General features: G+C 43.6%; 5 protein-coding genes across 7 annotated transcripts in view; 2 read left to right on the top strand and 3 right to left on the bottom strand.

The window, feature by feature from the left end:
- Nucleotides 1-25,542: 25,542 nt before the first annotated feature.
- On the bottom strand, nt 25,543-38,895 carry LOC115403339 (actin-related protein 3-like). Its single transcript, XM_030112200.1, has 12 exons — nt 38,681-38,895; nt 34,330-34,385; nt 34,068-34,192; nt 32,255-32,365; nt 32,068-32,163; nt 31,866-31,973; nt 29,923-30,066; nt 28,774-28,947; nt 27,366-27,458; nt 27,067-27,192; nt 26,821-26,904; nt 25,543-26,128 (listed from the first exon to the last, which is right to left on the bottom strand). The coding sequence occupies exons 1-12, from the start codon at nt 38,722-38,724 to the stop codon at nt 26,033-26,035; spliced, it is 1,257 nt and encodes a 418-aa protein (XP_029968060.1). The 5' UTR covers nt 38,725-38,895; the 3' UTR covers nt 25,543-26,032.
- A 4,048-nt stretch (nt 38,896-42,943) lies between these two features.
- LOC115403231 (protein ANTAGONIST OF LIKE HETEROCHROMATIN PROTEIN 1-like) lies at nt 42,944-45,551 on the bottom strand. The gene is made up of 2 exons (XM_030112079.1): nt 45,343-45,551; nt 42,944-44,418 (listed from the first exon to the last, which is right to left on the bottom strand). Exons 1-2 carry the CDS (start codon nt 45,544-45,546, stop codon nt 43,264-43,266), a joined length of 1,359 nt encoding a protein of 452 aa, XP_029967939.1. The 5' UTR covers nt 45,547-45,551; the 3' UTR covers nt 42,944-43,263.
- A 261-nt stretch (nt 45,552-45,812) lies between these two features.
- ddx18 (DEAD (Asp-Glu-Ala-Asp) box polypeptide 18) lies at nt 45,813-52,017 on the top strand. Of its 2 annotated transcripts, none has more exons than XM_030112418.1 (12): nt 45,813-45,954; nt 46,292-46,468; nt 47,384-47,536; nt 47,831-47,966; nt 48,075-48,175; nt 48,339-48,538; nt 50,149-50,263; nt 50,356-50,495; nt 50,579-50,740; nt 50,815-51,138; nt 51,227-51,404; nt 51,639-52,017. In XM_030112418.1, exons 1-12 carry the CDS (start codon nt 45,840-45,842, stop codon nt 51,782-51,784), a joined length of 1,947 nt encoding a protein of 648 aa, XP_029968278.1. In that variant the 5' UTR covers nt 45,813-45,839; the 3' UTR covers nt 51,785-52,017. The 2 variants fall into 2 exon arrangements, with proteins under 2 accessions (XP_029968278.1, XP_029968276.1); XM_030112416.1 differs by having other exon boundaries at nt 46,250-46,468.
- LOC115403510 (glycerol kinase-like) lies at nt 51,968-66,597 on the bottom strand. Of its 2 annotated transcripts, XM_030112419.1 has the most exons (19): nt 66,460-66,597; nt 62,942-63,015; nt 62,134-62,240; nt 61,911-61,988; nt 60,360-60,439; nt 60,090-60,227; nt 59,881-59,990; nt 58,893-58,959; nt 56,171-56,206; nt 55,855-55,922; nt 54,797-54,839; nt 54,631-54,711; nt 54,460-54,538; nt 54,286-54,382; nt 53,762-53,846; nt 53,369-53,489; nt 53,060-53,203; nt 52,558-52,638; nt 51,968-52,464 (listed from the first exon to the last, which is right to left on the bottom strand). In XM_030112419.1, exons 1-19 carry the CDS (start codon nt 66,511-66,513, stop codon nt 52,445-52,447), a joined length of 1,563 nt encoding a protein of 520 aa, XP_029968279.1. In that variant the 5' UTR covers nt 66,514-66,597; the 3' UTR covers nt 51,968-52,444. The 2 variants fall into 2 exon arrangements, 1 of the variants encoding a protein (XP_029968279.1); XR_003933216.1 differs by lacking the exon at nt 51,968-52,464 and having other exon boundaries at nt 53,373-53,489.
- A 3,977-nt stretch (nt 66,598-70,574) lies between these two features.
- Nucleotides 70,575-70,613, top strand: part of sctr (secretin receptor) — an 11,744-nt gene continuing 11,705 nt past the window's right edge. Inside the window, exon 1 of the mRNA XM_030111367.1 lies at nt 70,575-70,613. This exon is cut by the window's right edge and continues 173 nt beyond it. The gene's annotated coding sequence lies outside the window, so the exon portion shown is untranslated.

The following is a 70,613-nucleotide window of genomic DNA, read 5'->3' as shown; positions in this document are numbered from 1 at the left end:
TCTATTCTATTCTATTCTATTCTACTCTGTGTTCAAGGCAACTTTGGATCAGTTTAGTAAACCTCAGTGAGTCGTCTAGAAACGCTTTCCAAACATTTCTCAGCTGTAGTAACAGGCAGCGTGCAGGTGACGCAGCGTTTATTGGACAAACTACTGGAGTGTGTTAACTGTGTGTCACATCTGTCACCTCCAGCTGGAAGAGAATAGTTCTTGTCAAATGATATTTTAAAACTAACATAAAATTAAAACAAGCTAAAAATCTTTATTTACCTTTTTATTACATTGGACCCTCATGGAGGAGATTAAAAGAGTCATGGGCCGCTCATGAGAGCGCCATCATCAGGGAAAACATCAAACAACAAAACGACTTCAGGTGGCAGGAATGTGGCTCAGTCTGTCAGCCACTGCCAATCTTTACCTTATGAATTCAAAATCAGCCCGACTAATGAGTGTCTGAGCTCTGTAGGGTAAATGAACGTTACCTATAGAGCCTGATTTATTCACACACACATCAACGGTGGCAGCTGCCATGTGAACCGCTCACACACCACGCAGCAACTTTACGCTTCAGTAACGCAGCCGAGGATGTTTATCTGGATAGAAGAACAGAGAATTTGAGTTTTGCCTCCAGATGATTGTTGTTAGTTAAATATGCAAGAACGAGCTGAAACACTTTCAGACATACAACATCGAGGGAGTCGTGTAATCAGATACATTATTTGGAATATTTCTCACTTCTGGTAAGTCATTAGAATTAAATGAAACAATAAACACAAAACTGAGTATCAAAGAAAAAAAGACACATTTAAAAATGTGTTAAATACCAACCAGATTCAAGATGGACCTGTTACCACCAGCGGAACCTATGCACAAGGTACAAGGTTCAAACTGAGTCCAAGACCACCGATCCTCTGTCCAGGAGCTGGCGAGCCTCCATGGGCAGAGTAGGAGGAAGGTTTTATGCAACTAGAATGTCTGACTCAGTTATTTTGATTAAAAGCCAACAGATCAGAATATGTTCCACATCTGGATTTATTCCTTTAAATGACGGGTTTTTTTCATTAAAACTGAGGATTTCTGCAAAGACAGATGTAATTTAATGTGTTTTCACTAGAAGGATTAAAGTTAAATGTATGAAATAAGATTTAGAACAATGTTCTTAACATGTTCAAAATAAATGACCCGAGGAAAAGAAAAAGAAGTGAAATATCAAACTTCTTTTAAATAAAATCACATTAAAATGTATTTTTGAATTAAGATGAGGGATAAAATATTTTACTTTAAGTAAAGTTGTAAGTAAAATAAGATGGAACTAAATAAATGTGATTGGAACAGCTGAAAAAAATGACACCAGCTCAAGGTCTCTGGGGGCAGATTTGGATTCAGTATCTTACAAACGGAACATGTGGACTGGGCGAGATGAGGGATCGAACCGTCAACCTCGTTATTGTGACGGTGAAAGCGGGTGGAGAATAATGATATTATAAATGAAATACAGACAATTTAGACCTGACTGGTTGTCTTGTGTGTGATACTTTCACACAATGAAATGTTTTGTCATAATTATCAGAAGCATTAGGAGTCTTGGTGGCTTGGTGTGTGTGTGTGTGTGTGTGTGTGTGTGTATGTGTGTGTGTGTGTGTGGGTGGAACTCCCTCCCCATTTGCTCACTAATTGTGTAGGTTTTTCTTTGCATTTCTGTTTCATTTTCAGCTCTGCCTTTTGCAAAAGTCTCCTCTGAGTCACTCAAACTCTGAGCCACTTAACTTTGCTGCTATGAGGTTGTTTCGGTTCTTTTTTTCTGCTGCAGTTTCTATTTATATTTGTTCAGATTTGAGGAAAATAAATAACTGAGCATCGCAGCATCGCTTACAGAATGAAGTCAATTTGACAGTTTTCATATTAAAAAAAAAAAACATTTTAAGTAATTTGCTCATTATTTTGAATTAAATTTGTGTTTCATGTTTGAACCTGCAAGAAACCAAATAAAAGCACCTGAGGAGTTTATAATAGAGTGAGAATAACCTGCCCTCACTCAAAGAGATAAGAGGTGGAAGTATTGGCTCACAAACCAGAGACACATCCAGCGGCGAGTCAACAATCCTCCAGTGTTTTGGGGAATTAATCCACTGTTTCCACACTCAGAGTCATTATACTGAGATGTGTGTATGTTTCACTCGCACCTTCAATGAATCCTGGCTGCTGTTTGATGTGTTGTGGCGGAAGTGGCTCTTCTCTTCCCTCTGTCTCTCCACAGCTTGGCTTTCACACACACACACACACACACACACACACACACACCATCAGTGTGAAAGATAACTCACATTTAGCAGCTGGTGGACATTTCTGGCAGACAACCTCAGACACTGATTAGAGAGAAAAAAAAAAGAAAGAAAGAATGCACTGAAGTTTCTTTTAAATACAGTCTGTGGAGGATCTTTAGTTGCAAACACACAACACACTTTTTGAAGACAGACGGGAGCGTCTCGCTTCAAAACGTTCCCGGACTGCGAGGAAAGTTTGCAGGACGTGTCGCTGTAGCAGCCGGCGTCTTTCTCTGATCCGTCTGCGTTCAGACACCCTGCAGGTCGCGCTTTGTAGACAACAGGAAATTTGGCACGTAAGTACAACTTTTAGACCATGTTTAAAGCGGCGAGCGTCACCACTGCGACCCCTGTGACCTCTGTGATCCTCAGTTAAACGGCGTTGGAATCACACACGCTCTGTTTCCATACAGCTTCAACACACTTCACAATCAATACACACACTGTCACTTACACACAATACTCTCTTTAAATTAACACACATTATGCTTTTGTTGCTATTGAAATTAATTTTCTATTAACTTCAGATACTTTTTTAACATCTTTTTCTTCAATTTAAGAGCGACATTTGAGAATAATATAATCTTATATCAGCAGGAATAAAGTATCCAAGATGATAACTGGGATGAAGTGACGTGAGATTCAAAACTCTGTGGTGGTTTGAGGAGATGAAGAGTTTTAATTCTTAACTGTTTTAAATTCTGAAAATCTCCCAAAAGCAGCATCTTCATCAACGTCCAGCGCTAATTTTCATCTTTATATTCTATGACTTTCATCAGTTTATCATCTAGAGAGGCTGAGAAATGCTTGAGCAAGCAGAGGGTGAAGCGTGAATGAAGAATTTATTGGATTTTTAAGATTTCATTGCGGTTTTCTAGAAGATTTCTGTGTTTTCGTGTTGAATTATTGGTGTTTTCGCTGCTAAAGTGGAGTCAGTCTGTCTCAGTTTGCTCATTTTGTGCCATATGCTGGTGAACATCTTCTGATTTGCATGTTGTTGTTTTGTTTTTGTTTCGTTTTTTGCAGCAGCAGCATGTGTTGTTCTCTCTGCAGATTTAATTGTGACAATGAAAGACGAACTGAGTGAGACTCTAACAGCTTGATCACTTATCTGCCCTCCATCAGACGACACAGCCGACTGTGAACGCTCTCTCAGTTGGATTTAATGAGATTAACACACCACACACACACACGCACACACACACACACACACACACACACACACACACACACTGCTTTTCATGCAATAGCAGGATCTTTTCAGGGACTCTCGCATGTTTTAGTACGGAGAACTTCACAGGTTCCAAAAAAATTATCAACTTGTTGCTGAGATGCTGATTCCCTACATCATCTCTCATCCTTTCTACTTCATTTGTGTCAAATATAAGGCCCCTGGCTCACCAGAGGGTCCAAATCTGGATCTAGAAAGGACAAAGAGATCGTTGAGTTACATAACACTGAACTGAACCGCAGTGCTGCATGTTTCAAACTTTTTACTCAGCGTTTCAAAACTTTATGAAACTTTAAAGATAATATGAAAAACAGTCATCATGTCTTCTTTATGTCTTTAACTATATATTTGCTTAACATGCAACCACCTAGCTTGACTGATTATATAAGTTATTTAGTTTCTACTAATTTATGGCAGACATTAATTCACTATCACTGTTATCTAATGCAAAAAAACAATAAATTGAATAACTTCAATCTGACACACTGCACCTTTAAGTTTTGCAAAATGAGAATTTATCTGAAACTATTGAACTGATTTGAATTATGTCAATATTTTATTAGGCTGAGTTACTGAGGGACTGCAGCTTCTGACACCAGAACATGTTTCAATAATGTTTAAGAGGAGCTGGATGGTTATTCACCGAGTAAAGAGGAGAAATGACAGTGAAGAAATGATGTGTTAAATAAATGAAAGCGGAGTTCATGTCAAGTGTTTGATTCCAGTTTAAAGGTTGACAGAATGACAACTGCATTATTTGTTGGGCTTCCACTGTGTTGCAATATTTACAACACAAGCAACTTTTTTAAGATGCTGCCTAAATAACATGACTTATTTCACTTATGTCTGGGACAGTTTATTCATTTATTCACGTCACGTCATGTTACGTCAGGTGAGCAGGTCATGAACACGGAGAACATGCAAACTCCATGCGCAACCTCTCACATTTCAGTTCAGCTGCCCGGATCAAATAGTTGTGGCCAAAGCACGATCTCTGCCACAAAAAGAAATTGTGGAAAGTGTGTTTGAGAGTCAGACGGCAGCAATTTGTCTTGTGGAGAAACGGCGACAAAAATAAACTTAACTGTAAGAAAAGGTCAGGAGGATCTGAGGAAAACAACACAGAGAGGAAGAAGCAGTTCTCAACACTTCTTGACAATAAGATTCATCAGATGCATAGAAACTTGTGCTGGCGTCACTGCACCGTTGACAGAGCGGTTGATCTCTCAATCAGAATATTGCTGGTTCAATCCTCACATGTCAAAGTGTCCTTGAGCAAGACGCTGAACCCCAAACTGCTGCCAGTGGATGAACTGATCCCCCTGATGCTCCTGTGAATACGGCTCAGCTGGGGTTCCATCCTGTCTGTCCTCTGAGTGTTCATTTAATGCAGCTTTACGGTAATTATTTTTTTTTTAATGTAACTTTAAATCTAGAGTGGAATTCTTGTTTTATCAGGTCTCATTCATTGACAACTAGATTATCTAAATATGTAGGCCTGTTTTATAAAATTCGACATGATCTCCCTCTCGAAGCTCTTAAAACCTTGTATCAAACACTATTCGAACCACACTTAAATTACTGCAATATTATATGGTGTAACACGTATCCGAGCTATCTTACTAAACTGCTTATCTTACAAAAAAAAGGTGATACGTGCTATATCTTGGTCAGACTTTAATGCCCCCTCTGATCCTCTTTTCTACAGGGTCAACCTTCTGAAGCTCACTGAGTGCAATATCTTTCAAAATGCGTGTGTGATGTATAATGTAGTACATGGTTTAAATGAAAGACTCTGTCAACTACTTCCAGTAACATATCCATCTCATGACTACAATACAAGAAGGAAAAATCTGGTGAAGGGCAAAAAAGCGGAAACTCAAAAGTACTAGCTTTAGCATTTCGTGCAAAGGCCCGGAGATCTGGAATGAGATTGACACTACAACACAAAACTCTGTGTCTTTACATATATTTAAGAAAAAGTTAAAAGAGGAACTTTTGCTACATTATACTGAAACAAAACCCTAATGGCCGAGAACTAAAAAACTAAAATATCAAACTGAATACAACTAGGTAGTATGCTATTGATGAAATTGTCTTTGTCTCATTAATTATTCTGATGTGTCTAGCAAAAAACCATTATAAATTGACTGTAAGAGTATGAGTATGTATGCAACCTATAAATATGGAAATATCCACACATTATAATAAGAGATACAATGAAAAGTAATGAGTGTGTGTGTTTTGGTAGACTGGAATGGTAATGGGTTGGGAGGAATAACTAAACCTGTATTATTGTAAATGTAATTATTGTACTTTGTGTACTTTGTGCCTGGGGCCCCGCTATAAGCTTGGGTAGCTTCTTGGGAGTTCCCTTTTACAAACTCAAATGAATTACACTTTTGTAAATTATCTGGTTGCAATTACATTTGTGAATAAACAGAATTGATTGATTGATTGATTGATTCTCGCATCAGGAAATACTGTAACTTGTATTAGTGAGTGGATCAGCAGCAAGAAGCTGGTTTACTGTCAAAGAATTGAATTTCAGTAATGTAAGTATTTGTAGTTTGTGGTTAAAGAAAAACCTCCTCCTCCTCCTCCTGCTTCCTTGTTCCTCTGTAATCCTGAAAACAATTATCGGGCTGCTTGCTGCTGTTGTGTACTTGGATTCAGATTAATGTGGGAAGCCGGTGTGCATCAAAGCGCGCCTGGACGAAGGCTGCACGGTCCTGTTCCATATTCTGAGTGGCAATGAGCCGCCGAGGAGCTTTCACGGCCTCAGAAATAGCCGGAGTCAGGGGAAGGTGATGTGTGAGGAGCAGCGGGAGAGGAGCGAGTGGGCAGCATCATATGGAGAAGAAAAACAGCAGCAGCAGGAGTCTCACTTTAATGCACTCACAGATTTTCTTTAGATTTGTGCTTGTTTTTATGCGTTGGAATAATCACAAATGCAGATCAGAACGAAGCCGGCCTAATTACACTGGTGCTGATGTCTCCTGCTGTATCGTTGCTTTCCGGATTATGATGCCTTAAAATAACAAGCGAGAGGGAGGAGGGGGCGGCTCTCGTCTTTGTGTTCTCACAAGAGTGCCGCCTTGCTTGAATCTAATGGACGCCCACCAGAAATAACATCTGAGCCGAAGTGGAAGTAGTCCTGCTCGCAGGCTTCATCACCGCTCTCCTCCGCTCCTCCGCGGAGAGGCTTATCCTCATAATGAGACACAGGACGACATGACAGCCGAGGCCACAGCGCCGGATCGTCCCTGAAGAGCAGAAACGATGGAAACGATGCTTTAAGTCTCACTGTTTGTGGTGAGCGCTAAAGCAGACTGAAGGTTCAGAGTTTAATGAGATATTCATAAGGCAGAGGTATCCAAAAAAGGATAATCCAGAACCATAAAAAAGGAAGGGACAAACATCTTCCTCCTCAGTAAATTTAATGTAAAAAATTAGACCTCTCTGACGTTTCTTGTCCAACCTCACATGCCGTATTCACAGATTCTACGCGCTGCTGTCATCTCCCTCCACACGGTTCGCCCCTCCATGATGAATTAAGGTTTTATTGTTCCCACGATGTTTCTCCTGCTCCCCTTTTACTTTTCCAGCAAATCCACCAAATGCCAAGAGAAGACAGAGAAATGAGGAAATGCTTCATTTCCACAGCAATAACCATTCCACACAGGCGATAATAGTCTAACTGCAAGCTTGGCATATTTGCATATGTACTTTTATTGACTCCCGCTGCCTTTCTTCGCATCATTTTTCAGCTCGGCAACAACAATCGGAATATTAAGCCATTTAGTCGCTATTAGGGAAATTTGCATGCACTACTTCTGTGATGGGAAATGTGATATAAAGCTGTTGAAATCTTAAAGCTCAGTGTAATTTAATTAAGTCTAAATGCTGCATTAATAATTGAATGTATTGTTCCCTTCATGAGTAATTGCTACAATTTGTGGAGCCCAAAAGAGAGGCACATGAAAGCTTAAACACCACAGTGCAGCTTTAAAGAAATGCTGTTTTACATCTTTTTAAGAGGTTTACTCACGTTTCCATCCCGCAAAGCCGCAACGTGGAGCACAGAAATGTTCATGACACCAAATTCACAGTAAATTCATGAGTCCAAGCAAACAGTGGCGTCTGGTACTTTTTTTTTTTTTTTGTTTATATGCAGAAAAAGGGGCTCATTAAATTCTCGTATAAAGCTCCTGATGTTATAAATGACCACATTCATGAGCTCTTTCCAGCTCATAGCTTCAGGAACTGATAAGTCGGGGCAGCAGATGAGAGATCACGATGATTCAACAGCATTTAGTCCTACTATAGTTTAGATCGGGGTGTCGAACACATTCTGATTCCACTAATCTCATCTGAAGTGGGCCGGAACCGGTAAAATAATGCCATAATAAACTTTTAATGGAAGTTTTAAACTTTTACTCTGTTGTAGTACAGAGTATATGTGAACAAAATGTCTATATTTTTAGAAGAGCAGACAACTGAAACAAAATATGACTACAATCTCTACATAAAGTAAATTTTAATGAAACTGTTTGGAGCAAATTACAGTGAAATGTTCAAAAAACCTTCTGTCATGGCCCATGTTATTCACATTTCATCTTCTATTTTGTTTCATTCAAGTGAGACTGATCTTTGTTCTGCCTTTGAGTTCTGCCTTTATTGCAGTGAGACACATTCCCTCAACTGGCTCCCAAAAAGTTTTATTTAGACTTTTTTCATAGGATATGTCTGAATATCTGCAGTGGCTTTTGAATTCTGCACAACTTCATCACCAATCACCTCTCACGGTTCATATTTGTATTTAAAAGAGCAAAATTCAAATTTATTTAAAAGTATGTTTCGATCATTTCGTCCACAACCCCAACACAGTGAGTCACACTTGAGCTCGAAAACAGAAACAGGACCATTTCCAGCAGATCGTCCTCGTGTCCGTCACAAAACCCGATTTGAATACTGCTGTTTGACAGTGACACGAATCTTTCTTTGATCGCCAGCACATTGCACGCTAAATCCATCTGCTTCAACACACCGTTTAGGATCTGAGTCTCAAAGTATGTTAGTTTGATGACTGACCGCTCAGCTCTTCCTGCTTCTCCGACACTTAGCATTCAACACAGTTTGCCACACTCACTGCTGTTGGCGTGTAGCTTTTGGTGCAACTGCTAGATATTTAGCAAATTAGGTTTGTTATAATCACGATATTCAGAAAAAATGTATATTTTTTAAAATGTTTCAGCTACATGCAACATTTTGGAAGTGAACTTTGTTTGCCAAGAGACATACTATGTCCTTGATTAGCTGTTTTAGCTTTTAGAACATGTGTTTTGACAGTTTGCCCGCATCATTATGAACCATTTGTTTTCATTTTAAGAATGTTGCTGTGTAAATGGGGCCGAAGTTTTGAATTCCTCCTGGAATGCATCGTGTTCAAACTCTGCAACTTATGGTTGGAAGTTTGGACCATGAGGAATTTTCATTTGAAATGAGCACTTTTATCTTGAAAGCACAAATCCTGGCGCTTCAGTGGTTTTTTTTAGTTGGCCTCACTCAAAAAGCCCTCACCATTGTGAAACTAAAAATACGGGCCACCTTGGTTATTTCCCCCTCTCTGCAGCTCTCCAACATGTTCCCATGACCCAAAGCAAAGAAGGGACATTTCAAACAGGAACAACAATCACAAGATTTCTTCTCTTTTGATTAGAACAACCAGAACGGCGGTGGAAACGCTGAGTCCTCATTATCTTGAGAGATTTATGATGAATTTCTTAACATTTTTTATAGATCTTGACTTTTACATCAAGGAGAGCCCATCCATTAGAATTACATTATAATAAAGCTCTTATCAATTAACTGTATTGCCACAAAACGATGTTAAAGCCTTCTGATTCAATCATCGGGTCAATACAATGACACCGCAAAGTCAAGTCGAAGCCGCAAGCCTCAGAAAAACGGCCCCTCGTATGGTAATGTGGTCAGAATCTGATTATCTCAAAGCATTTTTATGTCTGGAGACCATATCTGAAGACCGATCTTATTTCCCCGCCGTCTGAATAAACAGCCCATATCTCTGGCAAGATGCCACAATTGATTGGTCCTTCATTCCGGAGCGGCCGCGCCTCGCCGCGCTGGCCGCCGTGACGGGACTCAGTCCCTCCGCTCAGCCCGCAGCGCTTCATTCACTTTTAGCTGACAGGCTGCGCTATCCGGAGAAAATTGGAAGAGAGATGAAGACTCTTGTTTCCTTTTTTTTTTTTTTTATAATATAGAGTCGGTGTTAAAACTCCAAAATGACAAGCAGCTCTAACAAGATTAGTGGGAATCAGTGACGATGAGACGGCGTCTGCAGGGAAATCAGCGCCACACTTATCGTTACTGCAAGAGAGGAACCAGATTCTGCATTTTGCACGTGATTATGAAATCGGAAGTAGATCTGAATAGAAAATGCTGCTTAAACACGCATTGAGCTAAAGGATCTAATAAAATGAGTTTAGTCTCTCTTGTTTCTTAAAGCTACAAGAAGTGTTAACCTTTTTAAACAAGCATGACACTATAATGCTGCATAAAATAGCAACGTAATACATTTTCACCTCATTATGTGACAATGGCGCATTTTTTTAATAATCTGCCGTCATTTCTGATAACATTCTTGAATGCAATTTGTAATAAACTCTTCTGCATTTTGCAATAACTTGCAACATATTGAAATAGAAGATGCAATAATTTGGTGGATTATGTAACAAACCATCAAAATTGATGCCTTAATTGGAAAAAGCATCATATCATCAGAACAACATCAAGCATTCCAACTTTATATGATTCATATTTAAAAAAAAAAACTAAATCAATGGTAACTGTATTCACTGTAATGGAGAATGTGTTCACAAGCATCCATTTGCACGTGTACTGCAGTTTGCTGCAAAAAAGAACATGTTTTATTTCTAGACACATCGTGAATGCAAAACTGTACTAATGCACTGAGCACTTAGAACATTAAATTAATCCCCAAAAAAATGAATTGGAGGGCCGTCAGAACCAAACACGAGCTGACAGACACAAAGGAGTCCTGCAGAGAAAGCAGCAGAGACGTGTGACAATAAACTAATAATTACAGAGTCGGTTCAAAAACTTGAGGAGAGCAGCTTTAATGCTTCAATCTCTCCGTGTTTTCAGTGTGCCGGCGTCACTGTGGAGCCTGTTAAACAGAGTTAAAAATGGAAATAAAGGAAGTTGAATCCCAGGTGTGCCTCCATCTGTCTGCCATTACCTTGAAATTATGGCAGTGAAACAACACCCCCCCCCCCACCCCCCCTCCAGCCAACAGTAATCCTGCAAAACATCAGCAATCTCCGCTGCAGCCCGGCTCTGCAACGCTCCTCTGCAGCGGGACGGTCCAGATTAAACCTGAACCGGGCGGCGCGGCCTGACCTGCCTGGGCGGAACAAGGCGGGGGAACCATGTTCAATTTCCCATGACTTCTCTTTATTTTACAGCAGGTAGCAGGTCCAACGCTCCCATCCATCACAGAGCTCACGTCCTATTAATGTTTACCACGAGGCGCACACACACACACACACACACACACACACACACACACACACACACACACACACACACACACACACGTCTACATGGTATCTGATTGAAATGAGTAGAAAACACATTTGACCTTTTTTCCAAATATCAAACAATCTTCAGGAGAGAGAAAAACAACAGTTGTGTAGTTTACATTTGCAGATCTTGTTAATCGCCACATTCTGGGCTCCCAACAAAGTTTCTCTGGACGTTCACAACGTGAATCAGCCATCAGATAAAGAGCCTCCAGCCCGGAATGTTAAAAGTTATCAGATGGTGACAAAGGCATGGGGCTAATGCCGTTTCTCAATCGCTCTTCGTTCAGCCTTAAACGACTTTTTAGAGTGATAAGCAAAAAGCTGGACTCCACCACAGAAATCCATATATTGATATTCTAGAGCCCATTTGAAGGAATCAAACTGTTTGCAACAGAAAAGTTTTGTATGAAAAGACGAGTGCACCGCAAGTAGGAGCTTCTCTTTACTTTACTGGTTCTTGCAAACTGACGAAACTGTTGCTTTAAGGCCACGTTTAAGGCCCGGTCACACCGCCCGAACTTTGCTGGAGGATTCCTGGAGCGGTGAAAAAATTCATCACCGCTCGTAAACATTCACCACCATTTAACAGAAGTTGGCCTCCGTTAAAGCAACGGCGTGTACGCTCGGCCACCGATGATGTTACCGGAGGGGCCCTCCTACCACTCCGAAAGTTTTGAGCTGCACAAAATATTGCGAGTGGTGAGGAGCGGGGAATTTTCTGACCCGGCCAACGTTCACCCCCGCTCCACCAACGCCCAGTCAAAGTTCGGCACCGCTAGACGCAAGTTCGTTGAAGCTTGGGTCCACTAGGCCAACGCAGAAATCTTGAACGCTGGACCACCGCTGCGTCGCCGGCATTGCCCGGGCGGTGATTAAACGTTGCACAAACTTCAGTGGAGTGGTTGTAAGCGTTTTACGAGCGGGCACGGGGTTGCTGGAACGGTGTCCGGCGTTGAAGCAGCAATTCATGGCGGCGATGAACTTTGGTTTGGCGTTGGTATAAAGGTACCGGAGCGGGACCAGAATTTGGCTATAAATACGGGGGGAAATGGACGAGGAGCTCATTTGGAATCGAGCTGCCGTTGAGTTCAGATCTCATCTATATCGAATTTGCTCAAAGTTACAGTAAAACTGTATCACAATGGATGCTGAGAGACTTGCTATGATTGGTGGCCTGACTGGTCTCTGCAAAATATAACAATGGAAAAATAAATGAAAAAGGTTGAATATACATAACAGTATTTTTTCACAGTTGTTAAATATTTCTTGACACAACCAGTGGGCCAAATCTATTTACCTGACTGCATTACTTCAGCTGCCTGCTCAGTCATGATCTCCTTGGAGGCTGCTGCCTTTCCTTCTCCAGCCTTCCTCTTCTTTTGTCCACGTCGCATGATGAACTTCAGCTATCGACTTCTATCAAAAGTCTATCAGAACTTGTATCAAAACGATCCGTTCAGCTCCGTAGTCACAAGCGGGATGCCGCTAAACCAACTTTATACCCCCGCTGAGCCAACGCCCGCACGCCCAGAACGCCACTATACAACACCTGCGTCACCGCTAAACAAACGCTCGCTACCGCTAAATCAATGCTAAAGCAACGCCGGCTTCAGCGGTGCTCCTCTAAACCAACGCCCGTGTTTTCGATTTTTTTCCCATTTTGTGCGCGGTGACGAGCGTTCGGCCCCCCTTCCCTACCGTTCAAGGAACGCTCCAGCAAAGTTCGGGCGGTGTGACCGAGCCTTTACACAGCAGCGTTTTCAAGCAGAAACACGAAATCTTCATCGTGCTTCGGGTGCCCGTTTACACGACGGCGGCGCTCAGGGTCGCCCATGAAATAGCTTTTTGAGAACAGCAAGGTGGAACTTTTTGTCCCCCACAGCCCCTCCGGCCGGCTCGTCAGGCCCGCAGTGCTCCACTCGTCTCACCAGAGACAATGCGGGCCTCTGAGCCGCTGACACTTCCACAAAGAGATTTCGAGATCGAGCGCTCAGATTTCCCCCCTGAACGGCGTCCTGACGGCGCTCCTCCTCCTCCTGACCTGACAGCCCCCGAACGGCTCGCCTCACACCTTATTATCCGTGAGCAGCTCCTCTCGGAGACGCCCGGGGCACCGACAGCCTCGCTCACCACACCTGTCACCGCCTCGCCGCGTCGGGCTTCGTTTTCCTCGCTGCAGCTTTTATTCCTTCACAGGCGACATGATCGCCAAGTAGGAAAACCACTCTGTGACATTTTAACACTGCAAACACATGTAGCCAGAAATAACTTCACACGTGAAACTAATTTAATTATTTTAACCATTTAGAATGGAATACATGGAAAATAATGTCATAGAGAATCCACTGTTACATCCATTTACTTTAGTACGATTACATAAAATCCTGATTCTTTGTTGGATAAGATCAACAAATGAATAGAAACGTGAATATCTGAATTAGGGAAATCACAATAAAAAATTTAATTTTAGTAATATCTGTAGTTGATGGCATATTTATTCCAATTTATTGATTGACTGAGGGATTTTTCAGGACTTTATCACCTTTAAAATGGTACGAATGATCGTGATATAAACTGGTTCATACATCTAAGATGAAGGGAAAGTCAGTTCAGTAAGGATAATATGTAAATTTCAATCAATTTAAAAGAAAAATATTATTAAATTCTGAATATAGATGAAATATATAGACATAATCCTGAATATACTCACCAAATAGGCTTATTGCAGCCAATACTCAGAAACACCAAATTCTAGTGTTTGTAGAGTTTGATGGGTTAGTGAGGAGGTGGTGAACACGGTGCGGCATGTTCTGCATGCTGCACTGCAGGTTTGTGCAGATCCACCAAAACCAGCGCAGCGGGGTGCGGACGGCAGAGAGTAAGAAGAAGTGTTGGCTCGTCCGATCCGCAGCGTGATGAAGCAGCTCCAGCCGAGCGTAACCTCGGGAAAAGTGAGCCGGCAGACAGTTTCTGCAGCTCGGTGTGCCATTGAGGCGTCTTTTCAGAGCGCGAGGAACCAGCTGGAGGGAAGAAACGCTGATAAAAGTCTGTTTTCTGGATGCAGCAGGCATACAAATGGAAAGCAAATACACAGATTATGAGACTTACAAGACTGCCTCTAACTCAATTAACCAAGCATGGGTTTTTTAAGCGAAAAGAACATTAATTTCATCATTTATTCATTTAATTGTATCAGTTAATAATATAAACAGAGAGAAATGAAAGAACCTGAACTCGTCATCCAGGATCAGTAAGTGTAGGATCTCCAGCTGGCCTCAGGTGTCTGTTTCTGGAGTGTGGAAGGAAACCCAGGAGGCTGAAACTCAACGTTTTTCTATTTCACACAGAAATTCACAAGTCTTTTTTGAATAAACTGATTACAAAAAGAAAGCAGGATTGTAGAAAACCTGTTGAAGGGTCTTTTCAGGACCTTCAGAAGACCTTCAGAGGTCTTACACAGTTCCCTCCTGAGCACATCCAAGCAGAACAGCTCAAAAAGCACATTAGACGTGAGCACCATGGAGCAACTTGTTCCCGAGACTTTCTTTTAAAATGCGAACTTCGTTTTTTCCCTTCTTCCGTCTATCTTTCTTACCCACTGAACAGCCACTTTGGACAGATAATTTCGTCTAATTGGAGCTGCATTAGCTGCCTGATGTTGTTACCTTAAAAGCGTGAATATCAAAGCACTGATTGCAAGACCTCTTCACTGCTGAAAAATGCTGTTAATTAACATTCAACCTGTTGTGACCCGTTTCTGAAGCAGTGCATCTTCAGACTTTCGAGTGTGCTGTGAAGTGCTTCACTTAAAAAAAAAAAGGAAAAAAAAGAGGCTGCAACCACGTCCTTGAGGGAATCCATGATGTGCTGACACTTCTGTGTATTTTTTAAGAAGAGGCACTTTGCATGATGGGAGTAGATTATACATGAATAATATACAGTGATGTTTGCATTCTGTGAAGCAGTTATAATATTCTAATGTTTCAATGTAGCACCGTATTTAAAGAATACTGAGCATTTAGCTCTCAACGCTCGACAGCTCAGATGATACCAAAGACAAAAGTACTGCTCACTTAGTAACTTACTTAAAGAAATGATCCTACTTTGGAACTGGACTAACCTCTACCAGTGTGTTTGTGGGCAGTTAAAATGCTGCTGGTTAAAATGATTCTTTTTTTACTGACCTCTAAAAGATGCTAAATTTTGTGTGCAAATATTGGAAAGGAAAGTGCAAATTCAGGTCATTATTTCTGAGTAATTCAGTCATTCTGTTTGAAAGAAACTGTCTAGATGCATAAATGTTTGAATAAAGTAAAGAAATTCTGCATCAGAACATTAGTTGTTTTAGTACTGTGGAGTGAACAGACCATTTTTTAATCCCGCGTAATAAAAAAATGATAAAACTCCATGCAGGACTAAATGCCGGATGGTTTGACTCCACCATCCATCCATTGATTCTGATTTGAAGTTCTGCTTGAATTATTGATGAGGGTAATAAAATTATGCATAATCATGTGGTTGAAGGATTTAAATGCTGCTGCCAAAATTATACATATCATTATGGCTCTAATTTGTGATTACAGGAGAATTAATTTTCCCCAAAAAATTAAAAACCCATTAGTATGGGGGCATTATTTGCTGTATCTGGAAGCTCGGGGGTTCTTTGGAAAACAGCATCGCCGGGTTTGGTCTTTTAATGAGGGAAAGCAGCGACTCACGCCGGCTCCATCCTTTTGTATTGGCCTCAAACGACGATTATTCCGCTGACAAATAATCCTGTTTGGCGTTGGTACTGTCGAAATGTGACATCCCAGAATGCCCTTTGTTTGGAAAAGCGCCGCTCTGGCTGTTGGAATTGCGCGGTAAGGTCAGCGGGACCATCTGCTCCTGTGTGTCACGGATGTGTAGGTTTGCCAGCTGAGCAGAGCCGACACACTCCCTCCTGGAGAGATTCAGAAGCTGCTCCCGCCCTTTCTGCCATCGCCGGCCAGACTCTTTAACAGCCCTATGCAAATAAATCCTCCCTGCCAAGGATATTACCGCGGCGATTCTGAGCAGAATTTGGACAATAATTAAACAGTCAATATATGAGCAGCTACAGTATCTTGAGGTTTGCGTTTGCTCTCCAAACTGGGCAGTTTCAGCCGCCAGGCTCGCAGGTGATGTTAAATCTGTGCTTATCTTGTCTCGATGCGTCCTACACGAGCATTATCCAGGATTTTATGGACGGAGACGATCTTTGCAGAGATGAAAGTGCCTCGTGGAGAACAAGACAAGACCGAGCCGCCTCCTTTCTCCTCCTGTCCTGATTGCTTTCAGCCTGAAGAGGAGTGGATCCATCCGCCCTTCAAGCTCCTATCAGCCGCCGCATCTCGGCCCGTCTCCTTGATACGTCCTCCTGAACTCTATCTTATCCACTTCTATACGAGCCTCAGACTTCAGCCGCTTTTATCTCCCCCGACTCTCCAAGTTAAGGCGCCAAATGAGTATAAAAAAAAAAGGAAGAAAGAAAAGAAGAAGAAGAAAAAAAAATACCCAACAACCTCGATGTCGTCCTTCCACTCTTCAGCTTGACCACGCTCTTTGTAGTTTGCCGAGGGAGAAAATCCGCATCAAGGAGGATCACACGCAGCCGGGCCTCTGTGCCGTGGCAACTTTCATTTAAACCGATCCGAACCCGGCAAATAACCTCGCTGCCGTTGGAGTCTGGTCTCTGCACCCGCACCGGAGCCGCCGCACAATACTTAAAACATTCTGCTTTCAATCAGGCTGCAGCGCTCTTGTTCTCTCAGATCAAAGCGTTTGTGCCTTAAAGATTTCAGCTGAAATGCTGCTGCTGAGGCCCAACAACAAACTTCTGCACCAAAAGCTTCAAAGCTGATTAACTCCACTCTTTCTTATCGTTTTTTTTTTGTAGATTCATCCCTTCAGAGCGACCATGAACAGGCACGTGGAAGCTGATCTACTGAAAATAATGCACTATATATAGAAATCGGAGTTGTGCACCAGCTTGTACCAGTTTGACAGAAACAACTCAACTTGCTCTGAGCCATCTGGTTTGTCTACTTGTCCTTGTTCTGGAACCTCAGACAGGCTTCGCCGGCCTCTGCAGCGTATCAGAAGATGCGTCTCCCAACCTTGATCGCGCACGGCCGGGATTTGGCGCCGCTCCTCACTTCTTCTGCCAAACAATTGCGGTAATCACTCGGAGTACTGGAACAGGCTGCGGAACAGAAGGAAACGTGGTGAAGACGGGAGAGACGTGGCGCTGACCGCAAACGAGCCGCCGGAGCACGAAGACGTGAGTGACGGTGATCGGCGATGGTCTTCAACGTGTGTGTGTGAGTGTGTGTGTGTGTGTGTGCTGGACGGTCGCACTCGAAGGGCAGCGAGTGAGAAAACTGAATCCGATGAGTAATTCAGCTTCATCGCCTGATTCACACGGAGTTAATAACAGCCGACACGGAGATAAGTCGCACACGGAGGAAAACAGGGAATACAGACGAGGCTCGGGTGTAAATTGGGAGATGAGATTGACAGATGGTTTGACGGAAGGTTTTTTTTCTTCCATGATATAAAAAAATGGCTGTGAAAGTACAGTTTGTCTTCAACTAAGAGTCAGATTAACAGGATTTACCTCCAATTCACTGTAATCTGGGTTTTCCCCAAACATTTACCCTAATCTGAAGATGAGTTTGTTTTCTCCAGCTGTTTGTGGAACAAATATTTCAAATGTTTTTGTTTAATGTGTTTGTATTGTTTTAGCGCAGATTTAGAGAGCCGTCACTCAGATTGAATGGCTGATGACAGACTTTATCTGTGTGGCACAAAATACACGACAGTGGGATTTAAATCTGTCCAGCAAAGATTAAAGAGGCCACGATGCACCGATGAGCCATAACATTATGACCACTGGCTGGTGAAGTGAGGGCACTGGGTGGTATTTATGAGGCAGCAACAGAACGTTTTGTCCTCAAGAGGAAAAAAGGACAAATGTCAGGATTTGAGTGAGACTAACAAGAAGCGAGCTGTGATGGACAGGTTTAAGACTGCCTGTCTCTTTCTTCTCCGATGCTGGAAGTCAGCTCTGACTCCTTGCTCGGTTTGAAGACCCACAAGCATCAATATTAACCAACCTCTGTGACTGAGGCTCACGGGTTAATGTGTGATAAAAATGCACCAGCATGAGGATTTAAGCAAGGCTGAGAAGACAAATTAGTTGTGGTGAGACAACTGGAACAGTTATCACTGCTCCAAAGCGTGGCTTTACTTGGCATCAGAAACAGAATACCAGAGTTATCACACGTCTCTCATGTTTACCGCTTGTTAAATGTGAAGTTCACTGTGAGGATGTTCAAACTCCTGGAAAGAGAAACTTCAACATCTCCTCCTATCTGTCTGTATCTTCAGGAGGGGGGAGCTGCAGGAGAGTTTAGAGGAGAGTTCTGGCAGGAAAGGAAAACTTTTAAATGTAGGAGAAGCCATCGGGGGACATCAGCTCCAGTGTGCACCGGAATAGAGGCTGGCATGCCTGGCACATGGCGAGGAGCTGTGAGCGTGTTTCTAATGAAGGCAGGGCTCTGACTTTCAGGCCGGCCTCAGAAACAGCAGGATTAAAGGAAACGGAGCGAATTGGTAATGAGACAATTACGGTTTGGGGCTTTTTCATTGATTAAATTGATGCATCAGAGAATATTTACTGGCTTCATCAAGACACTGCATTGTTCATAGAAATATTCAAAGAGCAGCCAGGACAGTGATGGACTGCTCTGTGGAACATAACAGATAAGAGGAATAAATGTTTTTACAATCTTTATCTTCTGTTACTGTCACAATCCATCTGTCAGTGGAAGATGTGTGCAAAATGCTCTATTATCTGGATGTAAGAGTGAGGAAGATGCTCTAAAACCTGAATGTCACTGGGAGTTTTGATCATATGTCAAAGCGTCCTTGAGCAAAACACTGAGTTGAAATTGCTCCCAGCACCTCAAATATCAGTCGCTACCATCAGGCTGCGTGAAAATAAACAGGAGTTCAGTGAAATAGTGACTTTCTAGACAGGGCCGGCCCGGGCTTCAGAGGCGCCCTAGGCGAGCCCGAGACGAGCGCCCCTTGGGAGTGTGTTTTTCAAGCGGTCCCGACATTTGTTGAGCGGGGGGGGGGGGGGGGGGTGGGGGGGGGCGCTGAGGAGCGATGCCGAACAATACCGATCAGTGCCGGGCAGCGCCGAGGACGAGGAGTGCGGTGCGTCGGACCGCTGCACAGCGGGGCACACGGAACACAGAGCGTCGTGGCGCCCCTTGTACGACCGCGGCGCCCCCTTCGGGACGTGGCGCCCTAGGCGGCCGCCTAGTTCGCCTATGCCTAGAGCCGGCCCTGTTTCTAGACAATAGCTTGTGACAGCTTTCATCAGAGAACAGCACTGTGACTCTTCCAGTCTCCCTGTATCTCCGTCCAACCTGCTGACGACAGTCCGACCCCAGTGGAGTCTCCGTCTGAAAATGTGAACAGCATGATGATCTTCATTCCTTGATAATGAGGCTTCACTAAGTTACACACACTCGCAATGACAAGTGGGATTCTCACAAGGGGAAACATTGATTTTGAAGCACGTGCTCAACAAACTTTCCCCTGGCTCCCTTCCAGCCCCGTCGGGCCAAACCGGGACGATAAACACAGATTTAAAGTATACGGTGGAGCGCTGCAGCATAATCACATCTTTCCCCCATTGAGCCGGTGTGCCGTAATGAAAAGCCTCTTTTTTTTTTAATCCTGACACCATAGTGAAGGACAGAATCCTTCCCGCCATAATGGCAGCAATAACAATAAAGCACATTAGCTGCCGGAGATGTGCGGCGGCTCCTCTTCCACTCGTCTGCATCAGCAGAAAACGGCGAGCGAGCAGCTGCCTCCCGCACCTCGTCTGTCTTCATACGCCGACAGCCTGCAGCCGCACGGCGCACCAGCCTCCCTCCTGTCACTGGCACTCACTCAACTGAGCTAACATCTGATTTCTGGCAAGTTCCCCCCCAGACGAGGAGCTATAAGTTCCTCCCGTGAAGCGGGAGTGCCGGCTATCGCCGCCGTGTATGTGTCATTAGCCCTGAAATGAATCAGGACAACGGCCGAGTGGAGTAAAGGCGGCAGCGATTTGGGCTCCGGGAGGAAATGCCCTGTCAAATCCATCTGCCTGCCGTGACATATCAGTATTTAACCTTCCCGCAGCCTCTCCGGGCGCGTGCCTGCACATCGCTCCTGCGCACGGTCCTGGCGCGGACGTTAATTCCTCCTACTTCTCGGACCTCTCACCTGCACGGCCACGGAAAAACAGGAGCTTATGAAAAGGTTTGAGGCCGCCCGCTGGATGTTCCCGCCCTGCATGTGGCTCATGCGGCCAAGTGATTTGCTTCCCATTAGTTTGCAGGTTTGTGCCAAGGGTCCCAGAGCAGCAGGAGGGGGGGTGGAGCGGGGCGGGGGGCAGCCCAGGGATGAAGGAGGAGTGACATCTGCTGGACGTGAGCAGAACTGCATGTGTTCACAGGCGTGTTCGGACAGCACGCAGTGGAGAAAAAGCTTTTCCTGAGGCTTATTTGATGCACCTCCAGATTGAACGTCTGGCTTAATTCCGAAGGTTTAACTCCCATAAAGTGATTTTGTAACAACCTCGAACACAGGAAGAATATATTTGAGCATCCATGAATGAATTTAAATCCTCTTACGAGACCCGCATTGTAAAGAGAAATTCTGTGGATGTCAGACTAAAAACAACGCCGCACAAAAACAAGCGGCCAGCATTTTTCTAAATTGACTTCCTGTTGGGAGGATAATGCCATTTATATGCAGATTTCAACCTGCTGCTGGGGTGCAAATGTTTGACTTTGAGTTAGAAGCGATTACCTGCTCAGGGCGACGCTGCGCCTCCATTCAGATGAGGCTGTCGCTTCGTTCTTCGCTCCTGCAAAGGAAATCGAAATGCTGGAAGTCAGACTTTCATGGTGAGTCTGGAAAGAGGAAACCGTGGCGTGACGGAGCCGCAGAGGTTCCAGTCTCTCACTGTCCATCCTGAACATTACACCTGTACAGAGACGATCATGAAGCAGAAAACAGGCTCCGATTACAACTATTAAAAACGACAGCAGACCAGGAGAATCAACACAGAACGAGACGCCGCATTCAAAACGCCTTCATTACGACGCTTCTATAGTTATTTACTGAGGGCTCTTTGAATGTGAAGATTCAACAGAAACAATAATATGAGAAACTAAGGTGTTGTAGAATGAAAAAAAGTGAAAAATAGAAACAAACAGGAACAAGTAGATCACAGCCAACAACCTGCACTGCCCCCTGCTGGACTTACTCAGTAACAACAAGCAGTGTTGCCAGATTGGGCGGGTTCCCGCCCAATTGGGCTATTTTAAAAGTCATTGGGCTGGGAAAAAGAGCCTTGGGCGGGCATGTAAAAATTGGGCTGGTTTTAACTCCTTGGGCTGGAAAAATCAGACTTGGGCGGGAGCCCAAGTTCCGCAATAGCGGAATTTTTCACGGAAATCACGCCTGTCCGCTCTTCCGCGGCCGGTGCAGAAACGCGACACACCCCCCTCCACTGTGTACCGCGCTGAGACGACTGCAAGGCGGCAGATGCGAAAAACCAGTAGTCTGCAGCAACCATTGTCATCCCCCACAGACAGTTACTGTGACGTTCAATGAACAAGCCGTTCGTTTGAACGGCTCTTTTAAGTGAACGACGAGAGCCGGTTCACAGCTGTCTGAGAGCCGTTCCTTTCTGCAAATAGTCCACGCTTCCTTCACGTGTCTCCTGAGTGTCTCCTGAGTCCAGCTGTCACCGCTGCCTTCATGTGAACGACCGAGTTTCAGTTTTCCGCAGCTCGCTCCAGTCACCTGAACGCAGCAGCTAACTAGCGGAGGAGAAGAGTCCAGAACCCGGAGCGGAGCCGGTGTTTTGGAAGAACTGGTTTCCCTATTAATTGGCGAGTTCAACGTTCGAAGTAATAAAAAAGAAAAAATGGAACTTCAGCCCGATTCTTCACGAAGGTAAGATAATTTCATTAGGATGTGCGTGTGTGTCCGCGTGTGTGCGCGCGTGCATGTGAGAGCCGTGCTGTGCACATGAGAGAGCAGGCGCTAGTTTTGAAATGCATTGTTTTTGTATTGTGGCACCAGAGAGGTGTCTTATACAGTTGTTTATCCTCGCTATGGTCACTATATGAAGGTTTGTATGCTTAGGAAGTGTTTTCTGTTGCGTGTGTAATGTTTTGGCGCTATCTCATGGGTTTGGCCGAATTGGGCTGGTTTTTATAAAAATGGGCGGGTTTTCAGTCGTGCTTGGGCTGGAAACTACCATGAGGATCTGGCAACACTGACAACAAGAACGTAAGACATTTGGGACGCACGTGGCATTTTGTGAAGCTTCATGTTTGGGTTTTAATAGAGCCGCTTTCTTCCCCCGTTGTCATGCAGCAGCCAGCAATCTGACAGAAACTGTTCCTGATGGTACTAAAGAACACAGAAACTTGTCCGAACACACTTTTCCCGACGCGTCCTCTGAGCGCGAGGAAAAGCTAACCGACCTCGGCGATGCCTCCCCTCCCCCGTCGTTCTGCGGGCCGTCGGCGTGTCTCTCCACTGCCCCACCGCCACCGCTCCGGCCTCTGCAGTCATTACCTGAATGTCACGTTTCATAAAGTGAGCCGCTTCTCGCCTCCTCGGCTCTTCACAGCCCGCCGCTTCCAAAAGGCCAACAGTTGGGAGAGTTTCCACGTGACATTTCCCCAACAATGTGATTTCTCTGCTCTGCCGGAGCTCTTCACTCCGCCGCTTCCTGGCATTTGATGGCAATAAAAACCTCCAACACCTCTGCTGCCTTTGTTGAGCTTTTTATTGTTTTTTTTTTAAATGAAGTGACAAAAAAAAAAAATAAAAAAAAAAATAATAATAATGAAATGAAATGTACAACATATTAAGATGGAATAACATTACATTTACCACATTAACCAAACGACTGAAAAGAAACAATAAACAGACAGAGCAGCTAACCGAGTCTCCTGCATCATGTTTAAAAAAAAAATGACGTGGAGTTCAGAATTGTTGCATGAAAAAAAAAAAGTATTCATAAATTTTCTGAAAATTTGCTGAATTATCACATTCCATGGGGGCTTTGTGTGAAAGTTGCCCAAAAAAAAGTGTTTATTTTTCCACCGGGTGTTTAAAAAAAAAAAAAAAAAAAAAAAAAAATCCCATTTTTGATTGATTGTGTTCTTTCTGTAAGAAAATGAGTTTTTCTCCAAAACCCAGCCAATTATTCTTACAAAACACCATCTGGTACAACATGCTGACTTATTTTTAGTCTGTCAATGTGTTTTATGAAGGGAAAAAAAGCTAACATCTGCAAAAGCATTGTATTTTTGTTGAATTTGTGTTATTTATTGCTATGAATAGAGGAGATTCCTGGAGGAATTTGATACTGGAAGCTCACGAATACACATCCTGCTGACACTGGATCGTTCGGTGTTTTTTAAAAATGTTTATTTAGTTTATGAGAAAAAGAAGTTAATTACTGACACAGACCTAAACCAAACTTAAATTATTTTGATAAATTATTTGTCTGAAATTAGAACTTGATTTGAGGGAACTTGAGGAGGAACGTGGCCGTGCACTGTACACGACTCACTGAGCAAATGAGATTATTTCAAATTAATTCAGGGAAGTTAATCATAAGTGGAAAAAAAACAGGCTTCAGTCAGGGACTACTAATGTGTAAAGCATGTTGGATTTACAGAGCGTAACTTTGCACATTAAATAAACCAGACAGTGAATGCAAGTTAAATTTATGTCTTGGGCCTGAATTCACAACTGACTGTATTCGTCTTTTTCCACCTTTAAATATGCGAATGAATTTTCTTTAATTGTTGAAATGTTTCAAATGCAATTAAATTTGCTCCAAATCCAAAAAAATTCCATAAAATATATAACGGCAAAGACACTTATGATATGAATCTACAAAAAGAAATTCAAGAAAGATGACAATAAGTTTTTCATTTTCTAAATCTGATGACTTTAATGAATGCAACATGTAAGACAACTTCTTTGAATGTCTCTCTGGTTTGCTGAATTCAAAACAAATCTGCATTTGGTCGTTTTTGTAAGAAATCGGATTGTATGCTCGTCATTTTTAAAGCGATACTTCAACATTTTGGCAAATTGGCCCATTTAGCGCAATTCATTAGTCATTTCGAACAGCATACTTACTTTTTTTGTGAGGGCGAGCTGTTGTTTATTCAGAGTTGAGTCGGGGAAGGTTTTCAGGACGGACACAATGGAAGTGGATGGTATTTTGGTTCCCCCTCGTCAAACTCATCAAATACACAATCCAACAACCCCAAAACACTTTGGTGGGCAAATTATAATCCGCACATTCACTACGCTGTGAAATATTAATGCAAAATTACGAGATTGAGTTGTTTATGCGAATATTGCTAAGACGGAACTACTTGTCTGGGCGTAGTGATTTCAAAAGAAAAAGTAGTTCCCAGTATTTGCTTTAGTGTCGTAACGCTACAATATTATTTGTTGGTGTTCCACAGCGTAGTGAATGTGCGGATTATAATTTGCCCACCAAAGTGTTTTGGGGTTGTTGGATTGTGTATTTGATGAGTTTGACGAGGGGGAACCAAAATACCATCCACTTCCATTGTGTCCGTCCCGAAAACCTTCCCCGACTCACCTCTGAATAAACAACAGCTCGCCCTCACAAAAAAGTAAGTATACTGTTCGAAATGACTAAATAATTGCGCTAAATGGGCCAGTTTGCCAGAATGTTGAAGTATTGCTTTAAAGGTTTTTCTGTGGTACTGCAGCAGCTTTCTGTTGTCATACAGTGACATCTAGTGGTCACACATGGTTTTGATAGAACTTCCTCCTTAACATTAATTGCATGATTCATCAACTAACAAAAATTGTGATTTATAGTCTGAAAACACTCATTGGGTTCAACATATGTTATCTTCAGAGTGGACCGTTCAGTAAATGAAGAGACTGGAGCTTAGAAACAAATTGGAGCCTTTATTGGAATGTTGCAAGGCATTAAATACACAAATTCCATCCTTTTAATAGTTTGGTATTTAATAACAATAAAAAACAAAGTTTCTAGTCTAATACTGGTCTGACAGTCATTCTGATTCAGTTTCTGTTCTTTCAGAGCCGGCCTGACGGGGGTTCACGTAGAAGGAATAAAGGGCGGGAGCTCAGTCTCTCACTGACACAGGGATCGTTTCATTATCTTCTCTCTCTTTAAACCCCGCATGTCCCAAGTTTTACATATAAAAAACTTTAGTATGAAATATAAACAAGCTCTTACCGTGAGACACAGACAACAGAAAATGTTCTGAAGTGGTGGACGAGTCCTCGGATCTGTCCTGGACTCTTTTATTCTTTTTTTTTTTTAAGGATAAATACTTTGTTCTGGCGTCAAGGAGTCTGTCTCATCTCTGGTATCGTCAATATCTTCGACCTACATCCTCATCCTCTTCATCATCACCACCACCACCATCATCGTCCTCCTCTCCTCCATGTAGCTCAACAACCAGAAAACTTCTTAAAGTTTTCTTCTGTTTTCCCTCACATCAAAAAAGAAAAAAAAAAAAACAATAAATGAACATTCACAATATTTTCCAGCCCGTCTGTTTAGTCTTTTTTTTTTTTTCTAATTTATTTTATTCTGTCTGGATCTCCAGCTCGTCACACATCCAGAGCCTGGATGAGGAATCCACCTCCCCTCCCTCACCACCACCTTCCTCCTCCTCCTCCTCCTCCTCCTCCTCTCAGAAAAGTTAGGACATGACTCCGAACACGGGGTTGTGGCGACAGATGCTCGGTCCGATCTCCTCGTAGTCCTTTTTGGTGTGACAGACCTGGTAGAACTCCGGCTGAGGGGAAACAAACAAACATGGACGTCTGTTGACACTGCTGAGAGCTGATGAAAACAATTTTTTAGAAACGTCTCTTAAAGTGGAACTCAGTCACCGTGGCAACGGGTGAAAGTGAAAAGACAACCGATGCATTTTCACCTGAAACAGGATCTTAAACTGTTTCAGATTAAACATTCTGATCTCAAAACGTAAAATGAAAAGAAAAATGAAAAATCACCAAATCCCTGTTTTTATTTGCTAGATCCAGATTTCTGAATTTTAATTTGGTGTTAATTGATTTTAAATTGTTTTCTTATTTTTTTGTTGCAAAGGAAAACTTGTTTCACTGGCTATTTTTTTTAAACGTTATTTAATTTATTTTTACTTTTTTGTTAATTGCTTCAGCCAGCAGTTAACTGGTTAAATTCTGACTTCCTGTAAGTCCGGCCAAATGTTAGAATTCAGAGTAAGTTTCTCATATAAACTGACTCGGGTTTCTTTACATGCATCAACAGATCTTGATCTGCAGCAGGATTTGATGCTTTAGAGGAGTAAAGGTTTATTCAGATTGAAGGATATTTCACAACGAAACATGTCTGATGGTAAAACATAAACTACAGTGCTCAAATATTTAGTTTATATTAAACTTCACAACAGTTCCTAACAAGATTCCGCCTCTCCTGGTAACATCTGCCCTCGGGTGAACTTACAGTGGAAGCTAACATGGACCCTCCAAACCACACGGCGTATCTCTGCATGTGGTGAGTGATGACCTGCACGTCGATCGGTTTGGGCTGCGGACGGAAGAAGAGACACAGCGATCAGAAAGATTGAGGCTGCAGTGGCAGAACGCCACCGTCCACTGCGTCACACGCCTCGCAAACACTCGGCAGATTGTTCTGTTGGTCGGTTTTGCGTGACGGGCTTCAGGTGTTTTTCCAGCGTCATTTATTCACCTTGAGTTTGCCGCCGCTCAGCTCCTCGCTCATCTTCAGGCGGGCGTCCACCGTCCTCTTCAGGTCTCTCTGCAGGCGGCGTCCGAAGTCCCTGAACATGGTGGATCCTCCGGAGAGGACGATGTTCTGCAGGAGAAGCACAGCGGAGCACGTCACACCTGAAACCTGCGCCAGTCAACCGCTGGAGCTCTCGAACCGGTGAGTTCACAGTTAGAATCAAAGCTTGAATGCATTAAATCCCCCTGAGAGAGAAAGAGAGAGGAGCCAGGGGACTGGAAGAGCGCTGCAGGCCTTCTGACCTTGTAGAGCGGACGCCGGACGTCGATGGGGCAGTTCTGGATGACCTCGTCCACGACCTCAGAGATGGGCTGAGTGAAGTCCGGGTTGGCAAACTGGGACCATGAAAAACAAGCAAGACAGGACGTTACATGTTTCCATCAACTCGCTGCTCAAATTAAACTAAACTCAGATTCCAGATTTTAAACAGATATTCATAACACTTCTTTCTCCGACTTCATGCATTTTTTCCAGTTTAACTTTTGGAAAAGGAAGAAAACTGACTTATTTTATTGGTTTCATTTTATTCAGTTTCATGTGAAGTTGATAGAGCAGGTTGACAAAGTAGATAGAGCCGACTGACTCTAACCCTAACTCTGGCAATATGGGCGAATGCTAAGAGGATTGTGGCCTCCAGAGGGCGCCACAAAACCAGGAGGGGGAAAAAAAATCAGCTTCATTTTAATTATATTAGAACTGGTTATGACTGTTAACTCTGAAAATGACTCAAACATAAAGCAACACCTGATTAATATTACTGCAAATGATAAAACTAACAAGCATTAAGTAAAATTATACATGTACTTGGATAAGTATAGTTTAAAGTAAAGGTTTGATGATTTCTAAGTTATTACTTATTCACTTGTTTACATGATCTTTTTTCCTCCTCTTTATATCTGTAGACAGTCTGTGAACGCTTCTGTTCCAGCCTTCTGCCTGTAAATCTCAGCTCAAAACATCGATTTTATATTTTTCTGTGAAAATCAATAGATGAAGTGACGACATTCAGAAATGTGTTTTTTTTTTTTAATTTTTCAGCTTCAGTGAAAATCTTTTGCACAAAATGCAGTGAAGGAAAAGGTGTTTGCAGCGTGTGTTTGAGAAGAGGACGACCGCAGCGTGATAAAGCCAAACAGGTTGGAGTTAATGCTGCACCATGAATCGTCCAGGACTTCTGCTCTAGCTTGTTTGAGAACGTTAGATTTATTATTCAGACTTCTCCGCACTGTGCACGACTTTAATACTGGACTTATTCCGCGTCAGACACGGCTGCTGAGACGGTTTTTCTCTCTGTTTTCAAACAAACTCTCCGGTGACGATACGGCTTGTCTTCTTCCTGAACTCGTGTGGAAACAGAGGAGAGAAGCGTGGAAGTTTCCATTTCTCTAAATAAATAAACACGCTACGTTTATTTTCTGTGTTGAGTTCCAGTTCAGTGGTTCTCAAACTTTTGACAGTGCAACACCTGAGAAAACATGGAGCTCTGCAAGCAGCACCATCATGGCTGCCCTGAGCATCCAGCTGTGGAGTCGTGCTCACTCTCAATATGACGATTATTTGTTGATAAATGTTGCCAGACTGGTTCCAGACTGTATCCAGCTCAGCATTTTCTTTTCTCAGTGTGGATAAACAGACACTGCAGACACTGACCTCCGGGTGGAAGAAGATCTCGGGCCCCAGGAAGCGCTCGTAGCCCACGTCGATGGTGAACTCCTTCTTGCTGATGGTGTTGATGCCGGTGTACTGCTTGATCCACTTGGATCCGTCCGTGTCGTACTTGTTGAACTCCTTGACCAGGTCTGGACACACGTAGCTGAAGCGCTCCTGGCGAGAAAAGAGCCGGAGACACAGTGTGTGTGTGTGTTAGATTCAGAGGAACTGAAGAGGTCGTGTTTTTTTCATTATGTGAGCGCAGGATGTGTGAAGGATGAGAGAGAGAGGAGTCACACGCTGGTGGGCACACAGCGCCCTCTAGTGACACTGTGAGGAAATACACATTGTCTGCTTTCTCTGCTCATTTTTCTCCAAACTGAACAATTCAAGAGTCTTTTTTCCGCTTAACTCTGCTTCATATTGGAGCGAAATGAGTTTTCTGCTGAGGTGAAGCATATTTGAAGAGTCCGGTCACAGGAAAATGAAAAAAAAAACAAAAAAAAAAAAAAAAAACAAGAGCATCAGACAATATAAGAAACGAAACAAGTCAATTCAAACATTTGTTCTTTTTTTCTTTTTTAAAGAATTTGAGGATTCTGGAATAAAAGGAGAACATTTAGTACTTTTATCAATCTGCTGAAATCAAAAGTCATCAAATGTGGCGATGAAGTCATTCTCACAGGCTGTCATGTTATTGTCCAGGTATCACAGCAATTTTATGGATTCAGTTTTCTTCATAATCTGATCAATCTTCTACATATTCTGCAGTGTAGTATTAAAGAGATTTTATTTTTGGGCAGAAAAATTGCGGCACTGAACAAAATTGAAAATTGGGGAACTTTACATTTTTTTTCCTTTGAGTTGTGCAATATAAAATGTTGTGAAATGGCAGATCTAAAAATAAAAAAATAAACTCCGAGTTTTATAATTAGCTTGATATCTGAAACTTCAGCCCCTTCAGGGAGTGTTATGAAGCATAAACCAAATGGATTCACACGTTTGCCTTGAAGCTCCCCCAGATTACCTTTAAAAAGAAAACAGAGGACTCCTGTTCCAAGGACAAACTATTAAAGTGAAGTTAAATCAAACGCTGGAGCTTTCCCAGCAGAAGCGGTTGTAGCTGTGAGCTGCATTGTGGGTCTGTACCTTGACTGCCTTGGCGGTCTCCAGGGACTGCTCCGGCGGGATCCCCACCTCCCGCTCTCTCAGGAGCTGCTGGGTGAAGTAGGTGATGTCTCGTCCGGCGATGGGGATGTGCTTTATACAGCTGCCGATTACGTAACCCTCGGCCTGCAGGGAGAACAGAGGATGTTAGAGCCCACCGCTGTGATCCCACCCGACTGGAGTCTGCCAGCTTCTGCCTCAACACAGCGAGACGCCATGAAGCTGGTCTGGATCGAGACCACAGATCATGATTAGAAAACACTGGTGTTAAAGTGACAGCTGTGCAGCAACCGTTTCCACTGACAGATCCATGAACATTAAGCAAATCCCATCCGCTACACCGAATTCTGATTAGCAAACTGCATTAAAAAACATGTATTTTCAAGAAATGCAGTTTTACTTATGAATTATTACAAGTTTGGCTGCAGTTAATACAGTTTTAAAGATTTTTTTAATGTTACTATTTTATGTAATATATTATTAGATTATTGGCTAAATGTTATCACAACAATGGATCAAATACTTCGTCCAACTATTGACAGGTTATTTCACTATTGGCTTTTCAGATGGAAAAAAAAGGATAAAATTGTGACACTAATGGCAGATTAATGTTATGGTTAATTATTACATTACTGGTAGTTACAGCATCGTTGATGTTACAGTCCATGGGAGAAAAACAGAATCTATCTAATTATGTTTTATATTTTCACAAATCAAAGGCTGATTAGTTTTTCCTGACGTTTTACTGCAGTAGAATGGAGGAACAGTTACTGTCAGCTTCAGACCTTTCACTGATGGGAGAGTAGAGCTTGTTCAGGCATAGTGAGCTTCGTTTATAACTTTACTTCTAATTTATCACTTTAAGTAGACGGCTGTGTTTGATTTCGGTGAAGTGATCTCTCACCAACATTTTCAGGAAGCGACTCTGATTTAAAGGAAGTAGTACCAATAAGTTCAGTGTATGAAAGCAGATCAGGGCTCGGGATGTTTTTCACAGCTTCAGTCAAGTTTTGGAATAAAATCCAGAGTGACAGGGTGAACATGGCGTAGAGGAGGATTCAGAACTGCCTCACACTCACTGTCAGAATGCTGTGACGGCAGCTTCGCACCATAAACACTCATTTAAACAGCCGCACGAAATCACGTAAAACATGCCGTAGATCAGGAGTGTCGAACATTAAGCCCATGAGCAACAAACCCAAGAATAATGAAGTCTGTTGTCAAGAAAATCTATATGTTGATTCACTTTGTATTTGTTACATATCGAGCAGCACTAATATCCTCCTTAAACAGCAGTGGTGTTCTAACTTCCCCTCCATATGACTGGCACAACTAAATTCAGAAAAACAGGTCATTTGTTCTGCTTGACAATAAATTAGGGCATTTCAAATAAAGCAGAAGTGTTTGGCCTGTTTGGTTTTCGGCTATAAATAAATCCATTAACCTGATGTCAGTGTTTCGTACATTGAACAGCTGTTCCAGCTGCAGCTGCAGCCTCCGTACATCTCTCAGTGTGGACTGCCACTTCCTGAGAGTTTGGCTCCTCACTTTCAGCGGCGGTCACAGATGTGCTGATTCAGTCTATTACAGCCTCGAACCATTTCCTGCGAGAACATTTCTGCAAACTGACTAATTCTCTCCACCCTCTGAGGCTCTCTGCTCTATTTTAAACCGGGCAGTCTGCTCGTATTGAGCAGAGAGACAGGTGGAGTCAGACTTCTCTGGAAAAGAGGGAAATTCTCTAGTTTTGAGGACAAAAACCTGATAAATGAGGTATTAAATAGTTTTCAGGTTGGGGTGAAGCGTTTCCTCCTGATCACCTGACGGCTGCGTCGCCTCAAAGCCACAACGTACCCGGTGGTCGGACCAGAAGTTCAGCCGCACAGAGAGCGGCACGAGGCACGTGAGCGATCCGGAGAACTCACCACGGGGATGACGTGTGTGACTCCGTCGCCGCTGTCGATGACGGTGCCCGTCAGCGTCCTCTCTCCCACCTGTCTGGACGTCCAGGAGGCTGCGAGCGCCAGCACGGCCTGACACACACACACACACACACACACACACATATTAGTTTCCAACAGTGGTGTGTTCACAGCAGTAAATGCAGTGAGACGAGACGAGGCTGACCTGCACGGCGATGTACAGCCCCGGGACGTTGAAGGACTCGAACATGATCTCTGCGGTGTACTCGCGGTTTTCGGGAGTGTTCAGCGGAGGCTCCGTCTGCAAACACAAGACGCAGCCCAGCTTCTTCACACTGTGATCGGTCGGTCGTGAAGCCGGTCAGAGTGTGCGGAGCTGCTTCTTCTCTCACCAGGAGGAAGTAGTGGTCCTCCGGCTCGGCCCTCAGATACTTGAAGATGATCTGCTCCATGAAGCGCTCCATCAGGTCCCAGTCCTCCACGATGCCGTGACGGATCGGCCACTGTCGGGTCAAACATCACCGATGTCAAATGATCACGCTGCTCAAAGCTTGATCAAATATCTGCACAGCACAGTTTAAAGTACAAAGAAATCTTTGTTTTCTGATGTGTTCTGATGAAGAACTCGAACCATCGTGAGCTGAATTCTGTTGTGTTGGAGAAAAGTGTCCAACCAGCTGATATTTACTACAATTCATTCTGCAAATGAAATCAATTCAGAAGTGATCTGGTTGTTTCAAAAACTGTTTGAAGTGTCTTTATAGAAGCACAAGTGAAGTAGTGGATACTTCCAGGTTTCCTGGTTCTGGGTCAGAAAGCTCCAATCGAGGAAATAAGGTTAGTGAAGTGTGTTAGAGAAGTGGGACAGTTTTCTGGTGCCATGAGGCTTCCTGGGAAACTGAAGTGAAACAGACCTGATGGTTTTAGCTGCTGTACCTGAACTTTCACTGCAGAGAAGTAGAAACCACTTTAAATGAGGGGAAGTTAAGAAAGTCCACACCGATTTGAATTTATATGGCTCCATCTTTTCACAATCTGTCTGAAGATCTGTGTGTGAATGCAGCTCACACTCAACTACAACTTCAAATGTCTGCTCACACATCGGACAAACACATCATGAGACTGGCAATAGTGCCATTAAAACTATGAAACCCCTGAGAAAGTCCTCCAATAACCGATAAACAGTATGTTAAATGGTTGTGGACAAACACACAATTATATATTGGGGAAGGATATGGAAACATCATCTGAACAGCGAAGCACGGTGGAGGAATCATCATGATCTGGGAATGCTTTGCTTGTTTGTCCAAGAAAGGAGTGTGGAACACATTTCAGTTTAGGGACCACATACAGTTAAATTTCATCTAGAGTGGACTGAACCGGCTAAATGGAGCCATGATCACTTTTAAATTTAAACTTGAAAGGGTTTTTTGTGTTGTGGAACTGGATATATCTGATGAAAATGTCTATATTTTCACAAAACCAAACAATTATGACTGAAAATGACAACAATCTCAACATCAAGCCAATTTCAATGATACAATCTGATGCAAAATACAGTAAAATGTCCAAAAACCTTCTCCTATAGCTGTTGCATTATGGGTGTTTTTACAAACTACCCCTGACCGCACGGCTTTTAGACTGATGCTAGTTTGATATCTTTCATGGCAGCATCACTGATGTCACATCAGTTGTGTTAGCTAACCTTCAGAAACATTTCACGTAATCAATGTTTTCCTTCGCATTCTTACAATTCGCTTGGTGGTTTGGCGGGCTGGATCAGAGCCTCCTGCAGGCTGGCTTAAAGTGCAAACTGCCTGTTTTTTTTTTTTTAGGCTGGATTGCTATTGCAAGAGAATCTCAACTCTGACACTACCAAGTCTGAGGAGAATAAGGACTGGGCGTCCTGACGCTCTGAATTCAAACACTGTTATTGTCCACCTGCAGAGCACGTTCAGAAGAATTATTCACTATTTGCCATGGCGCACATGCACAGGAGCAGCGCTTCAGAAAAGTTGTTTTTTCCTCCATTTTCAAAATGTTCCACCTTCGGAGCCAAAAACTTGCATTTTCACTGGCTTTGGGCGCCCTTGATGCACCCAAAACACTACAAAAGCTTTGCAGTTTTACTAAAAATCGTTGTGCAAACGAAGCATAAAACTGGCTTCTCCACCCAGTTGGAATCGATCCATCAGCACTGCGTACCTTTGTGGCGTACGTGGGTTTGTCTACGGCTTCATCTCCGATGTAGAAGTCCAGGTCGTCCACTCCCTTCATCATCCTCCGCTGGGCCTGGTCTCCTACCTTGGCCGACTCTTTGATGGCGATACCTGACCAGAAAAGACAGTTCAGGTGGAGAAGGACGAGCCCTGTCACAGACTCGTGCATATTTAATGGGCAGTAATACATATTTTAAGACGGCTGCAGGTATTCACCTCAAATAAGAACTAAAGAGTGAAATACTCACATGACGGGACGATGAACTGTGGCTCCGTGTTCCCTGCATACCCCAGTTTAGTGTAACTGAAAGAGAAGAGAGAGGCAGTAAGCCTTCACGTGTCGCGAATCACAGCCAGCCGCCACGGTGGAGTTCAGTCCAGCCAGGATTATTCCTGCTGACGTCGGGATCAATGCCGTCACTGTCCCGGAGCGGAGCAGTTTCCTGAAGCGGGGCTTGTTCATGGGTGGCCGCTAAAAGAGCCATTCATGAGCCGTCTGTAAACTGAAGACTAGTCACGTCTGTGTAAACTGAACATCCTTAACAGGAACTGAAGCAAGCAGGCAGCACTGTGAATGAATAATAGACATCAATAGCATGTGCTGCTAACACAGAGCTGAGGAGTGAAACTTGAAAAGAACTCTGGACGTGGATTTAATAAACAGGCTGAACATTATGAACTATGCATTATAAAAATAGAAATAGTAATATATGTACAGGGTCATATATTTGATTTATCCAACTGAGACATCTGAACTGTGATTCAGGTATAACAGGTAATTTGTCCGAATCCATCCAATCATTTTGATACTTATTGTTATCACTAAAAGCCACCAGGTGAATTCAACGTGGACACACACTGTGAGCCTCTTCAAAAGGCTGCAGATCATCCAGACCAGCCTGCTGTTTACCCAGCCACATGTGGTCCCGATTTTAGCCAGTCCAGAACCTGTCTCCTGTTAATCCAGCCCTGCCGTCTGTTTATCCAGCCACATGTGGTGCAGATGTAGTCCGGAGTCCGGACCCGGGCGGACTCAGATCTGACTTCCACACTTCCTGCGCAGGGAGCCCGGAGGACAGATCGAGGATAGTGCAGACGAGTGCCAAAGCACTGAGGGCAAAACAGAGTACATCCTGGTCATAACAGTGGCTCCTTTCAGTTCACGGAGGACCGCACCAGGAGTTTTTTTTTTTTGGACCACCACTTCAAACAAACGGTGCTGTATGCTTTTGTTCAGTTAAAAAAATACTAGTTTGGCACAAAATCGAGCATCAGTGCAGAATTGATTCCAGTATACAAAAGTGATGAGCCATTCACTGAACTTCAAAAATATTCAGAGGGAAGATTTCAGCACCGAAAAACTTAAACCCTGAGGTGGCTGAAACAGCAGCAGTGTGAACTCCTTCATACCACAGAAAGAGTCCCAGCACGTCTGACTCCACCTGCCTCGACAGGCTGCACAAACATGGGCAGAAATGCCGATCACAGCTGGAGCTGAGCACGTCGGACGGATACAAACATGTCAGAGGATCAACTGGGATGAATGCAGACTGATCGTATTCAGAAACTGAAATAGAGGTCAATCTGAGGGTTATTTACTATGTGGTATGACAGTAAAGAAAGGAAATGCAATGCTGGTTCTGCACAAAAAACAAATTATGAAGCTGATTTGTGGGATTTTAGAGGCAGAAACTTCCTGTTTAAGACTGAATGAGCCCATGATTACGATGTTTCCGGGACTGTGCTGTGTCCTGATAGTAGCAGCAGGTCATTGAGAGGCTTTCTGTCTGGCAGGAAGTGGTAACTGCTTGGCTCAAGTGTGCGTGACTCACGGAGAGGCTAGAAACATCTGCAGCGAGCCGACTCCAAAAGTTTCCACTTTTAACAGACTGTGGATCGTCTTCGTGTTAGTTTAAAAAGTGTTGTCGCGACCATAGTGGGAGCCATCTGCTCTGCAGCACAAGCTAACCCGTCCTCCTGCTGCACTGATACTGTCCCACCGCTGTGTGTGTGTGTGTGTGTGTGTGTGTGTGTGTGTGTGTGTGTGTGTAGGTATGCAGAGCGAGCGGTTTCAAGCCTCAACATGCAAGCAATGCAAACCATTTTTAGCCCCTGAAAGCGAAGCGAGTGTAACGAATGTGCTGAGTCCTGCTCATCAAACAGGAAGTTACATTCATAAACTCTGAACAGGATCTTTTCATTTAACTTCATCTCTATATATGTGTAGTCGTACATATGTTTCCAAATGTTCTTCTTTTTAGTGTTTTTTTTTACATTAAATTCATTCTAAGGGGGAGAAAAGACTTAAGTAATAATGACATAACCCTACAGAAATATCAATCAAGCATAAATAATTTACTTTTTGATGCATTTGAAAGCCAAAGTGGGAAAAAAAGATTGGATTTTAGTAGGAAATGAATAGCACTGAGGAATAATCCACAAAATATTCTACACAGTGATGCTCTGTGTTGGGTTGGATGTAACATATGTGATTTATTCACCAGTTAAATGCTCAAAAACAGCTTATAAAAATGCAGATGGGGTGAAAAGAACAGCAGGAGTTCCCCCATCACTCACATAAAACACCACATGTGCATCCAGGTGTTGTGCAGCTCCTCACAGCTCCTCACACCCTGAGCTGAGCTCATTAAGACCAGTCCACACTTTTATCTAACCCAGATTATATCAGGCTGAGAGCTGTTCCTCAAACAGACTCTGGTTAACACTTCTACAGATAAACTGGATGTTTACAGCAAGCAGATCAGGTGGAAACTGAACCGGAACTGTTGGTGTGTTTTGTTATAATGCACTAAACTCCTTTGACATATAATTCTACTCTGTGTCTGATGTATAGGAGAAATGTGTCTCTGCTAATCCAGATGATGATGTTATAAAGGGGTCTGCACCTCTGCAGTAACTCCAATTAAACTTTCAGAATTTTGTTATTGTTTTTATCTCAGTTGCATACATGATGTTTCAAAAGGGGTCTAATCTCCTGACACAACATCTAAGCTAACAGCTAAAAATGGATCGAATGGCAAAAACAGTCAAAGACGTTTCATGTTGCTACAACATCTGAAACTGTTTGAAATCACTAAAAAGGTGCAACAATAGATTAATTGATAAAGCTGTAAAAATCCATGGGAAAAACCAAAGAAAACACACTGAATATATAAACAAGTTATTTCTAAAATATTTTTATTTTGCATGTACAGCAATGTTTCCATTTATTTTTTAAGATAGTTTTTGCATCTCCAGAAAAATCTGATTTGGTGGAAAACAACAAAAATGTCTCTTTTGGTCATAAATGTTGCAGACCCCCCAAAAAATATTATTAATAATCTATTAACTGTGTGTATGTGCAAGCAAGCTGAGTTGTCCTTGTTTAGACAGAATCATGATCTAAAAGACATGCTGTTGTTGTCATGTAAACAAACAACCAAAATGTAACTAAAGCTTACAGTTTTCTTTTATGACAGGATTTGAAACAGCATAGGTTCTTGCCAACTGAAGACAATTACTTCTGCTACATATTTCTCCTCATGAACATAAACAAACACTGCTGTTATCTTAGAAGTGTTTCAGTTTCAGTCAGTTCACCTGAATACCTGAAGAGTGTTTTAATCTAAGGATCAAGCTGCTGTAAAACACACACACACACGGTTCATTCTAAAAAAGGCTTTCAGAGATGAATCTTTGCAAATAAGTCATATTGGAGGACAGAAGGAGTCTGCAGTTTCCACAATGTAGTTTTAAGGATAAAGATCCTAGTTAAAAACAGCATACCTGAGGACAGGTTTTCTAACCTAAGAAGCACAAGAAATCTCTTTAAGTTGTTAAAAACTTTCTTCAACTGGCTACAAAGGACACTTACTTCCGATGCATTCTTCTGAGAGCGCTACAAAAGTTCATTGCATCGAAATTAAAAAGTGATGTGAAAAAGAAACGTTCATTATAGAAATGAATGAAGGACCAAAGCTGCAGGATCCTGCAAAACATTCAAGTCTGAACATTTCAGTTCACACTGATAGATCCGATCCAGGAAGAAGGCTTGAACAGAAATTAGAGAAGTTAATGAAAAAAACAGGCTGGATGAGAGAAAGGCCCATATATGGAGTAAAAAGCGTGAAGGAGGAAGTGCAGGCAGGGAGGAAGCAGCAGTGATCACCTACACACTTCTCACACATTACCTCCACAAAACATACACCATTATCCAGTAAAAACAGAGCAAACATGGAGTGAAGCAAGCACTAAAAGAATCTCAGCGTCTGGATGTAGCTGCTATAAAGGAGCAATGAATGAATCCAGCTGTGTGGAGGAGGAGGAGGGGAGGAGGCGGAGGAGAGGGGCCCTGCTAGCTGCTCCAGCTGCAGAGAGCCAGAAAACAACAGCTGGAGGAGAAAACTGCAGAAAATAACAAGCAGCAACATCAATGTGCAGCTGCTCTGATTTCTGTATTGGTACAGAGGAATAAACACTCCAGCTAGCATGTTAGCTTTAGCTCTGTGCTGCACAGAGACAGAAACACACCCAGTGACAGCCCCGCTAACCCCCGGCTACACCGACAACACCTCACCCCGTCCCCCGACGACAGCTCACCCGGTGCCGCAGTCCACTACACACGCCGGTAACCGTCCAGCCATGGCCCGGTGTCTGCGGTGCCTCCGCTGCCTCGTCGAAAAAAAAAACGATGCAAAGGCGGAGGAGGAGCTGCTGCTGAGCCGTCCGCAGGCGGAACCTCTGTGAGCCCGGAGCACGGAGCCGGACCGACGCTTCCTGTTCCGTACACAGCAGCCAGCAGCAGGGGAGAGGCAAGATGGCGGAAAACCGGGACGATGAGGGAGGGCGGGGCCGAGAGCGGAGCTATGAGAGGAGGGCGGGGCTAACAGGCGAGGGGCGGGAGGGCGGGGCTACGACGGGGAGGGCGGGGCGGAGGGCGGACCTAGACATTACAGCCGAGAGATGAGGCTGGAGGGCGGATCTAAGCTAGAAAGGCGGGACTAATCAATGAGGGATATATTCGGCAGAAGGGTGGAGCTACCCATCCATGGGGGTGGGGATAAGCAGCTGTCAATTGGGCCCCACCCATTATCATCAAATTATATTATTAAATTTCTCATTTAAGGTTCACCAATAAACCAACACAATCTTACTTTGTTTATGAATCCACTTTAAAAAGACAAATGCAGTTGTAAAGTTGCCACAACATTGTTTTCTATGTTTTCCTGGAAGAATCTGTTCACATAAACAACTTCAGCCCTTCATTAAAGATTGACGTACATTGTAAAATATAATTTCACTGTTCAAAAATATTATTTGTTGTTTTGAAAATAGTGAGTTTCCACATTTGACGTCATTAAATGGATTTTAACATTTTAATTGTCAAGTTGATAGGGGGATTACACTCCTCAGCCTCCCCGGGAAAGTCTATTCCAGGGTACTGGAGAGGAGGATCCGACCGATAGTCGAACCTCGGATCCAGGAGGAACAATGCGGTTTTCGTCCTGGCCGTGGAACAGTGGACCAGCTCTATACCCTCCATAGGGTGCTCGAGGGTTCGTGGGAGTTTGCCCAACCAGTCCACATGTGTTTTGTGGATTTGGAGAAGGCATTCGACCGTGTCCCTCGTGGTGTCTTGTGGGGGGTGCTCCGGGAATACGGAGTCCGGGGCCCCTTGTTAAGGGCCGTCCGGTCTTTGTATGACCGGAGTAGGAGTCTGGTCCGCATTGCCGGCAGTAAGTCGGACCTGTTCCCGGTGCATGTTGGACTCCGGCAGGGCTGCCCTTTGTCACCGGTTCTGTTCATAATCTTCATGGACAGAATTTCTAGGTGCAGCCAGGGGCCGGAGGGGGTCCGGTTCGGGAACCACAGGATTTCATCTCTGCTTTTTGCAGATGATGTTGTCCTGTTGGCTTCATCGAACCCGGACCTACAGCATGCACTGGGGCGGTTCGCAGCCGAGTGTGAAGCGGCAGGGATGAGGATCAGCACCTCCAAATCCGAGGCCATGGTCCTCGACCGGAGGAAGGTGGCTTGCCCCCTCCAGGTTGGTGGAGAGACCCTAGCCCAAGTGGAGGAGTTCAAGTATCTTGGGGTCTTGTTCACGAGTGGGGGACGGAGCGTGAGATTGACAGGCGGATCGGTGCAGCAGCTGCAGTGATGCAGTCGTTGTATCGGTCCGTCGTGGTGAAGAAGGAGCTGAGCCGAAAGGCGAAGCTCTCGATTTACCGGTCAATATGTTCCCACCCTCACCTATGGTCATGAGCTTTGGGTCATGACCGAAAGGACAAGATCCCGGATACAAGCGGCCGAAATGAGCTTCCTCCGTAGGGTGGCTGGGCGCTCCCTTAGAGATAGGGTGAGGAGCTCAGTCACCAGGGAGGAGCTCGGAGTAGAGCCGCTACTCCTCCACATCGAGAGGAACCAGCTGAGGTGGCTCGGACATCTGTTTAGGATGCCTCCTGGACGCCTCCCTAGGGAGGTGTTCCGGGCATGTCCCACTGGGAGGAGACCCGGGGAAGACCCAGGACACGCTGGAGAGACTATGTCTCTCGGCTGGCCTGGGAACGCCTTGGGATCCTCCCAGAGGAGCTGGAGGAAGTGTCTGGGGACAGGGAAGTCTGGGCATCCCTGCTGAGACTGCTGCCCCCGCGACCCGGCCCCGGATAAGCGGTAGAAAATGGATGGATGGATGGATGGAAGTTGATGACATGATGCTGATGAATAGAAAAAAAATTAAAATTAAATGTTTTAAATTATATATTATATATTGGGTTTCGTTTTGTAGATTTAATTTCTGATATGTCAAAAACAGTTGTCCAAACAATATTAATTTTAATATATTGCAGAAATATATTTACTCTATATTTCAATTATATTCCTATCATAACTCTTCAAGGGAAACAATGTCAAACAAATGCTACACTATTGTACAGATTCATATTCTTTTCAGCTTTCAAAAACGTCAGATGATCAGAACTACTGAGGATCAATTAAATATTAAGATTTTGATGAGGAATAATTTCCTTTTCTGTTAGTTGGAATGTGCCATTTCATTTCATTTGTTGTCTTTGCACATCGTTGACGCAAAACATTAAGTCTAAGATTATTGTGTTTTCGTTATTTCAACATGCTGATTGTTTCTGAGTTCAGCTCATGGCTCGGCCCTCAACTCTCGTCTTGCTTCCTCATGTGGCCCACCCACTGTAACTTATCTCATTCTGCAATATAAGCATCTTGAAGAAGCGTGTGCAGCTTTTTTTGGAGGACAGGATGTAAAACATAATTTCTGCAGCAGTTTAAAATAAACTAGAGGAAACTGTGTTGAAACTACAGTTTCTGCTTCATCTCAAAGTCTGGTGTTCTGTTTTTTTATGACCACTCTGGCCCTCTCCGCTGTACCACTTTTCACCACAAGGTGGTATTGTGAGCTGCTCTCAGACAACAGTGGGAAACAAGAGGAAAAACGAGTCAGCTCAGGCTTTTGACAACAAGAACGCTAAAGATCAGTTTATATCTATTAAGAGGTAAAATAACCTTTCTTCAGACATCTTCCACATTTAGCAAAAACTAAATCTGAAAGGAAAATGTTTTAATGTTTTGTTTGGGTGTTGCTGTGTTGCTTGCAGTTTTTTGAATTTGCACAGTTTTAGAGTTTAAAAGAAAATGCAGTTGCACTGTCTGGGAAAGTGTTTTTTTTTTCTTTGTTAAAACTAGTATTTTGTTTCAAGGTTTAACTGACATAGTGAATAAAATAAATCATTAGCATTAACCTGTTGGCTAGTTTAATCTAATTTTAAATATATCCAAATACATTGTCCCTGCATGCTTTCTCCATGTCCCTGATCCAAACAGTTGTTTTTGAAATTATTGGACTACAAGCTGCCCATATACGTATGTGAATGTGTGTGTGTGTTTGTGTGTGTGTGTCTCTGGTTATCTTTTCCTCTACAGAATTGCAATCATCATCCATAATGAACCAAACCTTGAACATTAAAAAAAAAAAAAAATTCATGAATCTTATTAAAAAGTTATTTAAAGCAAAAACTACAACAAGGCTGACCAGAAATGGTTACACTTGCGAGAGATGTCTGATTTGAGGCCAGAAACAGTGTTGTTATACTTTATTTCTGTAAGCACCTGAATTAATCATGTTGTTTTTTTTTTTTCAATTTGAAGTTAAATCTGTGTACTTTTGCCTCCTAGACTCTTCAAAATGTGTCTTCCCTTGTTTCAACCACTGTGAGGAAGATTCAGAGTTACAGAGAAAGAATCAAATAAGCATCAGTGTAATAAATCAAGACCTGAATTACAGGATCGATAAAGTTCATCTCTGAGGATGAGTTGCTTCATGCAGGTGCTCTCAGCTTCTCTTTTCTTTAGTTATTTAAATAAAGTCACTTTATCAAAAAACACAGTCATTAGAAAACCTATTGCTGCTGAAGCTTCCTGTAGTTTACTGTCTGTATCTTCTCTCAGCTTCTTGATTAGATTACATGTTAAATGAAACCAGTGGTCTTTGTAGAAAGTAGAGTAGACGTTGGAAACTAAGAGCTGCTTTTTTGAAGGATGCTGCTGCTGTTGTTTTGTGAAAGTGGGCATGTCCTCCAGTGTTTGGCTTCACCATGATGTCTTGGAGACTGGACAGGCGCGGTTTTGTTTGGTGCAGCTTCTCTTTACACCTGCAGCAACACTTCATCATTCAAAAACAGCAGCATCGGCACAACTTGCTTTACTAAGAAAATATTGAGATATGAGCACAATAAAAAGAGAGATGTGAGCACACTAGGTACTTTCCATAGGATGTGACTGAAGTGAAATGATTTTTATTACAAAAAAAGTCAATAAATAAGACAGTAAACATTAGGACTTACATGTTACATGTAATAAAAAAAAACACATGGTGTTTATTTTTTGAAAGAGGTATGATTCAATATCAGTGTACGGTGGCCCAGAGTACTCAGCGCAATGTGAATACCACCACAGACGGAAAGTTGGCTGCCTTAGAGGTTTTTTTCCTGTTCGTGGAGTGCTAAATTTAAGATGGTAAAGATGCAAGAATATTGTTTCTTTCAGGGTTTTCAGCTGAGCGACAGCGATCACTTTCAGCCACTCAGATTTGTCAAACAGCTTCCAAATGGTGTCACTGTTTCTGGATTTGTGTGTGGTGACCTCGTCCCATGCTAGTTGCTAAGATAATGCATTAAGGCTTCCCTCAGGGCTGCTCCTTCAGTCAGTCCTGCAGGGGGCGCTGCTAGTTCAGTCCTTCCTTCAGGGTGCACTGCTCCTTCAGTCTGTCCTGCAGGGGGCGGTGTAGGAGCCAGCAGGTTGTCCTGCTCTGAGGGAGGCGGTGCTGCCTCCCATTCCTCTTGGTACGGCTCCCTGCGGCGCTCACACAGGTTATGCAGCACGCAGCAGGTCAGTATCATGGAGGTGACCCTGTCCGGGCTGCAGTCGTTGCGCTCCTGCAGACACCTCCACCTCCCTCTGAGCCTGCAGAAGGCCTCCCCCACCACGGCCTTCGCCCTGCCGGTTTTGTGGTTATAGCAGAGCTGCCGCGGGCCGAGGCTCCCGTCGTCGGCGAAGGGCGTGAGGAGCCAGTCGGTGAGCGGGTGGGCTTCATCTCCCAGGATGTAGTGGCCCACCTCCTGCCCACACAGGTTCCTTTTCTCCTGGGAAAACAGCTTGCAGGTTTCCGCCAGCTCCCACAGGTCTGACATACACAGAATATGAGCGTAGCTCAGGCTGCCCGGCTGCCCTGCGTACGCACTCCAGAAGCAGCCTGTACCATCAACCACAGCCTGGAGCACCACAGAATGCCCCCCTGCAGGGTTTAAATAGTTGGTGCGGTCTTCTCGTGGGGCTAAAATCGGGACTTGTAGGCCTCCTAAAGCACCAACACAGTGAGGCAAACCAAACCGCTGCTCAAAGAGAAGAGCCAGCTCTCTCTGCTGCTCTGTGTCCGGCAGCCGGATGACCTCGGGCAGCAGGATCTCCTCTACCGCCGAGCAGAACGCCTTCAGGCAGGAGCAGGCGGTGGAGACGCCCACACCGAAGAGCTGCGCCGCACTGCGGTACTCCGCGTTGGTGGCGAGCTTCCAGATGGCGATCGCCACTCTCTTGTCGAGAGGCACGGAGGGCCGGTAGTTGGTGTCGCTCTTCTCCAGCGCCGGCTTCAGGCGGCAGCAGACGTACTTGAAGGTTCCTCTGGACATCCGGAAATTCTGGATCCACTGTTGGTTCCGGAAACCCGGGACCACGGTGGTCCACCACTCATCGGCTCTCTTGTGGGTCCAAACACATGGTGAACAGCGCCGGGCGAGGATCCGCAGCAGCACCTGAGCACAACACAACATTCAGCTTCATTTTACTGACGGAAACACAGAAGTATCCATGAATAACAGGTGTATACAAAACAAACAGGCTGATTTTAATTACATCAGTCTATCATGTAACAAGATAAAATCTGCACATGATCAAGTAAAGCACTAAACTTAAGTTAGTACTGCAGCAACAGTGCTTCTACTGAATATCCTAGAAACAGGATGAGCAAATACAGAAAACGAATCTCCCCAATGGGATTAATAACGTATGATTAGCATTGGCTATTCATTCATCTGCCCCACTTTTCTTTTTGTCTATTGAATGATTGATCCAGGCTCGGTGGTACAGTGGTTAGTGCTCTTGCCTCACAGCAAGAAGATTCAGGTTCAGACACCAGCCAGGCCTTTGTATGGAGCTTACATGTTCTCGTCTGTTCCCACAGTCCAAAAACATGTATGTGAGGTTGATTGGTGACCGTAAATTGTCCCTCGGTGTTAAAGTGAGTGTGTGCGGTTGACTGTCTCTCTGCGTTTGCACTGTGAGGAATTGGTGAACTGTCCAGGATGTATTCTGCCCTCAGCTGGAATTGGCTCCAGCGCCCCACAACCCTGCGCAGGATGGATGGATGATAGATCTATGCAGTTTCCTTCAGCAATGGTTAGGGCTAGTTAGTCGTTATTCCTTAATTTTATCCTTCTGACTTGTTGCACTAGGTATGCAATACTAAAATGAAATGAAATAGGATCTGTTGAAGTCAATCTAATAATGTATTATTGCTCCATTTGATTGTCCAAATTGATGTCGTGTAAATTGATGACATGTAAAATGGCTAAAGCTTGACATCACGACACATTTCAGATATATCTTGCAGCACGGTGTGACTCCCCATGTTTTAAAAGGATTTTAATGACGGTGATAAGTCTGTAGAAGTGACTGACTCTTCTCCTTCGTCTCCTCCGGATTTCTATCCTCTCCAACTCAGCGACCAGACGGACTACGAGCAGCCGCCGGAGCCTCCTCCTGTCCGCCCTCCTCCTCGCCCTGTCCACCGCCTCTTTCACACGCTTCGTTTCCAGGTCCGTGAGCAGCAAAAAGAGGAGAAGACACAGCAGACACACAGTTCCCACCACAGCATCCTCCATTGTTGATACAGGGATGGACTTAACTTCCGCCTCGATTGACGTCACTTTCAAGCGCCACGACACTGAACTTTAAAAAAAATTAAAAAGAAAGAAAGAAACAAAAATGTATATTTCGATACCAGCCATTAAAACACCAACTTTTTGCACTCAAATTAATACATAATAAAAAAAATTACTTAATGTACCTGCTTTTGTCTAACATGTGTGCGTGGCTTTCATTCAGGCAGTCTCCACAGTCTCCCGTGGGGTCCTGAACACCCGGAGCTGTACACACGTGTTTAACCAGCGTAAACATGGCGGACCTGCAGATGAAACTGCTCCGAAAGAAAATACAAAAAAGAAACGAGAAGAACAAAGAGCGCAAAGCAAAGAGGAAGGTTCAGAAAAGAGAGGATGAAGAGGAAGAGGGTGAGTCTCGTGTCAGACCTGTTCAGATGTACACAGACACGACATTAGCCGCGCGGCTAGCAACGTTAGCATCCGAAAGCTAATAAGGTTTTAAATATCTCATTAGATCGAGTTTAACTCCTGAAGATGATGATACTCAGTCAAGTCTAATTCATGCAGAGTGGCGTGAAGCTTTAGAATTGGTTTCAGACAATTTCCACAGTTACTAACAAGTCAGTATAGTACCACGCGATTAATCTAAAATACATGTGTCGAATTTGAATGTGTTTTCTTAATGAAAGTCTGTGGACTACTGAAAACTTCATCTGTACGTCATCCTCTGACTGCTGTGTTGCAGTGAGTCTTTCTAACAATCTGGAGGAGGAACAAAACTCCTCATCCTCCGACATAAACCTCCATCCGGAGGAGAAAGAAGCCAGGGGACCAGAGGATGATTCGAAAGAGACAGAAACTCCTGAAAAGAAGAAGAAAAAAAAGAAGAAGAGAAAGTTACCAGGAGCTGCTGAAACACCAGGTAAACTACCAGGGTTTGTTAGATCACTGAAAACAGTATCGAAAACCCAATGTTACTGGTCATATACTGAATCACTGACAACAGCTTGTTGATGGAGCAAGCAGGGTGTTGACGTGTGTCTTTAAGAAGAATATGTTTCTGTTTTCACTAAAATTAGTGATCAGTAATCACTGTTTGATTAGTAATATTTATTATTACTAGTTGAAAATTAGATGCAGATCAATTTTTTTATTTGAGGCTGTTTAGAATTTCTGACAGTTTGGTTCTCCCAGAGATGCAGTTACAAATGAAAGAAAAGCCAAGATGATGAAAACAATGGACAACGAACAGAATCCCTCAACTTAAAAAAAAATAGATAAATAACATAAGGAAACAACAGCCAGACAACTTTGTATAAGTCTTCTGTGCAGAGACTCTAAACAAAGCAGTTAATGAATTTGATTGATTCATGGTTTTTTTTCTAACCCTGTGGTGCTGAGCCTTAATTTTTAGCATTAAAAAAAATGCGTACCATTCAAGAGAGAGGACATTCGTCAAGTTAATGTTTAGTGTTTTGATTGTTTATATGTTAAACTTTCTGGGATGTGATTATGACATTTAGAGATACAAATATTAAATTAATATTTAGCATTTCTGATTGTGGACAGTTGATTAGTATAAAATTTCCCAAAGATCGAAAATTGAATGATTTAATATTAGTGTTTTAAAGCAGTAATAATGAAAATGAACTCCTGTTGATTTTGATTGAACACTTGCACATATAAAATAAGTAAACATTTTCTTACAGGAATACAGAAAAACTTTGACACAGAAATGAGATTCACTTCAAAACATTTTTTATAGTGTTATACAACAATTATGGAGCATTGAGCATTTTTGTTTAAGTTAAAAAAAGTATTTCTCTTTAACTTTCAGTTGAAAAAAAAATTAAAGTCGTGAAAGAAGCAGAGGAAGATGAGGAGGCGTCAGGAGCTGATGATGACAAACCAAAGGAAGATGGAGCTCAGGGTGCAGAGAACGGTGACGAGGAGGATGAGGATCAACCCGAGTTACCGTCTGGATTAACAGGTACAGAAAGAAGAGTTGAATTTATTCCTGCAGCATGTTGATGAATTGATTGATTGGACACTGTGTGTCAGCTTTTCACCTATTTGTACTGTTGTCGTCCTTTTAGCTGCTTTAACCTTTTGAGCTGTCTGTGTTTTTCACTGTTTAAGATCTTCACAGCGGTTTAGCATCTTTCAGCCTTGACGGAGCGAGAAAAATGTCTTAAAAAAATGAACAAATGTGCATCAGAAAGAGTTCAGTGTGTGAAAAGCTTGTGAGGGACTGACCCCCCCCCTCCCCTCGGTGCATTTCCAGGGGCGTTTGAAGACACGTCATTCGCCTCGCTGTCTGAGCTGGTGAGCGAGAACACGCTGAAAGGAGTGAAGGAGATGGGCTTCGAACACATGACCGAGATCCAGCACAAGAGCATCCGCCCCCTGCTGGAGGGACGGTGAGTACAAGCCCCCCCCCCCCCCCCCCCCCCCCCCCCCCCCCCCCCCCCCCCCCCCCCCCCCCCTCCTCTCAGTGTCAGCAGTAGTCAATGTGTTTCGTCTTTCAGGGACGTGCTGGCGGCCGCCAAGACGGGCAGCGGGAAGACGCTGGCCTTCCTCATCCCCTCCATCGAGCTCATCTACAAGCTGAAGTTCATGCCCCGGAACGGTGAGACACACACACACACACACACACACACACACACACACACACACACACACACACACACACACACACACACACACACACACACACACACACACACACACACACACCTCCATCTCCACCCACCCCTCAGAGCCCCCCCGCTAACTCCCCCGTCCCCCTGCAGGCACCGGCGTGGTGATCCTCTCCCCCACGCGGGAGCTGGCCATGCAGACGTACGGCGTGATGAAGGAGCTCATGACGCACCACGTGCACACGTACGGGCTCATCATGGGGGGCAGCAACCGCTCCGCCGAGGCACAGAAGCTGGCCAACGGGGTCAACATCCTGGTGGCCACGCCGGGCCGCCTGCTGGACCACCTGCAGGTCAGACACACACGCGCTCACACACACCTGCTCCCAATAGAAACAATATGCTTACTTCACCCGCAACATGATTGACTCACTGTTTCTGTCTCAGTTCATTAAGTCTCACAGCGACGGAAACCAAGAGCAACTTTAAAAGTTTCCTTACGTAAAGGCCTCAGTATGCTCCCCCATCGCAGCGACGGCGTTCCTACGCCGGCAGCCCTACGCCGCTACTGAACATATCTTGCTTCTGCGTCAAGGGAACGCCCTCCTCTGCCAAGCCGCTGGCAGTCACAACAACGCGGCTTCCGTAGCTCCGGCTTTACCTAGATATAGATCTATAGACATAGATTTCTAGACGTACATATCTAGACACTTGTGCATTTACCGAACATATATCTGCATATATGACATATCTGGTGACACCGGGCTGTCGTGGAGGAGTGGCGTGAGCGGACCAGGATGAAATTGGTGAAACTAATGAGCTTTTGGACGATTAAAGCCGTCTTAGGAGCGGATATACACACAGCCCTGTCTGCTAACAGTGCTAACCCTGCTAACAGTGTAGGGATGTGCGCCGCTCAATTTTGGATCTAAATTTCTCCCGAAGCACTGTTGGGATCAGAAAAGCATTTGGGGTGAGATCTACTTCATTCTATAAACAACGCGAAAGCGAACCAATCACAGCCCTCGGCGTTCACGTCACCACGCGTCGCCTCGATGCGAAGTCACGATTTTTGGGAGGCGCATGCGACGCCCCAGCGTAGGCGCTGCGTAGGGTGCTACGTACACGGCGTAGGAACGGCGTCGCTGCGACAGGGGAGCATACTGAGGCCTTTATTCAACCTCTTCTGAGGAGATTCTGTTTCGCTTTGCAGCTTCTTTCATTCATTCTATTTCCTGGACTTTTGGTTAAACTCTAGTTAAAGTACCGTCTTTTCCTTCTGTTTCATCTCCAAAATTTCTGACACATTGTGTTTTTAAACTCACACTTCTGTTAATTTTAACCCAAAGGTATGAATATTCAGTATGACGTTAATCAATCATTTCTTTATTGATAAACCTGTCGGAAAGCCCAGAGGCTGTTTCTTTCTTTACGTGAAACATAAACATCGTTTTGAATTGAAATCCGTCTCTGTTCCCTCTGTGGACACAAATCTGTGGCTCCTGTTTCCACATTGAACATTTTTTCAGTTTGTGTCACATTAGAAAGATGAAATAGTCATATTTTGTTTAATGATCAGTTGTGGCAATGTGTGACAGTTTAACTTAATGAGGGTTAATATCAAATCCAGACAGCTGGTGTGAAGTGTGAGAGAACACACACTTCTTTATTTCATTCATCTTATTATGAAACCACTCCTGTGACAGGTCAAAATAAACACGAAAATAAGTCGAAAATGAGTCGAAAAGCACAACATATTTACAGTCTCGCTCATAATCAAGTAGTTTTTGCTTGTTCAGTCCACTAGAGGGCGCACAACCATCACAACTAATACTTTGTGAAATTAGAGGAGAGGTGATGGGACTTGTTAATCACATAATGAGCTTTGGGGATCTTTCAGTATTGATACACCTCTCCCGCCTGAGCTGGTCATAATGTTGTGGCTGGACGTGTTTCCCCTCAGAACACGCCGGGCTTCATGTTCAAGAACCTCCAGTGTCTGATCATCGACGAGGCCGACCGGATCCTGGAGGTGGGCTTCGAGGAGGAGCTGAAGCAGATCATCAAGCTGCTGCCCAGTACGCCACCGCTCTGCGCATCTCTGTGTGTGTGTGTGTGTGTGTGTGATTGTGTGTGTGACAGACATGAGACTGATGCTCTGCACACACAGAGAGGAGGCAGACCATGCTGTTCTCGGCCACTCAGACCCGCAAGGTGGAGGACCTGGCCCGCATCTCCCTGAAGAAGGAGCCGCTGTACGTGGGCGTGGACGACAACAAGGACAACGCCACGGTGGACGGCCTGGAGCAGGTAGAGGGGGCGGGGGGCAGCGGCGGCGGTGGCGGGGGGAAGGGAGGGATCCGACAGAAGCAGTGAGCTGTGTGCCGTTCCAGGGCTACGTGGTCTGTCCGTCGGAGAAACGCTTCCTGCTGCTCTTCACCTTCCTCAAGAAGAACCGCAAGAAGAAGCTGATGGTCTTCTTCTCCTCCTGCATGTCGGTCAAGTTCCACTACGAGCTTCTCAACTACATCGACCTGCCCGTCATGGCCATCCACGTAAGCCCCCCCACCCCGACCCGCAGACTGCCGTGCACGTGAATACCCTCCGCTGACGGTCTTTCTCCCCACAGGGCAAGCAGAAGCAGACCAAACGCACCACCACCTTCTTCCAGTTCTGCAACGCCGACTCGGGCATCCTGCTGTGCACCGACGTGGCGGCCCGAGGTCTGGACATCCCCGAGGTGGACTGGATCGTCCAGTACGACCCCCCCGACGACCCCAAGGAGTACATCCACCGGGTGGGCCGGACCGCCCGGGGCATCGACGGGCGGGGCCACGCCCTCCTCATCCTGCGGCCCGAGGAGCTCGGCTTCCTGCGCTTCCTCAAACAGGCCAAGGTTCCTCTGAGCGAGTTCGAGTTCTCCTGGGCTAAAATCTCTGACATCCAGTCTCAGGTGGGTCGGCTCGGCCTCCGGCTCCCAGCAGGTCAGAGGTCAGCTCCTCGTCTCAACGCTTTCTCTCTCTCTCTCTTTCCTTCCTCAGCTGGAGAAGCTCATCGAGAAGAACTACTACCTCCACAAGTCGGCGCAGGAGGCCTACAAGTCCTACGTGCGGGCGTACGACTCGCACTCGCTCAAGCAGATCTACAGCGTCAACACCCTCAACCTCCCCATGGTGGCGCTCTCCTTCGGCTTCAAAGTGCCTCCTTTTGTTGACCTCAGTATCCTTCTCTGTGATTCAGATTCACTTTTCAAGACAGTTTCATATCCATAGCACCAAATACTGCTCTGTCATTTGAAGAAAAACCAACAGAAACAGACGAGCAGAAAGGATAAACTGACTGCTGCTCTGGTTGGGATTAAAGGGATTCAAACCGGCAGCTCCGACAGTTACTTTCACACTGAGCGAGGAATGTTTTTTACTTTTTTTTTTTCCTTAACTTTTCTCTCCTCAGACGTTCACAGCAGCAAAGGCGTGAAGATGCAGAAGCGCGGCGGCGGAGGAGGCTTCGGCTACCAGAAATCCAAGAACGTGCACAAATCCAAGATCTTCAAGCACGTCAACAAAGGGAAGGGCGACCGGAGGCAGTTCTCCCGCTGAAGACACAAACCTCTCCCACCTACCCCCCTCTTCTACAGATTCCTGTTTTTTTATCTATGAACTCGAGGCGCCGTCCTCTGTTTGATGTCGAAGGAATTCCTCAAAAGTCCTTCTAGTTATCTGAATCCTCTGCTCGTTCGCTCTCAGTACATTAAAGTCTCCTTCAGGAAGTCAAGTTAATCTTTTATTGTCTTTTTTATGCTCACATGATACAGAAATAAAGCATCTCAACACGGTAAACGATGCAGGATTTGTGTGTCGAAGCTCAGAGACTCAAAGATCGAGTAAAAAATTAAACACGAGGCCTCGTTTTTTCATACGTCCCAAAGTGAAAACCGCAAACTGGACGAGCTCTCCGGCTACGCTGCTTCCACACGAACCAATATCGTGTAAATGAGGCTTCAATTTAAAAAAAATTACAGTATTAAAATCCAGCAGGTAATCTTAAAGTGCTGTCTGGTTTAAATCACAGTAGTTCATATTTCTCCAGTGATTTTATTCTTTAAAAGAACAATTCCCTCTTTGAGATCATGGATTTTCAAGTCTCTTCAGTGTTTGTAAAAAAAGAAAAAAAAAAAAGTGAAGTAGAACCTCCGTGGCTCGTCAGGCTTCGTTCGAACTGGCACTTGAGAAAGTTTCATCAGTGACGATGAAGGCGGTCTATCTGCTGTCCTGGTTATCTGCAAAAGGTCAAAACAGAACGAGAGCCGTTAAACAGGTCAACAGATGAAGAACGACCTGAGAACGGCTCCGGAGGTAAAGGGGGGCGGTACCGGGGCTGCTGGGCTCCGAGGTCTCCCAGTTCATGGCTCTCTGCACGGCTTTCTTCCAGCGAGCGTAGCGGAACTCGCTCTCTGTGGAGAGGCCAGACCAACTTCACCAAGAAATCCCTTTTGAATATTTTAGAAAAATGTTTTAACTCTTACATCGCAGCTCCAGGTGACAAACGAGGCACAAATTAGGAAGTCCAACAGTTTGTCTACTAAATTGTGTGTTTCTGAATGTATATAACCCAGAATAGTCATTTTATGTACAAAGAAAACAAAACATTTCTAAAACTACAAAACAGGTGATAAAATATCAAAATATAAAGGAAAAAAAAAATTCCCAAACATTCACTGTATTTTCCACCAGAAGGTTTCATCAAAATGTGTCTGACCACTGATCAATAGCATGCAAATTGGTTGTAGCTCACAAATCCAAGATAAGCGACCGTTTACTGAGCTGTGTCATGTCAGTTTTCCGAGGTTCAGAGATTAAACTCGGTGTAGTCACCTTCTGGGTTGATCTGAGGTTGGAACTTCTCGGATGTGACCGGGACGACATGGTCGGGGCTCAGGTTCCACACATCCACCCCCTTCGCCGCCCCCGCCGCCATAGCAGCGCCCAGGGAGGTGGTCTCCGACATGAGGGGTCGCACTGGAACCAGATCACACAGAAAAGACAAGAAACACAGTCAAAATTTATCTATTTTACTTTTTTTCCTCAAACGGAAGTCATTCTGACATTCCCTTTATTTATAACTGTGGATGGATGAGTGCATGAGGTCAAAGGTGAAGGTCAGCTGCCACATGTCATTCATACCCACGGGCATGCAGAGGATGTCAGCCTGCAGCTGCATCAGTAATCTGTTGGACGTCATCCCTCCATCAACCTGCATCTGCATCAGAGGAACGCCGCTGTCCTGGTTCATGGCATCCACGATCTGACACGCACACACACGCACACGCACACACACACACACACACACACACACACACACACACAAAGAGAGCTGAGCATTAATGCTGTTTTAAAAGAATTTACAAACTAATCTATGTCTTTGTGCTTTGAGATTCGTCCTCATAGCAGAGCTCTTGTTCTGTCCGCTAAAAGGACAATTTCTGTGAATTATTTGCAATTAATCACACTTCTCTTTCATCTTTAAAATCCTGTCAAAGCATGAAAGCACAGTGAAGGGAATCATATCCCGCTCACCTCTCTGGTCTGAAAGCAAACGGCCTCCAGAGCTGCGAAGGCAAGGTGACTCTTGTTGGTGAACTGTGTGAGTCCACAGATGATCCTGGAGGAGGCAGGTTCAGTTACACAGATGTCAACAAACCTCGAGGAATTCATCTCAACACCATCCATACAAAGATATATAACTTGTGCGTGTGTGTGTATGTTTCATGAGCAGCCAAACTATTTAAAGGGTGAAAATGTTAGCATAATAACATATAAATAATTCCACAATTTTCTCTCAGTTTTTGTGCAAAAAAACTGACTAGTTTGTTTAAATGGTTTCATATCCAAGAAAATGTATCATGAAAACCTGAAAGGCAGGAATGAATTCAGATTATTGTGATTACAAGGGTGAAGAAACAGGATTTCAGTAAATCCCCGCCCTCATGGCGCAGCTTTGGCACAAATGTTATATCACTAGCATGGTAAACAAATTAGGAATTACTGAGTTAATGTCTCTTTTGGTAATCTGAGACCCAGTCGAACACTGACTGTCTTACCCTCGTGCACTGGGCTCCCAGTACGGAGCGTACAGGCCGGAGAAAGCAGGCACAAAGTAGCATCCGTACGACGTCCCTGCAGCAGCAGCCAGACTCTCTGAAAGGAGACCAGTCGTTTTAAATCACAGCCTCGTTTCGTCCTTTCTGAGTCCAGGTGAAGGAGGAAGGAAGTACCTATCTCCGAGGAGGACTTCACAATGCCCATGTTGTCCTTCAGCCACTGCACCATCGCGCCTGCGATGGCCACCGAACCCTGCGAGGAGCGAAAAGGTGAAATAAGTCATCCACATCTCGAGGATGTTACTGTGGCTAAAACAAGAGTGTGCAGCTGATGCAAACACACACCTCCAGAGCGTAGCAGGCCGGTGCGTCTTTTCCCAGTTTGTAGGCGACAGTGGTGAGCAGGCCATGGTCGGACATCACAGGCTGACACAAACACAAAAACAAATCAGAAAAGGGCAAAAGGACAGAAAAAAGCAGCAAAAGGTCAACTTTTGAAATCACATCTTACCTTCGTGCCTGTGTTTCTGAGCAGGAAGCAACCTGTTCCATACCTGAGAAAAAAAAAACTCTTGTGCTTTAGAAAGTGTATTATCTTCTCAAGAAGTTAAAATACATCACCAGTTGCCATCTGGTTTTATAAAATGAAAGAAATCAGTCCAGGATTGAGCCAATTGATGTATACTGATTGGCAGTGTGAGTATAATGTTATGCTATATGCTGATGACTCTATAATATGAAGTACAGATCAGAGCAGATAATGAGTGATGACATTTACATCCTAAAAATAAACAGAATGAAGAACAGACAGGCAGACATCCTCAAACAGAAAATGATGTATAACAAGGAAAAAAGCTTAGTATAAAAGCATAAACCAAGTGAAACTCTAAACTCTGTAAAACAGAAGACTGCACAATCAATTTCACCATTCTATATTCCATTCATCCTGAGAGATACACCTATGTCTGGGTAAATTAGACTCATAAACTGCCTTAAAATGCATGTTTTTGGACTGTGGAAGGAAAGCCATGCATGGGGAGAACATGCAAACTCCACAGATCGGCTCAAAAAAGACTCAAACTTGGGACCTTCTTGCAATGAGATGGGAAAGCTGTGTATTCTAATGTATGAAAATGCAGTATGACTGATGAGGACATGTTACTGAGCTGAAAAGCTAATTCCAAAAGTTCCCATCGTTTTCTGTTTGCATGTTCTCCCTCTGTATGTGCAGGTCTTCAAGTAAATGTGAATGCTTGAGGTGAAGTGGTAATTATCTATTTCTCTTTTTGGATGTACCGTTTTTCCTGGACTATGAGCACCAGTCAAAAGGACACCATGAATAGGAAAATAAAAAAAAAACATATCAGACACATTAATTCTCCATGTCCAGGTGTAACTGTTGATAATCCAGGTCCAGCAGCTGCTGTTCCCAGACCTCCTGTAAATTAGTCCTTCTGTTTTTAGCCCATCGTGGTTTGTTTCTCTGCTTTTCTCCAGTCCCTCGCAAGCTTGTCAGACACCTGGATGTTTGCCAAAAGACTGAAGGTATCAGAAGATAAGCAGACTTACGTGTTTTTGGCCTGACCTTCCTGTAAGCATGTTTGACCAACCAGAGCAGCTGACTGATCTCCCAGACACTGATGGAGGGAAGGAGGGTGTGACAGGTAAATATTCCCTTCGTATTATGGCTACACAACATTCCAATAGCCGTAAGCGGCAGTGGCTGATGATGAAGATTACTCAGAGCTGTTCTTATGAGCCAGTTTGTTACTATGCGGTGACACATTGTCTGTCTGCATGACGGTAACGTGCACCACACCCTGCAGCGCAGAACCAGATGTTACAGTTTTAACAAGGTTACATAACATGTAAAAAGAAAGCTTACCCCCGAGATAGGAACTCCTGCCAGAGAGCCGCATTTCTGGTTACAAAACAAACAGTCACATGTCAAAGGTGTGCTTCAGAAAGTCTCAAAAACTTTTGACTTTGATAAATCTAAAGCCGATGGGTCTGTCCATGTCCTCTGACAGTCTGAGTCTGAATGAAGCATCTCCCTGCAGAATATCACCATCTGACCATCCATTTATCGGCATATAAAGAAGTTATTCCAGGATCTGTCTGTGCTTCAGGAAGAAATTGCTCATCCTGGGAGGCCTGTTTGTGTAACCTTTAGTCTTCGTTTATTTAGTGCAGTGGTGTGCTGATGACGTCTTCTTTAATATACAGAAAATAGTTCCACAGTTTTAACACAAGTTTCAACAGAGGTTGAGATTTGAGCTGGTTTTTATGAGGTGGGCTGGGTTTACATTGTGTTTGGGCTGGAAACACATCTGATCTGGCAACCCACGTACCATGCATTAATGGTTATAGTGGATTTATCGCTCTGGCTCACAGAAACGCTGCCGTTCAACCAGTTAGAACCAGAATGTGACCAAGAGGAAAGGTTCCTGGAAGTGATGAAGTTAAAAATATTGTGTGTCTGAAAATGTTACTTCGTTTGATGGTATATGTTGTTACAGTTACAACCAAGTAGCTAATACTAGCTGCTGGTAACTGTTACAATTTTTCATATTATCCTGAATTTAATCCCTATTTTTTATTTCCCTGCAGAACGTCATGAAGGGAAAATCTGAGCACAGATTCACTGAGCAGACTCCACTTCTAGGGTCTCATATACAAGATACAGGGACACATTTTACAGTTAGAAAACTACTAGAAAGACAGTTTTGTATAATATGGGACATGACAACCCTGAAAACTAACAAACTCGAGAGCGCCTGTGACTGCAGGGACATGTGCACATACATGTGGAAGATTTGATATGATGGGAAAATGACAGCTGTCATATGCTGGGACTGAACTGGAGGCCTTTTCTTTAATGGAAGATGGGAAAAAAGTTTATGTCGGGGAGAAGAAGTTCTCAGTCAGACTTTATCTGGACAATCCAACGTGTGATTTTCAATGGACAAAGGGGACATACAAGTCAAGACAAAAATGCAACAGGAAAAAACTAACGACCGAGTGGATCACACAGATATTCAAGTGTCTGTGTAAATATACATATTGAGATGTGTGCATAAGCTTGAAAAAATACCAGAATATCCAAAAGGGATAATACAAAACATACTTGAATACCTGTTTGTCAGAATGTCAGAAATGCTGAAAACGATTTCAAAAAGTTGTATTTTCCTCAATTTTGGCAGAAATGGAGTTAAAGCATTTTCAAAAAGTTCCACCATGGTAGCGCTTTTCAAAAGGTCGCGTTTTCAGTAGCACCACTGTCACTGAATTACTCATCCAGTTATATTTTAACTATGAGTTGTTGTTAATCTGAGGTGACCCTGAAATCTGTAAATACGATTATATGTAAATCTTTATTAATGATGATAAATTGATTTATCACATGAATTCATTCTGAACAGAATTCTCTTGTTAAATTTTTAATTTTGATATATCTCATTTAAAATTTATTTATAAAGGTGGGCCTCATTGAGACCCAGCATTTTCAAGGCGGATCTGTCGGTAGCAGCAAACACCAAGTTACAACGAACAATGGTAAAATCCCTGAAAACCAACAACATAAAACAATTGACATAAAACATAAGAACAGTACAGGTCTACTGCACTAAAAATTACATAATTACAGTCATGGATGAACGGAAGTTGTGAGAAGTCCGGGTTTCCCCGGAGCTCAGTGTGGAATAACTCCAAATATCATATTTAATATTTACCATGCTGAACGGTCACATGGTGCCACAGTGCAAATCATGAAAAAACACATCTTCATCATGAATAATCCAGAGATAGCACCGTCACGGCAGAATGGTTTAATCACCAGAAATCAAATGAGCCATGTTATGACGAGTGGTAACAGCTTGGTGTCGGTCTTTCAGTATGGATCCCTCTCTCTGACTGATCTCATCAGGATGTTGATATACATGAGGGAAAAAAGCCTCCAAATGCTAAAACATATCTCACACGTATGTAAACAAACAAAGCTGCCATGCCTGTGGCCTTTTGCCCCCAGTGCAACGTGCAGGTTGCATAAATGACCACAGAGAAGATCATGTTGTAGAGCAGAGATAAGATAGGAGTGTGGCCAAACACAAAGGGACAACAACAGGATGGGAGCAGTTCTCCAGTCCCTCAAAAGTTTCTCATTTCAACCTCTTTCTATTTTCTCATTTTGCTTTAAATTCTGCTGCGGAGACATTTCTTCAGGGAGACGCTTTTCCTGCTTTGACAGTGGACTGCAGCAGTAATGGAGGTTTGTTTCTGTGGGACTGTAGCAGCTTTCTGGTGCCACAAAGTGACATCTAGTGGTCTCAGATGGTATGTACCGGTTTATTTTGATACATGTCGTTAGCCAAAGAAACAGAAAACTCTCACTTATAGTCCAGGAAATACACTAGAATTAAAAAGAACATATGTATATTATCATAACTGTTTTAGGCAACACACCCTATTTTTAAATTTTCTTTACTGTAAAATAGTTTGTATTTTATTTTCTTTCATCATTAATTTTATACCCATTTGTATTTCTTTATGTAAAATTAAGACTAACTATTTGTGTGTGAAGCTGTGATGATCGCCCGATCGGAGCTCACCATGTAGCCGTAGATCTCCGAGGAGCTCCTGATGTCGGGGAGGATCTCCATCGGAACGTCAAAATACCTGGAGGCAGCGCAAAAGACTTCCGTTGTGATCAGTTATCACAAACAATCCCCAAGCTCTACTTTTTAATGAGTCAGTGTGAACAACCTGTTGATCAAGCTGTGAGAATTTTAAAAAATCTCATGCAAATAACACCCAAAGATCAGAAAGACAGATAATGCAAATAGCCCTTTTTCCTACTTTAACTTGGTTTGTTCATGTATGTCTCAGACCTAGAGCTTCAAAACCCCTGATCCCCGTTTCTCAGCAATGTGGAAAACATTTTGCCTCATAAAACCACCAACTACTCTGGAAAGGCCACAGTATTTACCTTCCTACAGCCTCTTACATTTCCAGCATTTAGCCGATCCACTTTCACCAGAAGTGACAAAAGCAGACACAGAAACAGGCAGTGCTGTAAAACACTAAACTTCCAAGTATTAAGAGGAATAAAGTATCATAATGCTTATTTTTAGAGATTTAATATATCAGGTCAACATCTTGGGCGAGTTCAGAAAAAAATAATAGCACCATAATCATACTAATCTTAATAATAACTGTGAAATTAAATGAAAAATAAATTTACACCCATTCGATGAGATTCAGTTTTCTCTCCAATTCCTTTTCTTTGAATCTGTTGTTAACCTTAATACTAATTCTGTGATTAATTACGATTAAAACAAATAGTCTTTTGACAGCTTCACGTTAATTAATAGCATTTAATGCAACTATAATTGACAGACCTGCTTTTAATGGCTTACATCTTTTCATCTGTCGAACTCACTGATTCATTTATTTTCATATGATTTTTTTTATCATCTGTTGGTATCAGTTTAAAAATAAGATATCACAAAGTAAAGGAGCTGGGATGAACACACACATTCGACTGAGCTCTGAGTTCCCTGACTTGACCTGCGGAGGCGAACGAGACAGTGTGTGTACCTGCAGAGCTCTGAGTCCCACTCCATGGTGTGGATGTTGAAAAGCATGGTGCGGCTGGCGTTGGACACGTCTGTGCAGTGGACGCCTCCGTCTTTTCCACCTGTCAGACACTGGAGAAACACACACACACACACACACACACACACACACACACACTGGGTCAGTGTCCTCACACCCTGTACCGAGCGGTCGCCTGCAGCGAGTCGTACCCAGATGATCCAGGAGTCCACGGTGCCGAACAGAGCGCGCCCGGCCAGCACGGCCCGCCGCACCTCGTCCACGTTGTCCAGCATCCAGCGCAGCTTCACCGCGCTGAAGTAGGTGCTGATGGGAAGACCGGTCTGATTCTGGGGAGGAGGGGACAGAGCTTCAACACTCCCCACCAGACAACTTTCATCTGGAGCCTCAAAAACCGGAGCAGGCTTCACGCCCCGTTTCCATGACAACGTTTCAAGTGAAGCCGTTTCACTGATTGTCACCTTGAAGTGGTTCTTGTTTCTGCCTGGAGTTTTGCTGATGAGTCTCTCCACAGTGGATTGTGTGCGAAGGTCCAACCAAACTAAACGCAGCACAGACAGAAGACGTTCGTTAACTTGGAAAGTCTGCACAGCCTCAAACTGAAACCGAACACAAGCAGATGAGATTCAGACACAGCTTCATGAACCCATGTGGTCCGTTTCCATCCTGCACACAAAGGTTGGCAAAAAAAATCCCGCAAGAAGCTGAAATTATGTTTCTCCCGACTAACAGTAGGAATCTTTTTATAATCTCATCAAATAACTGCATCAGACAACAGAGTTTACTGCATTTAATCACATTGCATCTTTATTTACTTAAAAATATCCCGTTAGAACTAAAAATTCATCAAGTGTGTGGAGCCCCATTCACCATTCTCTTCTTATTTCAGTCCACTGCAGGAAAGTGTGACAATTTTAGTTCCAGGGCATCAGTCGACTGTAATCATGATTAGTGTGACAAGATAAAGGAACACATTCATTTTAACTCATCTTTTTATAACAGCTGGTCCAAAGGTACAATACACAGTCGCTCATTTTATTACCTGTAAATTCCAGACTTTGCACAACAACAACAAAAAAAGCTCACCAACTGTGTTCAGAAAAGGAGCAATTGACTTTAACGTGCGTGACTCTGTGTCTCTCTTGAAATAAAGATCTTCTCTCCAAAATGTAGATCTTTGTCAATTTGTGTCAAATAGTTTGAGGTTTTCCACCTTAAATATTTTTTATATATCAGAGGAAAAGATGGTTGAAGCATACTGACGATCATTCATGCAGTAGAAACAAGCACAATTCCCCATTCAAACATGCTACACCTGCAATAAAACATGAACTTTTCGGTATTTTAGACATCCTCTGAAGCTTCTGGAGTGCTAACAGATCTGAAGTTAGACTCTTTGCTTCTAGAATCTGCTTGACTGCTTCATTAGAATCTGTTTGTGTTTTGCTGTGTTCTGTCTGTGTGGTCTGATTGTTATTTATTTTGCTGTGGTGGCAGTATTGCTCTAAAATGGAAAAGTGCAGAGTTTTGGTTTATCTGAGCTAAAAGCACAAATAAATGACTAATTAAGGAAGTATGCATAAACCCATTAAAACCACGTATTTGCTGTAACCAGCTCTTGAGGGCCCGTCACTAAAATGAGTGTTGCACTCCTGAACTAATCACTGCATGTTTGCTCCTCATTGTGGCTTCAGCTCATTAGGCCGACCCCCATCCCACCATCCCCACTCTCTGGATAATCCAATAAAGATTCTGAGCAGCTTTCAGATGAAGGAGCCTATCAAACACTGTAACGCTACTCGTCTCACTGGCAGTATTAGCACACAGAGACTCAGCAGGAGGATGCATGTGTTCAGAGACAGACCTGATACGGCTTACTGAAGCCTGATGCAACCATCCTGACTTACAACATCTTCTTACTCATTTAAAGACGTTTCCCATTAGCGGTGAATCTGTCACAGAAACAGGTTTACAAGAGAGGAAGTGCTCTGAAGGGGGAGGAGGTGACTCACCGATGGCATTGTAGAGCGGCTCGCCCGTCTCTTTGTCCCAAACTACGGTTGTTTCTCTCTGATTGGTCACCCCGACCGCTGTGAAGCAACACCACCAGTGTCAAAGGCTGGCTGGAAAGATTGGATCTCTCACTTTCTAGAGGAGCAGCTCCAGGAGGCTGGGATGTCTGGGCTTCGAAACCAGGAAGAAGATGGATGGATGGACTATCTGCCAGTGTTCCACCTTTTATGTTGGAGACGTCGACATTGAGTTGCTGTAGTTTCTCGCAGGTCCTCTCCACGCACTCATGGACGGATTCAAGGATCTCTCTGGGGTCCTCCTCCACCCAGCTGAATAAAACACAACCACAAAAGGCTACAGCGGTGTCACAAATATGTGTCGTCATCTGTCTATGCTTAAAACCCAAGTCTTTTCTTTGAACATCAGCATCGCTACCTTTTGGGGTGACTGTTGTAACATCGGTGGAACTTTTCTAAAACCCTGGACTCCGTGTGACCGGGGGAAAACACAACTTTTAGAAAATGTTGGGCCTCTGTGTAAACAGCAGAGACATATCTCCAGCCAGGCTCAGTGAAACCTGAGTGAAAGAGGCCTCCTAGGCCTCCTCCTGTCAGTTAATGCCGCCATAAAGCGATACACCTTCATCATTTATTGCAACTTTATTGCTTTGAGGCCAAGTGAGGCCTTAAGTTACATGCAGGTGAGTTAAATATCAAAACACATGTGGTTAAATTGTAACTACAGTGTGTCAGTAAAAACAGATGAAGGTAGGTCACGGCGTGTTCCTCTAGAGCCGCTCTGGATCGGCTCCATGTCTTACTTTGATTTTGTTGCACAAAAGAAAATCGTTTCAAGAGATAAATGTGATACTTAAAAACACTTCCTGAGGGGAAAACAGACAAAATCAACTTAAGTGCAATGAAAGCAACACTAACTCTAAAAACTGTAACAGCCTGTCTGCGAAGACCTGGTTCAAAGGTCAAATCTCTCTGAGCAGACTACGGTGTTGTTACGTTGCAGTGCCACTCACCCTTCCTTAGGGAACCTCTGGTTGACCGGTACTTGATGGTGACAGATCAGTTCGGCTGTATTTGCATTGAACACCTGTGTAGAGAGAAAAGTGGCCGACTTTACAGCACCTGATGCATCTGGTGCACAGAATTCAGAGGAAACTGGCAACGGGAAAGAGAATCCAAGTGAACCATGAGCGTCGGACCTGCAGCCCATTGGCCTAAATCGGAGCCAGAGGGTCCAATCTGGACTACAACATGAAAAAGACACTGCTTTGAAATTTTAAATCGCACAATTCTGATCTGATTTCATGAAAGCTGTACAGCGACCAACCACGAAGACCCCATTTACATGATTTTCAATTGAAATGGGATGGCACACTTATTGTAAACTACAGGGGGACTGAAGCCAGTATTTGTTCTAAAGAGGGAGGAGGATGAGCCTCTGTGCAGGACGGACTTCAGGACCAGTCCTACAGAAGAGGCAGAGAGTAACGTTCGGTTTAAGTCACACTTTTACCTCCTAAGAGGCACAGCGTCTGACGGAGGAAGAAAACAGACCGCAGGCCTCTTTACATTCAGCCGCTCACTTTCCCACACTGAAACCATCCAGTCAGGCAGAAAACGAGGCCAGCGTCCAATGACAAGCCTGAGTCGGCCTCTAAAGGGTTCTCTGCTCGCAGGAAGAGCATAATCACAGCTTTACTCAACAACATAAAGCAGGCTGACAGAGAGTCATCCAAAGAACGTTGAGTTGACTCATTTTGTTTAGGACTGCCCATTCCAGTTCTGGAGGCTGGAGTAGATTCTGATCTGTGTGAATGAAGTGTGAGAGAATCCTGTTTGAACAGAATCAATGTTTAAGAGTTCGTAACCGGTGCGTGTTAATGTTTAGACTGGATGAGTCGAGGTCAAAGGGACGTGGAAATGTAGAGCAAAGGTCCTGAATACTGACCTTGTGTCTTCTGTGGACACAGACGGAGAAAATTAGGAGATACGAGCAGCTGTAGGTAAACTCAGCCTCAGATACACAATAACAAGCGAGAGCAAGTCTGAAGGACGGCTTACAGGATCGCTTCACAGCAATGTGTTCATTTCTCAACACGTATGTGGAATAAGCGGCCGGTAGAGAGCTGTTGGAACGTTTCCAAAAGGCTCAGTTATTGCCACAGAGGACGAGACACATGGCTGAGACAATATGTAGAGATGACCCTCAGCTTAAAGTTTAACTTCTAGTCTGAACCAAATCTCTGCTCAGCCTGCGGACGAAAACAGACAAAGGCCTCTAGAAAGGAGCGGTGCTGGCCTGCCTTTTATTATTCTCATCCACAGCAGAGGATCATCAGGAACTGCATCTGTCTGATAAAAGTGTCAATCAGAGTTTGCAAAGTTTCCTTCTCTGCCAACACAACACTGATGGAAATAACTCACTCTCATCTTCAGTGGGGATCTGTTCAATAGAGCCGTTTCAAAAAGGGCAAGAAAAAAAAACACATTTCTACTTGCTTCAGCCAAACACTCACTCCACTGTTCAGTTCTGTAAACACAGGCTGGGTTTTTTTTCCCCCATGAAAACCAACATCTAGAAGCCTCTGTGTCTCCAACTTGTGCCAGGATCCAATCTTCCAGCTGACCTGGAAGTCTGAATCAGCTTTTGAAAACAAACAAACAGGAATTGATTTACTGTTGTCTTCCACATTGCACGAGAGGTGACAGATGCTAACTGCTGTGGGTTTCCTGAGGACGGATCGCTCACTGTCAGGAAGGGGGTAATATGGAAGTGGGGCTCTTACAGCTATCAATGTTTCTGAATGGGCACTGTAAACTTTTGTTGTATTTTGGCTGTTCGTCTACACAACAGGAGTGTCGGGAGTCCCTGATCGCAGTACTTTTTGAAAACGGCTTTCAGAGTGCAACGTTTCTGAAAGTCTTCAGGCTGTTTCCTGAAACTCGGACCGCTGCACATGAGCACTACAGTCGTAGTAAATAGTTTTACTGCACGTGTGCAAGTCGATCAGTAAGATGGCAGATCCCGGACTGCTGCTTGTGTTCACGCGTTTGAATTGAACATTTAGGGTGGGTTTATTCTCCCCCAACTGTTGCTGTCTGTCTCAGTCCGAGCAGCAGATACTGCAACACGACGTGAAGACAGTTTAAGGTTTGCATCCTGCTGCTCTCCGCATGAATTCACGGTTGAATGACTAAAACTTTTCTGAAACCAAAACACAAGATTCCATTTCCAGCCTGAAGGTTGACATTCTGTACGTAGGTCGCCATCAAGTCAAAGGGAAACACCCCCCTCTGGGATAATCTCACACACACCGTCTCGTCTATTATTGGCTTTTCTCCAACAAGCTGATGGCATCAAATTCAAATCATTTTAGTATTTGATATTTGGAACATTCTCAAAGAAATACATCATTTCACTGACGAGCACATGGTTGTTTTGTGTAGACAAGAATACACCAATATCTTATCAAGATGCAGACTTGACTGTTTGTTAGAACGTAAGAAAAGCTTTAAATGTGATGTGAAAATGTGTGATGAAGATTTCTCTGATATACTGTGATATATTAATTGTAAAATTGTTTTCATTATGTTATTTGGTAGAAAGTATTACTAGTTTTTAATAACAATGTTATATGAATGTCATATTAATATGTAGCCTCATAATGTTTCATGATATCTTGTTATAACTGGAGATGTGTATGCATGAATTAAGCAGAATTGTAAACTACAGGCAGTGATTGCAGATTGTGATTAAAGGTTTCAAATGGTTGTTAATACAGACAAAATATTTTCTGGACATCAACTGTGCAAACTTTTTGATTGTTTTCCGAAAATGTTCATGGTTTTATTTATTTTTATTATCATTATTCCAAACTAATCTATGTTTCTAAATTAACAGAGGGATTGGTGAACAGGATCATACCTGCCGATCATAAATAATCATGAGGTGAAACACTTCACATTGAATTCAAAAAGTTCACTTGCAGGAGTGGCATTTTTCTGGGAAGGGGTTGGAGGAATAGATGCACCTCTGACCTTTGCATCCCTCCTTTAACTCCCGGAATAACTCTAAACCTAGAGGTACATTGGTTGAATGTCATATCTGAAGATTGCCAACAGCTGATTGATATTTTCATCCATTAAATGGAGACATTCACTTTGAAAGTACAAGACATTGTAAGTCGCCACAGCCAACGTCAAGAAAAACTGATTCTAGATTTTAGATGACTATGAAATTCAGATTTTATTTCTTCTTGCTATTTCCACTGTTAAAATATGCAGCACTTAGTTTATTTTTAGAGAAAAATTTGAAAGTTGCAATGAAAATATGTGTCCTTCCTTAATGACAAAGTGCATGTTGTAAGAAAGTAAAAACTATCCCAGGGGGTGCTGGTCTTCAGGTGGTCTGGACCCTGTCTCGGTACACAGCAGGATGACAGCAGTAGCAGTGAAACACCGGAGAGATAAAGACCGGGAGCCTCCGGGGCCACGCCGGGCTCAGAGCCTCCCGGTCCGCCGCCACACTCACCAGGAACCGCGTCGAGCTGGTGCCCTGGTCGATGGCGGCCACCAGCGGGTCCATGCCGGGTCAGACGGCGGAGACGTGAAGTCCCGGAGAGGAGTCCTGGAGAGGGGGGCGGCCGCGGAGGAGACACGGCCGGCGGGCCGAAGGCGTCCCCTGACCGGCCCCCGGCGGAGGGCGGGCTCAGGGCGGGCTGGAGGCGGGGATTGGCTGCTGATGAGAGGAGGAGGTCAGATGCTGTCCAATCAGCGTTGAGGGGGGCGTGGCGACAACTTAGCGGGGTTTTATGAGGTCACCCTCAAAATCAGAGTGGAAAAGGGGGCGTGGAAAACTCAGTGTTTCTTTTCATTGAGGCCGCATTTATAGATTTGACACAAAAAGATTCAGTTCACCGTCTGACACAAAACACCAGGAACCTGGATCATGCACGAATGCAGAAAATTGTTAGAATACATACTGGTAAATAAAAACCCACAAAATTGTGTGCAAAAGTAATCAAAGCAGACTGAAAAGGAGCGCTGTAATTTTGGCTACCTCAGTGGCATTTTGGCTACAAAAATAAACCATACTTTCCTCTTATATTTGTCTGGTTATCTACATTTTTTAGGAGTGTTGACTGCTGCAGCAGTGTTGATTCACATGTTGCCCATTTTTTCTTGATTCCTCGATTTCAGGTCCAAGGAATTGTATAATTACAATGATAAGATGGAAAAAGTAAAGTTGATTAATAAAATAAACTGTGTCTGTATATAAATGCACTTAAATGCCATATAAACACATTTCTGTTGACTTTTATTTAGTTTCTTTCAAAATAAGAGTATCCTTGGTTCTGATTTTATTGTTCTTGGTTTATTAATTAATAAAGTTGCACTAAGACCTGAGAATGGCTGTGGAGTTACTTTAAAGAGGGGACAGTCTGGCTGAGGGAAACAGACAAGCAAATGGGGCCTATCTCCAAGGAAGGAGGGGGAGGATTTAGCATTTACCAAACCTCTCTGCAATTTTCTGTTTATTATTTAAGGAGTAAATGCTTCAGGAAATCATCGAGGGAGCACAATCAGTGCCATCACTACAGGTGTGTTACCCTTGATTGAAAGTAAACAGACTAAAGAAGTCTATTTCCTCCCAATTCAGTTTCTTGTCTTCTAGAGTCACTCTTGCAAGAAAATTTAAGTTATTTATTTTAGACTTAGACTTCCTTATATTGTCATTTCACATTACACAACAGTGCGCTGAAGAATGAAATTCCGTCGCATTTGGCTTCCTCAGTTTCAACAACACTCAATAAATAGATAAAGATAAATAATGCTTTTATTTTAATGCAAGAACTTTAAGCTATTAGTACAACTGTTTTGACCCTGCATGTACAGTCACATAACAACCTGGGAGCATCACTGTGAGAAGGCTGTGCATCCACAATCTGCACAGGCTGGTCTTGACTTTGTAAATACCGCTCTCTAGTGGTCGATCTTAGTCATTGATGAAAAAAGAAAAACATGCTGCATACTCTGCAGGTTAGTGCACAGTCGCACGTTTTTCTGCACTAGTATAATGATTAAAACTTGATTTCGGTTGGGATTTCTTCTTGTAATTCATATTTTATGAAGATGTGGGACTGGAGAAGTGGATCTACCTTTTTTTTTTTTTTTTTACCACTTTCAGGGCCACAGGTAGCTTCTTCAAGCCGGTATTTAGAGAAAGACAACATACTGCTGTCAGTCCACCACAGAGTAAACAGGCACTGGAGAAATCTGACAAAAGTAAGTAAGTAAGTGAAATTTTTACCAGACCGTCCGTCACAAAGTGCTTCACAGTGTGAAAATCACAAAGAGTGGAGCAGAGCATCCATGATAGCTTTTCCTTTTCACAGTTTCTGATGCTAGCTGATACTGCACGGAATATTTTTTTTTCCTGTAAAAATAAATACCTATTGCATTCTGTAATGTATTTGGTGCTATATAAATGTAACTGAATTGAATTGTGAATGACAGTCATACTGACAGCAAATTGACTTCAAACATGATTTTTCACTCGAAATAGGCAGAATCTCTACATCTGTGACATTTTTTTTGTTTACATCATGTGTTGAAATGCTGCTTCATCAACTCTGAATTCATCTATTTCTAACAGTCTGTTTCAAAAGCTGCAGTTCCTCCACACATCCTTTCCTTCATAAGTATGCACAGCCCCAGGTTTATTTTCTCAAACTGTAATTACCTCCGCCAAGGAGGTTATGGAATCACGTTGGTTTGTTGGTTGGTTTGTTAGCAAGATTACAGAAAAAGTAATGGACGGATTGCAATGAAACTTTGTGGAAAGGTGGGTCTTGGGCTAACTTAGAATCCATTACATTTTGGTGATGATCCGGATCACTGTCTGGATCCAGGAATTTTTTTAAAGGATTCTTTATCATTGAGAGATAGGGCAGTCTTTGACATAGTTGGGCAGGCCTGCAGACAGGGGGCCGGTGCAGCGCGCATGCCACACTGCTCCGCTCCGATCACACCCCTGATCACAATGTTGTTTTATTATATATGGCGTTCTTGTTGTTGTTGGTGACTGATTTGACCTGTGGCGGAGGTCTGTGTTCTCTGCGTGCCAAATTCTAGTGTTGAAACTGCTTCTGCATCCAGCACATCAATGAATGATTAATGACATCAATTATTGAACCCAGTTTAATGTTCACAGGATGATCAATTCTGTTAGCTTGACACAAGTTTATGCCTTCAAATACTGGTATCTATTTAGATGGATAGATAGATAGATAGATAGATCCTTTATTGATCCCCAAAGGGGAAATTCAGGTGTTACAGTTGCACCAGCAGAGAAACGATAAACATGAGAATAAAAAGACAATACAACAATAATAAAATATGACTATATACAAATAAAGTGACCACATAAAATGGCAATAAAAATAGAAAAATAAAAATAAATAATCAACATGAGGTGCAGTGTGAATAACAGACAGGAATGTGAGTGTGGTCAGCGTGATGACAGTCTGTGGCTTCCACTGTTATTAAAGAGTCTGATGGCAGTGGGCACAAAGGAGCACCTGAACCGCTCTGTTCTGCACCTGGGTGCGATGAGGCGATGGCTGAACGAGCTGCCCATCTGCCACAGTTCTCCGTGGAGGGGGGGAGAGGGATTATCTAAGATGGTATTAATTTTATCCCTCACCCTCCTCTCAGCCACCGACTCCAGAGTTTCCAGTTCAAGGCCAACCACAGAACGGGCCTTCCTCACCAGCTTATTGATCCTGCTGGCCTTGATGCCCCCCCCCCCTCACTAACACACCACAGCAAAGAACAGTGCGCTGGCCACAACAGACTGGTAGAAGGCCTTCAAGAGCTTGCTGCAGACATTAAAAGACCTCAGTCTCCTCAGGAAGAACAGCCTGCTCTGACCCTGCCTGAAGAGGGCTTCGGTGTTATGGGACCAGTCCAGTTTGTTGTTGATTTGAACCCCAAGGTACTTGTAAGAGTCCACCCTCTCCACTTCCACCCCCTGGATGAAGACTGTGGCGGGGGACCTCCGATTCCTCCTATAATCCACCACCAGCTCCTTGGTCTTGCTGATATTGAGCTTCAGGTGGTTGCTGTTACTGTATTCCCCCTCATTGTCATCAGTGATGCATCCAACCATGGTGGAGTCATCAGAGAATTTTTGGAGGTGGCAGGAACCAGAGTTGAACCAGAGTTATTTATTCATTTATTTAGATGATTGAATATAGAAGTCGATCACTGTCTTGTATCATTGTTTTTGTTTCTAAGTGTCATTCTGTGTTGTTAAAAAAAAAGTTGACTGGTGTCAATGTCTTCCTAAGTCACATGAGGAAAAACACCAGAAATTGACCAGATCATGCATTTATTTCCACAGGTGTAGCTCATCAGTTCCTCACTCATTTCACACATAAAACCAGAAAACTCAAAAAAATCTGAACATTGCAATTATTTTGAAGTAGTCTCAATCTGGAAGAAGATCCCACATCCATCCACAGGAGGTCTCTCTCTCTCTCTCTCTCTCTCTCTCTCTCTCTCTCTCTCTCTCTCTCTCTCTCTCTCTCTCTCTCTCTCACACACACACACACACACACACACGCACACACCCTGCCTCCTGTCTCCTCCTTGAAGCAGACTTCACCTGGTTCAGTGTCTTGC

This window comes from Salarias fasciatus, chromosome 16 (genome assembly GCF_902148845.1).
Source record: "Salarias fasciatus chromosome 16, fSalaFa1.1, whole genome shotgun sequence".
NCBI lineage: Eukaryota > Metazoa > Chordata > Actinopteri > Blenniiformes > Blenniidae > Salarias > Salarias fasciatus.
The sequence above is the reverse complement of the archived record's forward strand: the minus strand, read 5'-3'. Positions and strand labels throughout refer to the sequence as shown.

Bases quoted from the DNA above. Each gene is read 5' to 3' on its own strand.
- LOC115403339 (XM_030112200.1), bottom strand. From the start codon at position 38,724: ATGGCTGGACGGTTACCGGCGTGTGTAGTGGACTGCGGCACCGG. The intron at 32,366-34,067 runs GTACGCAGTGCT...TTGACCCGACAG, and splicing joins AACCCACGTACGCCACAAAG to TGGCCGATCCGTCACGGCAT. The intron at 26,905-27,066 runs GTGAATAAATGA...TTCCGTCCGCAG, and splicing joins TGAGCGGCGGCAAACTCAAG to CCCAAACCGATCGACGTGCA.
- LOC115403231 (XM_030112079.1), bottom strand. From the start codon at position 45,546: ATGGAGGATGCTGTGGTGGGAACTGTGTGTCTGCTGTGTCTTCTCCTC. The intron at 44,419-45,342 runs GTCAGTCACTTC...TGTTGTGCTCAG, and splicing joins GGAGGAGACGAAGGAGAAGA to GTGCTGCTGCGGATCCTCGC.
- ddx18 (XM_030112416.1), top strand. From the start codon at position 45,840: ATGGCGGACCTGCAGATGAAACTGCTCCGAAAGAAAATACAAAAAAGA. The intron at 47,537-47,830 runs GTACAGAAAGAA...GTGCATTTCCAG, and splicing joins GTTACCGTCTGGATTAACAG to GGGCGTTTGAAGACACGTCA. The intron at 51,405-51,638 runs GTATCCTTCTCT...TTCTCTCCTCAG, and splicing joins GCCTCCTTTTGTTGACCTCA to ACGTTCACAGCAGCAAAGGC.
- LOC115403510 (XM_030112419.1), bottom strand. From the start codon at position 66,513: ATGGACCCGCTGGTGGCCGCCATCGACCAGGGCACCAGCTCGACGCGG. The intron at 61,989-62,133 runs GTGGAACACTGG...GTTGCTTCACAG, and splicing joins CGACGTCTCCAACATAAAAG to CGGTCGGGGTGACCAATCAG. The intron at 54,383-54,459 runs GTACTTCCTTCC...GTCTCCTTTCAG, and splicing joins GAAGTCCTCCTCGGAGATAG to AGAGTCTGGCTGCTGCTGCA.